The 72,089-nt window shown below is 38.3% G+C and overlaps 3 protein-coding genes across 4 annotated transcripts; all 3 read left to right on the top strand.

Moving 5' to 3' along the window:
• Positions 1 to 44,161: 44,161 nt before the first annotated feature.
• Positions 44,162 to 50,439, top strand: LOC149831613 (ETO1-like protein 1). The gene is made up of 5 exons (XM_090012145.1): positions 44,162 to 44,766; positions 45,278 to 46,996; positions 47,125 to 47,410; positions 48,016 to 48,325; positions 50,035 to 50,439. Exons 1-5 carry the CDS (start codon positions 44,648 to 44,650, stop codon positions 50,253 to 50,255), a joined length of 2,655 nt encoding a protein of 884 aa, XP_089868271.1. The 5' UTR covers positions 44,162 to 44,647; the 3' UTR covers positions 50,256 to 50,439.
• A 2,867-nt stretch (positions 50,440 to 53,306) lies between these two features.
• Positions 53,307 to 58,146, top strand: LOC149831612 (acireductone dioxygenase 1-like). 2 transcript variants are annotated; one of them, XM_090014017.1, is made up of 5 exons: positions 53,307 to 53,356; positions 53,478 to 53,595; positions 53,883 to 53,977; positions 56,633 to 56,872; positions 57,870 to 58,146. In XM_090014017.1, exons 2-5 carry the CDS (start codon positions 53,496 to 53,498, stop codon positions 57,999 to 58,001), a joined length of 567 nt encoding a protein of 188 aa, XP_089870143.1. In that variant the 5' UTR covers positions 53,307 to 53,356; positions 53,478 to 53,495; the 3' UTR covers positions 58,002 to 58,146. The 2 variants fall into 2 exon arrangements, with proteins under 2 accessions (XP_089870143.1, XP_089870144.1); XM_090014018.1 differs by lacking the exon at positions 53,307 to 53,356 and having other exon boundaries at positions 53,395 to 53,595.
• A 5,071-nt stretch (positions 58,147 to 63,217) lies between these two features.
• On the top strand, positions 63,218 to 70,147 carry LOC149831611 (putative inactive acireductone dioxygenase 2). The gene is made up of 7 exons (XM_090014019.1): positions 63,218 to 63,319; positions 67,341 to 67,446; positions 67,636 to 67,730; positions 67,840 to 67,954; positions 68,053 to 68,177; positions 69,706 to 69,776; positions 69,888 to 70,147. Exons 1-7 carry the CDS (start codon positions 63,302 to 63,304, stop codon positions 69,940 to 69,942), a joined length of 585 nt encoding a protein of 194 aa, XP_089870145.1. The 5' UTR covers positions 63,218 to 63,301; the 3' UTR covers positions 69,943 to 70,147.
• The last annotated feature ends 1,942 nt before the right edge of the window (positions 70,148 to 72,089 follow it).

Below are 72,089 nucleotides of genomic sequence, written 5' to 3'. Positions count from 1 at the left end.
CTCAGTAGGTGTAGAATCTGAATCCTGCATTTCCTCAAAATCAATATTTTGAGACACATCTATCCCAACAGAACCATTTTCAAGAAATCTTGCTTTATCTGTTTCCACTATCTGTGGTGTATGAGATGTACAATAAAACCTAAAGCCTTTCGATCTTTCTGGATAACCAATGAAGAAACCACTAGTTGTCCTAGGATCAAAAGCTTTTATATGTGGGTTATATAATTTAGCTTCTGCTGGACATCCCCATATGTGCATATATGACAAAGAAGGTTTTTTACCTGTCCATAACTCGTAAGGAGTCTTTTGAACAGCCTTCGTAGGAACCTTATTCAGAATATGCACTGCAGTCCTAAGAGCTTCACCCCACAAGGTCAAAGGAAGGTTTGAGTGATTCAACATCGCTCGAACCATTTCTTTAAGCGTACAGTTTCTCCTTTCAGCTACACCATTCTGGTAAGCACTATCAGGCATGGTATACTGAGGTACAATGTCTTCCTCTTTTAGAAACCGCGCTAATGGACTTTTCTTTTGTCTCATCTCAGTGAAACGACCATAATATTCGCCACCTTTATCTGACCTGACAACCTTAATAACTTCACCGATTTGTTTCTCTACTTCTTGAAGTTCTTAAAAACCTGAAAGACCTCTGATTTTTCAGATAATAAGTAAAGATACATATACCGTGAGTAATCGTCTATAAAGGTGACAAAATATTTTTCACTCGTATAACACGGTGAAAAAGGGTCACAGACATCCGTATGCACTATTTGTAACTTTCCATTGCTGCGTTTGGCATCTTTCTTATATGTGTTAGATTGCTTAGCCTTTATGCAGTCAACACATGGTTCTATATTCATAAAATCAAGGGATCCAAGGATTCCCTCTTTTACGAGTCTTTGGACTCTCTCTTTCGAGATATGTCCTAATCTTCGATGCCAAAGCAAATAGGATTGATCATTCTTTAGACCACGTTTATTGCCAATAATTGTGTTCTCAATGGAGTGAGATTCCTGAATTTGGAGTTTGGTTCTTAATCGATACAAACCATCACACATATATGCAAAACCTATATTCATTGAATTTTTCATAATAACAAGTTCAAATTTTTCAAATTTAAAAGCAAAACCAAACTTGTCAAGTCTTGAAATTGAAATTAGGTTCTGACTATAAGATGAAACATAAAATGTATCGACCAAATCCAACATGAATCCCGACTCCAACACAATTCTGCAGGTCCCAACGTTCTTGACATGCGAACGCATCTTATTTTCTGAGAAGATGCATCTTTCATGCTCCGTTGGTTTCCTTTTGTTCAGAAATGCCTGCAAAGAGTTGACAATGTGCACCATGACACCAGAATCAATCCACCAACTATGCAATGGAACATGAATTAAATTGCACTCATGAGAAACGAATGACTTATTACCTTTATTTTCGAGCTACTTCTTGAACTTCAAACAGTCCACCTTCTTATGCCCTTTCTTTTTGCAGAAGAAACACTTTATAGAAGGACCACCTAACTCGGATTTAGCTTTCGCCTGAGAGTTTGAACTCTCCCCAGTGACTTTCTTCTGATTCTTCTTTTTGAATGAGCTTTTCTTTGGCCTCGACCTCTATTTATCCTTATGAGAGGCCATATTTGCACTTGGCACCCTCTCACCCTTCAATCTTTCCTCTTCCTCAACACACTTACTCAAGAGGTCATTAAAAGATCACTCATCATTATGTGTGTTATAGGAGATTTTAAAGGGTCCATACTCAGTAGGTAACGAGGTTAAGATCAAATGGACTAAAAAGGAGTCAGAGATGGCGAACTTCATGTCATTCAGTTGAGTCGCAATATTCCTCATTTCCAAAATGTGTTGTCGGATGTGACTGTTACCATCATATTTCATAGACACTAATTTAGACATGAGGGTACTGGCCCTTGCCTTATTAGAAGTGACGAATTGATCCTCAATGGCTCCCAGAAATTCCTTAACCGTCCTACAATGAGGAATGACGCCTCGAATATTCTTAGCCACTCGAGATTGCAAAAGCAACATGCTAAGTCTGTTCGAGCGCTCCCACTTCTCAGAGGCAGCCTTTTGATCAGCTGTGCTCTGTTTTGTAAGAGCGGGAGGTTCGTCAATTCTAAGGGTCAAATCTAAATCCATATAGCCCAAAGTGAATAACACGATTTCTTTCCAATCAGAAAAATTCGATTCGTCTAAGATAGGGATACTACTAGAATCGTCGATATGGAAGAAACCTGATAAATCAAGGAACGAAAAACGGAAAGACATTACTATTATTGCTTAGACGAGACTCGTGTTGAAAAGGTAAAAGTGAGACCCTTTATTTTCACCTTTTCTGAGACAAGCATAGTTGAGTCATTATCGTTTCACTTTGGTGAAAACGACAATACTCATAATTGCTTCGTCTCTTCAATTATCAAGGAATTGACTTCAGTTGGTGAAACTAGTAGATCATGAATCCAGAGGCAATTCAACACTGTACCTTTGGGTACGAACATGCTTCATGGGCTGGAATGCACATCTATTATCACACCCTGTGTAAATTTGGAACACAACGACCTACCTTTGGGTAGAATCGATGTTTCATAAATTCACACACAATCATAATTACGAATCTTAATACGGTCCAAAAAATCCTTAATTAACACAACTCAGATCACTTTGGTGATTACATGAATCGATTAATCAAAATCTTTTACCAAAAAAACCTATTTGTATTATGGAGCACGCCCATGCATACCTTTTAATGCATGTATATTCATGACTTAATATCAGTTCATACTTCAACAAATATGCATAAACTAATTTTCATGAATTCAGTTACAATTCATGCTTAAAATTATCATGCACAACTTAACCAACACTAAATACATGAATTAACATGCATAAGTCATGCATTATTCAAAATAAATACTTTATAAAACATGAAAAAATAACAAAATCATGCTCATATGGGTAAAACCGAGGGTCCTCATGTAGGAACCAGTCTAAAAACACCCAGAACCGGTCTGAAACTGCTCCGAACCGGTCATCTAAGGGTTCGAACCGGTTTTAAACTTTATAAACCCATACTTAATATGAACAAAAGTTCATAAAACCCTATGATCGTATGACAAAATCTCTGTATTTCTTTATATTTATGAAAACAGGGTCTCAGCATCCCAGAACCGGTGAAAAACTAGAAAGAACCGGTCAAAAACGGCTCTGAACCGGTTCTGGAAGGGGTCGGATCAGGTTCCTGATCTGATTCAGTCTTAATAGTGTTTGGATCCTGCATTACATGGACCCGACCCTTACTTAATACGGATCAGACCCGACCCAAACAGAACCCGAGTTAGACCCGGTCCGAAATAGGCTCGGGTCGGACCCGGTCCAAAACAGACCCAGGTCGGACCCGGTCCAAAACAGACTCGGGTCGGACCCGGTCCAAAACGGATACCGGGTTCGACCCGGTTCAAACCGGACTGGGTATGACCCGGTCCTTCATGGGTCCGGATCGGACCCGATCTAAAAGCAGACCCGGGTAAGACCCGGGTCAAACCCGATCCGAGAAAAAGACCCAATACTTTCCGGATCAGACCCAGACCCGGTACCTTTATAGGTCCGGGTCAGATCCAAAAAGTGAAAAAGCAGACCCGATCCACCCAAAAGGGTTTGGATCGGGTCTGTCATTGGGTCTCCTCGTCGGACCCGATCCGGTCACCCAGATAAAAAATTGAAACAGAAACCCGATGGGTTTCTGTTTAATTTTTAGGGAAACCGAAAAGGGGGTTTTCGGTTTTCGCCCTTTTCGGTTCCACGGCAACCCACGTTGCCGTCACAGCGACCGACGCCGGTTGCCGGCGACCTGCGTCACCCCACGGTGACGTCGGTTCGGCGACAGCCCCACGCCCCGACTCCAATAGTTCCAGACGGCGGCTGCCATTTCCGGATGCCCTAAAATCCGCCGGCGACAACCCAATGGCGCTAGCAAGGCCATCGGCGACTGACGGCGCCCTACGACGACGAGCTATTGCCGGCACCGACTACCGGCTGGAATCGTCTGCAGACGCCCCGACGATGGCAACTCCATGGCGGCCTGATGGAACTCCGGGCTGAGAAAAGGGGGTTTTGTCAAACCCCAGACGTCGGCCATCCGACGTTCAACCCCGGCAACACCTCCGGCATATGTCGTCCACCCTGCAACCCGACGGTGTAGGGGATTACAGGTGACGACTTCGACGATGATACCGGCGATGGCAAAAACCTCCCTGCAGCCCAATGGCCACAGGTATCAAACGATCATTATTTTATTTTATTTTTAATGAGGTTCGCCTGAACCGGGAAATAGATGTCGCCCTTTTCAGTGACATTTGCCGGTGATGACTGTCGCCCCACGGTGACAATCTGCCTGAAACCCAATTTTGTAGCAAACTGTTTGCATCTGGCAGGATGCCACCCCACGCTGACATGTTGTCGCAAAAATCAGGCATTGGGGTGAAAACGCCGAAAGGGTCTTCACGGCCACGCGCAACGGGAATGCATGGTAGTCGTAGGCCCATAACCCAATGTCGGGCAAAACCCTGTGTAAAACAACATAGACAGGGAGCGTACCTGGATTCGCCATAGTTCGTGTAGGTAGTTCGGCGTTCCCCTCAGCCGGTCGACGCCCACAATGAGCCCAAGCCTTATGTCGACGGTGAGCAGGACCCTATTATGCTAAATCTGAATGCAGAACTGAATTTGGGCAGGGAAGTGTTACAAAATCTCATCATCTTCATAACCCCTAACCCCTTATATAACGGAGGAATTGGGCAATTACGTGAATGTGGTCTCTCCACATTCACGTAACTCCCAGCCACTAACTCTATTACTCAGCCACTTACGTGACCCACTAAGAAGGTGTCATACCGGGTCAGACTGCGGGTTGGACCCTTAACCCAAAACGTCCAACACAAATGGCATAACCAAAAAATTGAATAAAAGCTTGTAGTTTCTCTGCCCCTTATCAAACGTGGTCATTGTTATGTTCCCCAATATCTCAATTATCTGGGATGGAATGTATTAGGGCAATATCAGTAATGCTTTGCTCTTCACTGTGGATCCCGTGTATGCATGTGATTTGTGGGCCCTGGTTCGATTCGTCTTCTATGTCTGGTTTTGAAAATGAACGGCCAGGATGTGCTGGGCCCCATGTCACCATGTTCACATGTGTAATATTTATTTTCGACTTTCAAGCACATGCAGGTGGTGCAGTTTAGTGTTTGCGAAAGTAATGCAGGGAGCCGCTGCCTTTTGTCAGGGGCTTCAGATGGGTCCCACAAGACAGTGTCTTAGCATGGATCCCTTTCTGGGTCCAGTATGCTTGTGGGGTCAAATTTGGTAGGCTTGGATGCCAACTTGAACGGGGACCCGGCTAAGGCTGAATTCACTCTCGATTAATCTGACTGCCTACGACTAGGCCAGATATAATCAGTCTGCCACCATCGAGATGTCTTATGTCTTGGATTCAATGTTTTGATCTGACCATATCACACCAGAATCTACAGCCAGATTTGATTCCAAAAGTTAGCAGGTCCAGTTCAGATGAAGCTCACATTTGTGCATGTTTACCTTTTGTGCACAGGATTTTTTTCTTTTCCCAATCAAAAAGGTCAATTGGAAGCCATTTGATCAGATTGGACCTGGATTTGAATCCAACTATTGATGTTTCATTTGGATCTGTACTGAAACATGACTGTGTAGGTCGACTTCTAGGGTAATTGAGCACTTACATTTTTAGTTTTGAAGTTAGATCCATTTAGGGTTCCATGTAGATCCACTTGTGCTCAACCCTTTTTAGGCCTTGTCATCCCCTGTGTGATGAAATGCAGGTGAAGATGCTCTTAATTAGTCCCATGGCACCAATTTGATCATTTTTGTAGCTCGGTCATTTGAGAGACTGCCACAAACCACTCTTCAACCAGAAAAAAGGGGGCAAAAGGCTCGCAACCTCATTCCTGGGAGACCTCTGCAAGGTTAGGGATGTAAATGGATCGGATTCAATTTGGATGTAGCCTTTACTGACTCTGACCTAATTGGACCTTAGGCAATTGGATCCAGATCCAGATGAAAAAGACTAGTACTGAACTCGGATTTTACACAAATTCAGATTTATTTGTAAAAATCCCAACTCAAATCCGAATTTGATTTTTGATTGGATTGGACTGGCTTTGACAAATCTGACTTATTGTAGTTGGTTTTGATCAGATATCTGATCCAATTCCAGTAACATTCCTACAGAAAAAGTAGGAATGCTAGTGGACATGGCTGGGGTTGGATCATCAAGTCTTTTTTTTTTTTAAAGGCAAGCTGGGTTTAGGCAGACCCCCACCAGTTATTGTTCAACGTATCACTGGGTTTTGAACCTGCAACGTCACACCACAAGATGACGTTCACTGACAGCTCCTACCAATTACAAAGAGCCCCCATTGGTTATCATCATCATCAAGCCTTATGCCAACTACATGGTGTTGGTTTTGAAAGTTCGATTTTTTCATTCTTTTTCTATCTAGAGCTGCAACTTTGGTCACCTTCTGACCTTCATATCGCTTCTGATGCATCCTTCCATGGGTGGTCGGCGTAAAAATATAGTTTTTTGAAGGTTGAAAAATTGGTATATTCTGGGTCCTTTGATTTTTCAACTATAAGAAAATCTAATATACAAATCAGAAAAACATGATCTAAACAAAACATGTAGATCACATCTGGAAGATCAAAATAATACTAATAACAAAACTTGGAGTTTTTACTAAGGGTTTTGAAACCCACAAGTGTAGGAAACATTTTCCCTGAAAAAAACTCAGATTTGTATGTTTGTATCCACAAACTATTAATACAATATCAGGAAATCAATTTGTCTGCAAGATATTATGGTATTGTTTGCAGTTTAGAAAGATTGACTGGGATAGGACTTCATTGGGATGGTGCTTTGAGTGGAAATAAAGGCAAATGAAAAAGTAGAATGCAAATTGGACTGGATCCCACACCTAGAGGACAAGGTGCTGACCCAAGAATCTTTTGCCTTTTTTGACGTCAGAAACAGGAAATTCAAGATTCTTTGGGCGATTATGTATTCATGATTATATGAATGTATGATCATGTTAGTCTATTGTCTTTATGAGTTCTTCCTTTAAATCTTTTATTCAAAGGAATGATTCCTGTTAATCTTAATCAGAACTTGGATCTGATTGCAAATTAACCGCACACTGTCTGGTTTGAAAATTTTATAGGCCAGACCTGGGTCCATATACGACTCAGGATCTTGTAAGTCTAATCCGATTAGTTGATAATTAGACTTGTTCCATTAAGCGCGAACCTGGGTTGGAATTGGGTCATACTAACATGTTAGATCCACTCTAGATGCCTCTTAATAACAAGAATCAGAGATGCATTGTCATTTCCCAAATGCCCTCTGCTGTTTGGGAGCTGTATATTGCAGCTTCTCCATATTCTCTGTTATTTGAGAGCAGCGGTGTTGCCAAAACACTGTATGGTAATACACCACATTTCGATGCCATTCACAAGATGTTTTTGGCATTTCATCTCCAGGGAACACCAAATGAAAACAGTATCTCCATCCCAATGCAAAGCTCCCACACAGGGCTACACTGGAGCCAAGCTCAAGCTAAGCTTGGGCTTTACGAACTCAGCTCACTTACACTGTTCAAGCTCGGCTCGAGACAAACTCGAGCAAGGCTCAGCTTGAGCCTAGCTGATACATGTTTTTGATATTTACATGGAGAAACCACCCTCAGGATCAGAAACCTAGCCATACTCTCTCTGCCTGCCGTACTTACGGTAGCTGTCCTCGCAGTGTAAAAACTCATTTATTATTTTGCTTGGAAGGCAAGATTCGACCCATGGTCCAGACCATGGTACATGAAGCTTGAAAGCTACCATGGCTTTTATGATTGGCAAGGACATTGGTCAAAGTCCAACCAAGATTAGGATAAGGACCCAAACGAATCTTTCTCAAGTCCATCCCAGTTCAGCTTAAAGATTATCCTGCTTAGCAACAATGAACAAACTGCCAGTGTTTTCTCCTATCACAATCAAATGGTACCTTATTCTTGGGAAGGGTTGAGCTTTAAATAATGTTATCTTCTTCTTTTGAGAAAAAAGGGCACTTCCCCTTGTACAAAGTGGATTAGAGTCAGACTGCCCAAGATTTGCAGGCCTTGATAGGATGCCCTGGTTTTGAAACCCCCATCCACTTGCAAAAGTTTGGATGCTGGGTAGGGTTGGGCTTGCCCTAACCCCCATAGTTTTATGACACTATTCTCCTTGAAAAATGGAAAACAAACAGGAGTATATTTGCATTCCATTTTAACATATTTTGTTTGACATATAACATGAGATGATAAAGATGATCATGTCATTCAATGAACAGGTAGCGGTCTGCCTAACCCCAGCTTCACTATCAAAAGAAAAAGAAAAAGAAAAAGATGACAATCGTCATCAAAAGATAAAGATGATAGTGACCATCAGAGGTAACAAGAGAACTACCATTCACCATGGCTAGGAAACGAGATGAGCTGCTTGTGGAAACCTAGTGGAAACGCAATGGACTTCATGAAATTTGATCACATTGCCCCTGCAAGAATTTCGATAGAGAACTATGTAAAGGGAATATTTGCTTGCCAAGCCAATGTTGGGTCCAGCCCTATTCCTAATTAATGGTGTGGGGAAGTGGAATAGCCACCCACTTCTCATTAATGCAGGAGAAGTTGAAGGGTCAGCCCTATCACCTCATTAATGATGTGGGGAAGTGGAATAACCACCTAACTCCCATTAATGCAGAAAGTTGAAGGGTTAAAACTCCTTCAAGTTTCTGGAATGAGTCTAAAAGGCTCACTTCTAGAAGGTTCATATCTAGAAGACTCTATGCCATCTATAAATAAGGGTGCAGAGGCTGTGTGCTGGAATGAGAAGGGAAGAGTGACTGTGTGCAGTGTGCAGAGAGAGAAGAAGTAAGAGAGAGAGAGTAGAAAGAAGAAAAGGAAGGAAGAAGGTTCGTCACCACGCATTGATCCTCAGAGAGAGGTGTTGGTTGTGGTGTGGGCTTTGACTCGGGTCGTGCACCTGAGAGGTAATCTTGTATTCATTTCTTTCTGTGATTTCTTTGTTGTTATTATCTTTAGCTTTGGGCAAGCTATTGGACGTTGTACTCTCTACATTGTACTCTCTACTTTCATTATAGTGGATTATTCTCTCCATGCCCCGTGGATGTATGTCGTGTTGACCGAACCACGTAAACCCTTGTGTTGTGATTTGATTGTGCCTTTGTTAGATCCTATATTACTTCCGCATATTTTTGTTATCTTAATTTCTCTACAAGTGGTATTAGAGCTGGTTCGTGAAAAATCATGTCTTCAAAGTCAGTTAGCTCTAAGTTTGAGGTGGAGAGATTTGATGGCAAATGAAACTTTTCCTTATGGCAAAGAAGGGTGAAAGCTCTACTTGCATAACAAGGGTTGCACATGGCTCTTGTCGGGAAGGCGAATAAGCCAGAAAGCAGGACCGATGATGAATGAGATGATCTTGACTTGAGGGCTGCTAGTGTGATTGAGTTGTGTCTATCAGATGAAGTCATGTGTAACGTGATGGAAGAGAGGACAGCAACGGGATTGTGGTTGCAGCTAGAGAGCCTCTACATGACCAAGAACTTGTCCAACAAGTTACACCTCAAGAAACAACTTTATAGTCTTCATATGAAGGAAGGTACTCCCATTCTTGACTATCTTAGTGTGTTTAATAAGATTATTGCTGGTCTGTTTAGTTTGGATGTTAAACTTGAAGATGAGGATAAAACTTTGTTGTTACTAACCTCATTGTCATCATCTTATGAGCATCTTGTGACGACCATAATTTATGGAAAAGAAACATTGGATATGGAAGAGGTTACAGGTACACTCATTTTCAATGAAATTAGGAAAAGACCATCACCGAATGAGGATTCTGGTGAAGGATTGATGGTGAGTTCATCCAAAGGCAGGGGTCGGTCAAAGGACAGAAAAAATGACTGCAGATATAGGAGCAAGTCCAGGTCAAGGAAGGACATCACTTGCTATAATTGTGGAAAGAAAGGACACTTCCAGAATCAATGCAAATAGCCAAAGAAAAATCAGAAAAAAGGGAAAGAGACAGAATCATCAGAAACCAAAGAAGATACCACAACCACAGTTGAAGGTGAGCTTGTGATTTTGTCTACTACTAATGATCCATGTATCTGTATATGTCAGGATACAGATTGGGTCATAGACATAAGAGCCTCGTACCATGCCACACCACGGAGAGAATATTTCAGTACATACAGGACCGGTAATTTTGGTGTTGTCCGAATGGGAAACACAGGAACGTCAAAAATTATAGATATTAGAGATATTCATCTCCAGACCAGTCTTGGGTACATGTTGGTGCTCAAGGATGTCAGACATGTTTCAGACTTGAGGTTGAATTTGCTTTCAGTAGGAAAGCTTGATGAAGAGGGCAGAAACAGTGTTTTTAGCCAAGGACAGTGGAAACTCAACAGCGGGTCATTGGTTCAGGCCAGAGGAAAGAGATGTTGTACTCTTTACAAGATGCAAGGCAAGGTATGCAAGAGACAATTGAATACAACTGAGGACTCTTCTATTGATTTGTGGCACAGTCGATTAGGCCACATGAGTGAGAAGGGATTGCAGATTCTTGCTAAGAGGGAGCAACTCTCAGAGTTAAAAGGTACACGTCTAAACCCGCGTGTTCATTGCTTAGCTGATAAGCAACATAGAGTATCCTTTGTTAGAAATGCCTTTCATAGAAAATCTTACATTTTGGAGCGAGTTTATACTGATGTTTGTGGTCTTCTGAGAACAAAAACTATTAATGGTTTTACTGATGTGAAAACTTTCAGTGGTGCACTTTATTTTGTTACTTTTATAGATGACTTCTCTAGGAAAGTTTGGGCATACCCTCTGAAAACTTTCAGTGGTGCAATTTCATGCTATAGTTGAGAGAGAAACAGAAAAACAACTGAAATGCATCAGGTCAGATAATGGTGGCGAGTACACAGGTCCATTCCATGAATATTGTAAAATTCATGAAATTCGCCATGAGTTAACAGTTTCAGGTACCCCACAACACATTGCAATTGCAGAAAGGATGAATCGTACAATTGCAGAAAGAATAAGGTGTATGCTTGCACAGTCCAAGCTGCCAAAGAAATTCTAGGGCGAGGCCTTAAGGACAACAGTTGATGTGATCAACTTGTCTCCTGTTCATGCCTTAGCAAATGATGTTGCAAATAGGGTATGGTCAAGAAAGAATGTGTCTTACAAGCACCTGAGGGTATTTGGATGCAGGGCATTTGCACATATCCCCAAGGAGGAGAGGTCCAAGCTTGATGATAAGACGAGGCAATGCATTTTTCTGGGATATGATGATGCCGAATTCGGCTACAGACTATGGGATTCAGAGAAGCAGAAGGTATTCAGATCCAAAGATGTGGTATTCTTTGAAGACCAGGCACTTGAAGATATCAAGAAAGAGGTGTCAATTCAGACTTTTGCAGGTGGATCTATCCACTTTGATCCAGTTACTCCTCCAGTGGCACAAGTTGAAGGAAGAACAGTGCAGGAAGATGATGCAGAGGCGGATGTTGATTTACCTGCAAGCCATGTTGAGCAGGAAGAAGTTAGAGAACAACCTCTTCTAGAACCCCAACTGAAAAGATCTTCCAGAGAGTCACAACCTTCCAGAAGGTATTCTCCACATGAGTATGTGATGCTTACTGATGCAGGTGAACCAGAGAGTTACCAGGAAGTACAAGAGTGTGAGCAGAAAGAGCAATGGCTAATAGCTATGCACGATGAGATGGATGCATTGCAGAAGAACCACACTTATGATTTGGTGGAACTACCAGAAGGCAGAAAGGCCTTGAAGAACAAGTGGGTTTTCAGGTTGAAGACTCAAGAACAATGTTCTCAACCAAAGTACAAAGCTAGATTGGTTGTGAAAGGCTTTGGTCAAAAGCAAGGTATTGACTTTGAAGAGATTTTCTCTCCTGTTGTTAAAATGTCTTCTATTCGTGTTGCTCTAGGTATTGCTGATAGCCTGGACTTGGAGATTGAGCAGCTAGATGTGAAGACTGCTTTCCTCTATGGTGATTTGGAGGAGGAGATATACATGAAGCAACCAGAAGGCTTTAAAGTCAAAGGTAAAGAAAATCTTGTATGCAGGTTGAAAAAGAGCTTGTATGGGCTGAAGCAAACTCCAAGACAGTGGTACAAGAAATTTGATTCATTTATGGCTGAAAATGGATACAATAGATCAGCTGCAGATCATTGTGTCTATATAAAATGGTTCGGTGAGAATTTTATTATTCTCTTGTTATATATTGATGATATGCTTATCCTTGGAAAAGATATGTCTATAATTGACAGGCTTAAGAAGGAACTGAGTAAGACCTTTGTAATGAAGGACATGGGGCCAGCAAAGGAAATATTGGGCATGCAGATCTCTCGTGATAGAAAAACCAAGAAGATATGGTTATCATAGGAGAAATACATCGAAAAGGTGTTGGACAGGTTCAGTATAAACAATGCAAAGCTTGGTTCTCCTTTTGCAGGTCACTTTAAGTTGAACTTGGAGCAGAGTCCATCAAGTGACGATGAGAAGGAGAAAATGAAGAAAGTTCCTTATGCTTCAGCAGTCGAAAGCTTGATGTACGCGATGGTATGTACGAGACCAGACATCACATATGCAGTAGGTGTTGCTAGTAGATTCCTTGCAAATCTAGGAAAAGAGCATTGGGCAGCAGTAAAGTGGATCTTTAGATATCTCAAAGGGAGCTCCAAAGTTTGTTTAAGCTTTGGTGGTGGATCATTTGTCTTGACAAGTTACACAGATGCAGATATGGCTGGAGATATTGATACGAGGAAGTCCACATCTGGTTTTGTACTCACTTTTATAGGGGGAGATGTGTCATGGCAGTCAAAATTGCAAAGGTGTATTGCTTTGTCTACTACTGAGGCAGAGTACATGGATCTTACAGAAGCTTGCAAAGGGATGTTGTGGATGAAAAGATTCTTGATGGAGTTGGGTTTTGAGCGAGACAAGTACTTGGTGTACTGCGACAGTCAGAGTGCCATTCATCTCGTCAAGAATCCGAGTTTTCACTCAAAGTCAAAGCATATAGATATCAGGTACCATTGGATCCGAGATGTGTTTGAGAAAAATTTGCTTCATCTTGCAAATATCTCCATAAATGATAATGGTGCAGATATGCTGACAAAGGCCTTACCAATGGAGAAACAAAATACATGTCGGCAATTGACCGGCATGAACTTCAGTTGATTAGTTGAATTGGAGTATCCCCTTGGGCTGGAGGGGGAGATTGTTGGGTCCAGCTCTATTCCTAATTAATGGTGTGGGGAAGTGGAATAGCCACCCACTTCTCATTAATGCAAGAGAAGTTGAAGGGTCAGCCCTATCCCCTCATTAATGATGTGGGGAAGTGGAATAGCCACCTAACTCCCATTAATACAGGAAGTTGAAGGGTTAAAACCCCTTCGGTTTTTGGAATGAGTCTAGAAGGCTCACTTCTAGAAGGTTCATATTTAGAAGACTCTATGCCATCTATAAATAAGGGTGCAGAGGCTGTGTGCTGGAATGAGAAGGGAAGAGTGATTGTGTGCAGTGTGCAGAGAGAGAAGAAGTAAGAGAGAGAGAGTAGAAAGAAGAAAAGGAAGGAAGAAGGTTTGTCACCACGCATTGATCCTCAGAGAGAGATGTTGGTTGTGGTGTGGGCTTTGACTCGGGTTGTGCACCCGAGAGGTAATCTTGTATTCATTTCTTTTTGTGATTTCTTTGTTGTTATTATCTTTAGCTTTGGGCAAGCTATTGAACGTTGTACTCTCTACATTGTACTCTCTACTTTCATTATAGTGGATTATTCTCTCCGTGCCCCGTGGATGTAGGTCGTGTTGACTGAACCACGTAAACCCTTGTGTTGTGATTTGATTGTGCCTTTGTTAGATCCTATATTGCTTCCACATATTTTTTGTTATCTTAATTTCTCTACAGCCAAGCCCTTAGATGTTGCATGGGAGTACTAGTATAGCCTCCTCATCTATGGTTTAAAAATGTTGGGGTTCATGAACTTGGTTATGCTCCCTTTCAATGATTTGTTTTTGGTTTTTTATTCCATGATGGAGGATAAACACTGGTGGGAATTGAAACCATAGATGGCAAAACCCATTTAAAATCTTTTTTTTTTTGTGTGTGTGTGAAACTTTTACATCTTTTGGGAAAGCATTTATATGTATAGTTCTACAAACCTTTGTATGTACAAATGCCTTTGGATCGTCATGGCTCAGGTTGTTTTAGTCCAATCAGACTTCGATTCAGCATATTCAAAATAATGGGGATCAACTTTTGAATTATGTTTTTTTGATAAAAAAAATATGACTTTATGAATTGAAAAAATGTAGCATACATAGTAGGCCATTGACCTTTAAAGCCTTATTGAAACCTACCAACATGTTACAATCAGATGATCTAAGAGTCGATTCTCACTAAGAAAAATATGTTGATCACATCGATAAAGATAGTTTCATGAAAAACAATAAAAAATAAAAGGAGACATTTGTACCTACAAACTACTAACAAATAGAATCTCTCTCTCTCTCAAGCATGATCAGGTCTTTGTCATGTTGGTAATGGGACACCATCCTATATATGGGTTAATATTATTGAGCTGGAAATCATTGATACATGTTGTATTGACTCGACTTGGACCAGATAGGTGTGTTCATCATAATTTGTTTGCTTAGAAACTAACCTTGGATCGTGTCATTTTGTTCTAAAAATATGATTTTTTGAGTGGTGAAATTTTAGTGCATTGTGAGTTGTTGCTTTGAAGCCCTTAAAAAACCTGCTTATATGTTACAATCACATGATTTGAAACTCAATTTCTACGTATAAACTATGTAGATCACGTCCATAAGGTTCAATTTACAAAATAAAAATCTAAAAATGAAAAGAAGGTGATTTATACTCAATAGTTTTGTGCCTTCAATAGCACCATATATATACATGTATATGTTGTGTGTGTGGATTTGGGGGCGGGGGATTTACATAGATCTGCTCCCAGATCTAATCTCCAAAAGTAAAAACAAACCTTTAGATCATGTTTAGTGTAGTTTAGTCACTACTTACATGTCAATTGAGCCAATTGTTTAAACAATTCTTTTCTTCACGACTACAAACATAATATATAAGCTCATGCTGAACACATGTATGATTAGATCTAACATTTGGTGGTTTGATTCATGCAAACGAGTGTATGTACCATCACCAGGCTGCCTGCCTTGACAAAGCATGTGAGAATTCTCACTCTTCTCAGTCAAGCTCTCCGGATAACAGTCTATCACCAGCCTTGACATCCTCAACTTGCTAGGAAGTTCACAAAATCGCATGCCCCCTTTGCTTGTCTCTCTTCTGACCTTTGCACTATAAGAGTAGATTGCTAGCTCGTAGATCAGTGTATAGCACATGCCAATACCTTTCTTTGAATACATTTTTTTCTTTCATTCAAAAAATATATATAGTATGATGCCATTACATCATAATTAGTAAAAAAATGTTAAATTTTCATTATTTTTTGGGGTTTTTTCTTTGGTTGATCAGAACCTACATATAATATATGACCTACAAGGTTTGTTTGATAAAAAGACACTTTCGGATCATGTGATTATGATGCGTAAGCTGGTTGGTTTTTCAACTGCTTTAAAAATGAAAACTTCATGTCTCGACTTTGGCATCATATATAAAAACACGATCTAAGGTGCAATCATAGCAAACAGTCCATTTAGAGATACCTGTGAAGTTAGATTGAGTCATGCAGATGCAGCTCGCACCCATGAATTGCAGCTAACCTAGATAGTCATGGAGTCATGACCAGATGATAGATCTGAGCTAGGCATGCACAATGCGATTAGAAAAAGGTCATATCTGGGCTCAACATATGCTGATCAATAGAGTCTTGGTCAAGTAGGATCTGATGTAAATACCTACATCCCATCCTCAATCCTAAAAATGAGCTAGAGAAAGAGAGAGAGGACATAATCTATTATAATCCTTGGGAGGTAAATGGTTTGGATTTGGATAGGATGTAGCCAATACCATATTCAAATTCAGATACGGATTTAGATGGTGAAAAGCTCATACTAGATCCACTTTTTAACATATAAACATTCAGATATTCATCAAATTCGAATATTTGTCAGATCGGTAGCAAAAAGTCAAAACCATTTACGCATCTGATTATCATCAGATATGATTTTGGCTTACAAAATGCAACTTAACAGAATAGGTTTCAGTTGGATATCGGATGAAATCTTTTCATTGACATCCCTAGTTTAATCAAGAACCATATTCTAATCTAGTCTCTTAAAAGCTGGACACATGGGGGGTTTGCATCCGGTTGAGTTGTGGATGGATCTTAGGTTATGTTTGGGAGCCTAAAAATGGGATGGAAACACGATTTTAGTGTGTTGTCAAAATATCATTGTGCCAATGTATGATGTTGAGAGATAGAGTGACAAAAAACACTCTCTTGAAAGGTGTTGAAATGTGGTTTCGGGCTTGCCAACACTAGTCCCAACGCAATGTTGGATCTCAAATATAGCCTTGAAGTCCACAGTGTCTGGCTTTCAAGTTTTTATTTTTATTTTTTATACAAGCATGTATCTGGATTTCAAGTTATTGTATGAATTTCACCACAGGGCATCGTATTTCCAAACCCATTGCCTTTCACGTGTGACTTCTTGTTCTTCTATGGTATGATGTTTCACCTTTCAACTATAAAGAGTCTGTAGTCTTAAGCAGAACTTACCAGAGATGACTGTGGATTTGGTGAACAGTTTTCCTTCTCTACAAAAAAAGCTGCAGTAGAAATTTATGGCAGCCGTACGTGTTATTTTCCCACTGCCATATCTGTCGTTGAAGTCATCATCATCTCGATTCCCCATTTTTTGCTTTTTCATTTGGAAGTATTCTCAAACTCTTACAGGATCTAAAATTTGTTGGTCAAATGTCATCAGTTCAAAAATGTACAGAAGACACACACAGAGACGCTATAATTATGCACAATGTTCAACTTGTGACCATCTCCTTTTCCACACTTACCTGTTAGAAGGTTGATGTTCTCTCACCAAAAGAATACTGATCTGCATAAAGCAGTTAAAAAAATGAAAATAGTGAAAGAAAGACACTCCGTGGAAACCTCACCCACTCTCACTTGTCCACCGTGAGAGAGTGGGGGAGGGGGTTATCTATATCATGTAAAACTGCCCCCCCACCCCCACCCCAAGAAAGGGTACTTAAGTTTTTGCAACGGCACCGAACTCCATGCTAAGTGATGCCGACACACACAGGAATACAAGCTCCATGTGCTTACATACGTGGTGCTCATTCGGGCTTCCAAACACGCATTGTGGCATTCAGTGCATCTTGGGGAGAACACACACCACCCTCTCATGTAAAACGTTAGATATAATTTGATATAATCTATAATATGTTTTTAACTGAGTTTCCAACAATACAAAACAACCAAAAGATAACCAAATTATATTGGGTAAGTTACATTTGGATAAAGACTAACCAACGAGATTTTCATTTGGATGAGATAGACTTTGGAAGGTAGGCTCATTTGCCTTTCCTTTTCCAGAGTATGAGCTAGGACGGTTGGATGCCAGCTCGACTATATTTGGATTGGATTGAGTCTGAACTGAGTGACTCTATCTGTTTGGAAGGATAACCATTTTGCTTAACATGCCCTTTCAAGCTCAGCATGGGGGCCTGCATGTTGAGCTTGTATCGAACATCAACAAACTGTGCCAGCGGAAAAGGTTTGGTTAAGCCATCTACGAGTTGGTCTTTAGCTAAGATGAAACTGATTTGAAGATAAACTTTGCAAACATGATCACGAACGAAATGAAAATCAATTTCAACGTGTTTAGTTTGGACATGAAAAAACGAATTAGCTGCAAGATAGAGAGTGGCAATATTATTGCATTAAAAAATGAGTGGTTCAGGGGGTTAAGAAGCCGAGTTCATCAAGTAATGACTTGAGGCATATAAGCACATCACACACTAGAGATTTATATTCAGCCTCCGTACTAGGCTGAGCTAATGTTTTCTACTTGCAGGAAGATCGAGAAATGACATTTGAACCAAGAAAGACCATGAATCCACCAGTAGACTTACGATCATCTAAGCAACCAACACAATTAGTGTCGGAGTAGGCACTAAGTTGTGTAGAGGCAGACCACTTGAGTAGGAGACTGTGATGTAACGTATACTTGAGATAACGCAGAATACATTTGACTGTAGACCAGTGAGCAACAGTGGGCGGGCTGGTGTATATATTAGCAAACCTTGTTGACAGCAATACAATATCAAGTCAAGTGAGAGTGTGATATCGCAAACCACCAATGATGTTGCGGTAAAGTGTAGCATTAGGAAAGAGAGGAGAGTCATACTTAGTAAGCTTGAAGCTGGAACTTATGGGAGCGGAGACGGGCTTGGCATCTGCCATGGATGCTTTCTGAAGGAGGTTGAGAATATACAACCACTGAGAAAGATGAACAACGACCTCGAAGTAGAGAACCTCGATGCCAAGAAAATAGTGGAGACAACCAAGATCTTTAATAGATAAGGTGGATCCAAGACAAGTGATGAGCTACTTAATTGCCAAGGCAGAATTGTTTATGATAATGACACCATCAACATAAACCAATAAATAAATATTAAGCCCATGACATTGAAAAATAAATAACAAAGCATCTGAGAGATGATAAAGCCGGTGGAGATGAGATAGGTGCTCAAACGTTGGTAGCATGCTCGAGGTGTCTACTTGAGACTATAAATAGCTTGATGAAGCTTGCACACATGATTAGGAAAGTTACTATCCTCAAGCCTTGTGGTTGACGCATATATACATCTTCATCTAGAAAACTCATTCAAAAAGGCATTGTTAAAATCAAGTTTGTGAATGAGCCATTGAAACGAGACAGCAAGCGATAAAACCACCTGAATGGACGTAGATTTGATAATTGGGCTGAACATCTCAAAAAAATCAATACCCTCCTCCTGGTAAAAGCCTTTAGCTACAAGTCATGCTTTGTAGCAAACAACCGAACCATTGGCATGACATTTAATCTGCTAGACCCACTTGAATCCAACAACATTGAAATGAGCTTGAGGTGGAATGGGGTGACACGTGTGATTATGCATAAAAGTCGTGTATTCATCATCCATGGCTAATCTCTATTTGGGAGTTTGGGATGCTTGTTCAAACGAGGTGGGTTCAGGATCAAGAAGTGCAGTACTAAAACAGGATAAGAAAATGAGATATAGGGAGGCATTGTAGGCTTTAGGTTTGAGAGAACCCGCCATGGACCTAGTAACCATGTGATGAACATGATCCGATAAACGAGAGAGAGGGGAAATATGAGCAGGGAAAGACGCGCCACTAGCAGCAAAGGTCGGGCTGACAGACGAGCCAAACTCTGGTGCAAGAGGGGAAGTGTACCCACCATCATGAGTGTTGAGGGTATTCAGTTGGCTAAGAAGCACAGTAGGTACATGGGGACTAGGGAGAGCCAGGTCCACCTCCATCAGGAGGAGACAATGGTGGAACCAGTGCAATAGGTGTCGAGATCCCCCACTGTGAGAGTTCAGGCTGGGAGGGTGTCATTGTACAACTCGGTTTAGAAGAGAAGGATTCGTCAAAGTAAACATGACGGGATATGTAGGTATGATTGGTGCGAGGGTCTTAATAGACGTAGCCCTTATGCTTGGATGCATAACCAAAGAAAAATGCAGCCTTTGGTTTTTGGTTAAAATTTAGGGGAGTTGTAGGGTGTGACTAGTGGGTAACATAGGTCAACAAACACACATGTGTTGATAGTCAGGTAGGTGTTTGAAGATTAGCTCATAAGGAGATTTACGACCAAGCACCCATGTAGGCAGGCGATTAATCACATAGATGGTCGTGCTAATGGCGTCAACCCAAAATTCATAGGGTAAGGTAGCACCACTCATCATGATTAAGCCCATCTCCACGAAATGCTTATGTTTACTCTCAATGAGCCCGTTCTGCTCAGGCGTGTGAGGATAGGAGATACGATGAAAAATGCCATGGTGCTAAAGGTAGTTTTAAAACTCAAGACTTGTGAATTCGCCACCATCATCCGATTGAATTTTTTTTATAACAAAACCAACTTGATTTTCAACCACATGCTTGAAACTTTTGAAGTAATAAAAGACTTTTGACTTGGTTTTCATAGGAAACAACCAATCGAGAAAAATCATCCACTATTAAAAGGTAAAATCGAAATTCTTCTCAAGATATTACAGGGGCTGGACCCCATACATCAACATGAAGTAACTCTAAAGAATTAGAACTACACGTTAATGAGCACCCCAAAGGAAGTTTATGGGCTTTTCCAACCAAACAGTTTTCACAAATTTTTATTTGCTTGTCTCTATTGAAGGAAATAACATTACTGGAATTAAGAAATGAAACATTTTTCTTATTTGCATAATCAAGTTGTTGATGCGATAAATCAAAGGTCGATCTCCATATTGCATAAGCTACCATCATTTGGGAATTGCTTCCTTTAATTGGGTAGAGACTCGTGCTGGTTTTCAGACCCTTAAGACAAATTATGTCTGTTTGTCGATCCTTAACACGAAATTCAGAAAGGATGAATTCAAAAACACAATCCTTATTTTTAGTAAATTGACTCACAAATAATAAATTTTTAGCAATAACAGGAACATGAAAAACATTCTTTAGGGCAAATTTTAAACCATTAAAAGATAAAACCAAGTTACTTGTGTGAGAAATAAGTAGAGTCTTATAATTGCCTATGATAATAGACTTGTTGCCATGATATGTTGTTTTATTAGAGAACTATTGATTATCCATAGTCAGGTGATTGGACGCACCAGTGTCAGAGTATAAATAATCATCGGTACTTTCACTACAAGAAAAATTCGTATTGGCGATGAATGTTATCTATCACTAAGTCGTCGCTAATCTGTCGTTAAATAAGTTAGTAACGAATTTTGCTACGGATAGCGTCTATCGCATAACCCTAGTTGCTAAACTACGACAAAATTTATCTATCGCTAATTAGCAATGGATCATGTTCGTCGTTAATTAGTCGTTAATTAAAGACTGATTTGGTTATGCGACAAAATTTAATTCATCGCAAATCCATCACTACCATTTAACGAGAGACACGTGTCCATTGCCAATTTGGCGACAGCCATTCACGACAGTTTGAATTTCATCGCAAACCGATGACTGTTTTCAAATGGAGATGGATTAGCGACGGATATTATCTGTCGCTAATATTTAATAAAAAAAATTAAAAATATTTTTTGAAATATTTTGAAACTTGAGAAAAAATTCTCGTTATACAATTCATATAACCTACTTATAAAAAAAACACACATAAAAAATACATATACAGGTGAAACAAATTTAATACAAGCAAACTTTAGCAACCAAATACAGTCTTTCCCAAGTTATAATTAGTTACAAGTTTGTCAAACAAATTAAACAAACAAATCTAATCTTTGCCAAGATTTTGGGCATCATCCTCTTCATTTTCTCGATTTGCCCCTCCCTCCATGCCTCCATCAGCTCCTCTACGTTGATCATCTCCAACATCCTATAAAAGAGAACTAAAATATTAGTATTTATAAATAAAATATAATGAAATAAATTATATGCAATGCACCTAATTTAATGCAACACAGTAAATGGCTGAATGACACATAGACTAGCAATAAATTGACGGACATTAACATAATTCAAATATGTCTTCTAAGACTGGGAAAAAAATTATGGTGATTCAATCATGCAGATATAGGTTCTAAGCTTGTCAAAGAATGTCACAGTGATTCACGCATACATATATGGTTTATAATGTTGTTAAATAAATGTATTATGTATCACAATCATGCATATATGTGTTACAAGACAGTCAAAAAACTTCCATAGTGATGAAATCATGCTTATTTGTGTTCTAATGCTGTAAAAAAACTTTCATAGTGATTCAATCATGCTCATATGTGTTCTAAATTAGTCAAAAAACTTGCATATTGATTCAATCATGGATAAATGTATTCTAAGGAAAATTTTATAGTAATTCAATCATGCATATGTGTGTTCTAAGGTAGTAAAATAATTTCATAGTGATGAAAGCATGTTTGTATGTGTTGTAAGGTTGTAAAAAAACTTTCATAGTGTTTCAATCATGCATATATGTGTTCTAAGGTATTCAAAAAACTTGCATATTGATTCAATCATGCATATATGTGTTCTAAGGTTGTCAAAAAACTTTCATATTGATTCAATCATGCATATATGTGTTATAAGGCAGTCAAACAACTTTCATATATGCTAACATCATGCACATATGTGTTATAAGGCAGTCAAAAAACTGTCATAGTACTTCAATCATGCTCATATGTGTTCTAAGGCAGTAAAAAAACTTTATATGTGATTCAATCATGTGTATCATGTTCTAAAGCAGTCAAAAAATTATATAGTGATTCAATCATACTCATATGTTTTCTAAGGCAGTCAAAAAACTTTATATGTGATTCAATCATGTGCATCATGCTCAAAGGCAATCAAAAAAATTTATAGTGATTCAATCATGCATATATGTGTTATAAGGCATTAAAAAAATTCATAATGAAGCAATCATGCATATATGTAATCAATCATGCATATACTAGCTTGAAATCTAACGACATGAAACAAATGACATGAATCTTTATACCTGACGCACACCGGAGCTCATGTTGAATGTAGATGAAGTTTTCCTGTCCTGAAAAAAGTTGCTCAACTCATTACGGACAATGTTCGGAATGACTTCATTTAAAAAGTATTGCATTTTATCCTCAAGACACTGACAAACATCATCCCAAGACATAACAGGGTTAATTGGATGTTGGGAGTTGATGTTGGCGAAAGAACTCTGAGAGCCATGGTTGCAGAAGGCAACGGCTGCTGCGGTGTTCATGTTACTCTCAAACCTGAACACACGACCCTTTTTGGGTTCACCGGTAGCAGTCACTCATGCTGCAAGATCAAAAGGCAGATGCTGAGTGGAGTTATCACCATATCGTTGTATCATTTGTTGCTCGTATGACTCCTATAAAGTAATAATTAGAATATGAATTAATAATTAAGAATTACAATGTTTATGATAACGTAATTTATAGTAACTTATATATTACAATGTTTATTAATACAATAAATACATACCGATGTCGTTCTCGCCTTCTCTGATACAAAATCTTTCATACTCTTACGTTTATGTGTTTTAACAAACATATCCTTGTAAGGTACACTGTCTCATTTTTCTACTTCCTGCAATGTTAAATGATAAAAAAAATGATTAATAAGTATGTAAAAATACTTAAAAATTTGACTATATATATATATATTGATAAGTTACCATTTTCTTCTGGTGGATTCCAAAAGTCCTAGATCCACCTGTGTGTAGATGGGCATCGGGTATCTTCGCTCGATTTTGTGCAGCCTTTGTTGAGCGGTTTTGAAATTCATTGCTCACCCACTTGTCACACATGCCCTCCCAATAATATCTCATGACAGTAGAAGGCCCATGGCCCTTCCACTACAGTGGATCATCTATCCCACCAGCTGTTTTTTTTTGCTACAGTCATCATATTGTGCAGCATGTCGGCAAAACGATTGGCAGCCACCTTCTGTCACACTACCGTCGCGTCTTTCTCCTTGTTTGCAATCGTAAAGTGATGGGAAGCCTAAAAATACTTTCAGAAAGTTAGCACATATAAATATGAAATACCTTTTGTTATGATAAACGATTGCATACCATGAATGAGGACATTAATCTGTTCAACACCTCTCTCGAGTACTCTTTTCATTGTGCTACCGGTCCTGAAAGATGATGCAGTAATGACTTCGTAATTTCTCTTATTACTTCTTGCTGCTCAAACCTTACACTGCATATGAATTGATACACATTAACAATCAACTGTCGATATACACTTTTTATAAGTTAAGTATTGGACAAGTGACAATGAAATACCTACGGTCAACTATTGATATACACTATTTGAATTATTCGTCGTGTGTCACACTAAGAAGACCCTGCATTCGGCGTAGTTGGGTCATGTGTAGGTGAAACAACACCTACAAAACAATGAGTTGGAAATTCACACAATGTATATTTAAACTAATCAAGTATACAATTATTTAAATGATATATCTGTCGAAGCAGCCCGTGAAGATGAAGGTTCAGACTGACTACCACTGGGTGCTCGATGATTGTGACCTCTATGAACCATATTCTAACAAATAAAAAATGTCATGCAATACATTCAAACATTGCAATACCTTCAAATCATTATAATATATTTTAATACATTCAAATCATTCATATCAAATATTGTAATATATTAAAACATAAGATGTGGCATCACTTGCTAATCATGGATAACTCATCCTTAACTTTCAATACAATTGGATCAGTTACACAACTCTATATCTGCATGTTTACATATTCAAATTGAAAAAAACTTCATGCAAGACATTCACATCAAATAACAGTATGTATTACAAGATGTATTTCACTAGCTCGAGAATGATTCATCATCACTTGTTTGACTTTCATATTCTTCTTCTTCCTCCTCCTCCTCTTCGTCATCTTCTTCTTCTTCTTCATTAAGCCTGCATCCACTTTTTGCTTCAAGAACGGATTGTGATGCCTAGGATTAGTATAAGCCTAAATTGAGCATGCTAAACACATCTAACAGTTCAAATCTTTCATAAAACACTTCAAAACTATGTTGCAAAATGGGGCAGAACAAAAAATAGGACCTAATATATTCAGTTCTCATATAGATATATATGCAAGCTCTCTTGATCCAAGCTGAATGCCCAGTGTTGGGGATCGACTCATTTAAGCTAAATGAGTTGCTTCTGGCTTGGCTCGCCAGTCATATGAACCAATCACAAACTAGTTCGTGATGAGCTAAACTGAACCAAGTCATGAGCTGCTCGGTTCATTTACTCGCAGCCTTAGTTTAGCATATGACCCTTAACAACCCCACATCTTATTAAAACAATCTAAGGTTTAACGGAAGTAGGGCTGGTAAACAAGCCAAACAAGCTGAGCTTTAGGATGTTCGAGTTTGGCTCAATAAGGGTACAACACCCCAGTTCAAGCTCAGCTCGTGAGCTCATCACAAGTCGAGCTAAGCCTCAGCTCGTTACAAGCCAATTATGAGCTGGCTTGTTTTTTTTTAATATTATTTTTAAGTGTTTTTAAGCTTAATAATATATATAACACATATAATATCTATATGATAAATATATTAAACACATATAATTATAGACACCCCAATTTTGACTATCATTTCATATATTAGGGATCTCGTGTCCGCGACTTGCTTCAAAATAAGGCTAACTTCAATCTCATTTTTAGCATTTAAAATAGCTTTCTCAAGATTTTTCTCCAAAATATGAATTGAACTACATAATTTCATCTTTCGTACAAGCTAAAATTGGGTCAATCCGACACTACAATCTAAACTTATGGCTGAAACAAGTTGACAATTCCTAACGACACATGGAGTGTTGTTAGCATATTCTCATAAATTGTCATAAGTAGTTGATTTGGTCCATGATGTATCATCACTACTTTATTAATGACACATGAATTGTCAATAGTAGTCAATTGGACCTATGGAGTGTCATTAGCACTTTCTTAACGACACATGAATTATCGTAAGGAGATCTCATGTGTCATTAGCAGCATATATCGTTAGCAACATGTGTCATTAGCAGTTCATTTGACTTAAAAATGTGCACAATTTAGAGATAAACACTCTAACTTCCTTATCCCTATCTCACAAAGTTGCAAAGTCATGAGGTAAGATCTATTGAATCTAGCTTACCCCTAAGAATCCTAAAGCTTATCTAGTCTTGTAGACACACAAATTTTGACCGAGTCATTTCATGTCCGGAGTCGCCTACCAAAATCTAGTGTTTTCAGCCCATTTCAAGGTTTACTAAACTAAAATTTATTTTTTGCTGCTAAAATGACATCTTTGAGAATTTTTTTTTGAAAGAACAATTAAACTAGAGTATCCTAACTTTACAACAAACAAAATAAGGTCAGTACGACATCAGAGTATAAAGTTATGATCAAAACAAGCTAACTTGTTTAGTAAAAAGCTTTTTTTTTTTCAGATAAAGCATACTTCTAGGGCAGATTAACCATCAAAACAATCAAATTTGATTTTTTATATAAAAAATGAATTAAAGTTGAGGATATTAGCTTTTTAACGCATCAAAAATCACCTCAACCCGACATTCTAATATCAAGTTATAGCCAAAACAAGTTAACCTATCAAGCCTGTTTTGGCCAGTTCCTTGATGACAATCATAATTGTCGTTAGCACCATGAATTGTTGTTAACATCAAAAAAGTATCTTCAGTAGCTTCTAATAATAATAAATTAATTTGTTATTATAAAAAATATTATCGTTAACTCAATTGTCATTAGCACTTATTTATAGTCTTGAAATGTGTGCCCTTTGGATAAAATCGCCCACTCACCTTCCAAAATCAAAACAAAGTATTTCGAGTTCAAAACTTCTTTGCAAAAATAATAACTCTCTTTAGGACAACATGCCTTGGACAAATCTTGGCCCTTAATTAAAAAACAACCTTGTAGGAGTCGTTTATCTTAATATAGGTCCAGAGTTTTGGATCTCATATATGCAGAAAACATATTTAGATCCACCAAAAAAACTATAAATAAAGGGGGCAAGCCCCCCTATTTGTTGATCTAGACTTTGTCTCCCTAGCATACTCTTACTCAGCTAAAATCCTTGCAGAACTTAGTTGAGTTCAAACTCACATCAAGCCTAATCTAGGACCTAGATATATTCTCACTCTCACACCCATTTGGAGTTCATGCCTAGCCGAAGCGCCACTCGTACTCTTGCGCTCCTCAAACGTAGAAAGGGCTACCTAAGCCCAAGGTGAGAATTGGATTGTTTTAATTTATATTTTATTTATTTTATATATTTTTTAAAGTTTTGATAGCTCTAACATTTGCATATTTTGATGTTTTTGTGTTTTTGTGGCTCTTGCCACCAAACTCATCTGTTTTATAAGATTTGTGTATGAGGTATGAGTTTTGTAACACCGACATCTCCAAAACAAAGATCTAAGGTTCTTAGTTCGGTTGATCTTTACTCAACGAAGGAGGAAAAGAATGTGACCTTGAAGAAAAGTGTAATGACCTCGATTTATAACTCAATTTTTCTCGTATTTTTTTTTAAACAGCAAAATATACAAATCAGGATTGTCACAGTTACTGTATCAAACCATACACTTAACTAAATACAGAAATCAAAGTACATTTATATCAATTGAATTGAATTAAAATAAAGTTCACAGTATGCATTTGTCTAGTTACGAACCTATTCCTAAAATCTGATGTCCAAGCCAACCAAACCCTCAAAACACAAGAAACCAAAACTACCACTTCGACAAGTAGTGTACAAAGTCTGTGAACAGCTAAACAATGTAAGATCACTCGGCCTCCTCAGAACTTAAAAATTATTCAAGAAAAGGGGTCAGACAACCTGAGTCTTAGTAGGCAATAACATACTTGCATAATGTACGATATCATAATACATTCAAATACAACCTCAGATATATCGATCATGTAATACACATCTTAGCAGAATATAAAATAAAAATCATGCTAACAATTAAAATAACAGGTCAATTTAATATACATCCACTCATGCTAAGATTCACATCAATAAAATAAATTATTCATATGCATGAACTTATCATTCCAATGTTGTGAGTCCTTCATGAATAGCTTTATATCTTTACTTATTGTTTTCTTGCTTAAATGATGCATGTCATGTTCTATCTATATATAATTTATAATCTTTTTTCACTTTCCAATATCTGTTTGTGGGTATAATACAAACTCTCTCAAATGGAGGTACGACCCAGGTTTATATTTTATTAACTTCTGTGATGCCCCAACAGTAACTACTCCAAAGAGGGAATATAATTTTATAGAGAAAGTTTTCAACTCCTACAATCCCAATATATCAGTTTTTTCTCATGAGTCTTACCTACCACACCACAGACAAATCATGATAGTTCCCCCAGTTACGGGTCCTATGGATGGGAGACAAAAGCAACCTTTTGTGCTAAGCCAATATTTCACAGAATCGTCAGTACCAAACTTACTCTCTTAATAAGCCACAAGAGAATTGATTTAATTTTTGATTTTTTAATTAACTCCTTTGTTAATAGTGTTAATGCAAACATGCAATCACATTCAGGGTTCATATGCAACAATATTCATGGTACTCAATGCATGCTTTCAATTAGACTTTATCATATAATCAATACAATGATGCAATCAATATGCATGTACACAATCAAGATAGGCTAATCATTGATATTTAGGCATGCTCAATACAATCACTAATAAAATGCATTCAGTTAACATGCATATCATTCCAATATCTCATTTAAGCATCATTAAATATGTTGCACAAAATAAAATATAACCCAACATCAACACATGCCATATTGTGCAGTTCAGATCCCTGTGAACCTAATTTTGAAAAATCCACCAAAAATCATAGGTACTAAATTTAACTCTCAACATTTTATTGGGATTGCCTCATCATCTTACGAACACAGTCTAAAAAATAGAATTCTGAAATTCATTATAATAAAATCAAGAAAAATCTGGGATTGAACCCTGTTCAGAAACAAATATCAGACAGATTTTGTCAACTGTAAAAAATTATTTTGGATTGAGGAATTCCTCAAAATTTACAGAAAAAAAACTTTTGACAAAATCATTTTAAAAAAATCTTATTATACATGTCATCTATTACCTAGATTTTTCATAAATTATTTTGATTAAGGTTTTAGAGTTTCAAAAACTTTGGTCGAAACAGTCTTGTTGACAGGGTAGAAATCTGTGCTCTGTTACAATAGACGTTTTGGCCTCAAAACTGAACCAAACAGGATGAAACAAGATTCTAAATTTAAAAGCTGGATATGTAAAACACTTTAATATTTTGAGTTTTATTTATTGACCTCGTTTTAATAGAGATATCAATTTTTTCTTAAAACTAGTCAAAATAAAAGACGAAGACAAAATAACTAAGATCCAAACTCATGCAAGATCTATTAAGCAAGAATAAAAATCATGGAAAAACTCATACAATCATGATTTTTAGATGCTCTAAAAACATTTACAACATATCTTTGATCATATTTATGTTAATCTTGCTAAAACATTAACAAACATAATCCAAAAATCATAAAACCTTTATAGAATATCCTAAATACAATTTCATCTATACAAGAATTACAAGAGACATAAAAATAACATAGAATCATGGATTATTTATGCAATCACATGTTTAATTATGCTATACATGTCTTAATCTACTATATATTATCAGATTAATTTTCTTTATCATAAAACATCAAAACCTTAAAATGTTTGTTGCAAAAACCTTCTTCAAAATAATTTTCACATACTTTTAACCAAGATCTATGCAAAAGACATTTATAACATTAAGATCCATGAAAAAATACTCAAAAATATGATTCTACATTCATTATTCATGCTGAACAATCAAATAAAATACAGATCTATTTACAACAACAACAACAACTACGCCTTCATCCCAAAACAATTGGGGTCGGCGATATGAACCAACAAAGAAAATCATTCTGGGTCTTCCACATGAATCCTTCTCCTCCATTCATTCCTATCCAATGCCATGTCCTCGGTGAGATTCAAAGCATTCATATCCTTTCCTATCACCTCCATCCATGTCTTCCTAGGCCTACCCCGACCTCTTTTAACTAATATATTTTCCCATTTCTCCATCCTTCTAACTCGAGCATCATTAGGCCTTCGTCGAATATGTCCAAACCACCGTAAACGATTCTCTCTCATCTTATTTTCAATGGGTGCAACGCCTACCTTCTTACGTATCTCCTCGTTCCGAATCTTATCTTTTATTGTATTTCCACACATCCATCTCAGCATACGCATCTCAGCTACACTCATTTTTTGAATATGATGTCTCTTGGCAGCCCAACATTTCGTACCATATAGTAAAGCGGGCCTAATAGTCATCCTATAAAACTTTCCCTTCAACCGCAATGGCATTCTACGATCGCACAACACTCCAGTTGCACTCTTCCATTTCATCCACCCAACCTTTATCCTATGATTTACATCTCCATCAATTTCTCCATACTTTTGAATAACTGTTTAGTTATACATTGTCGGTCTCAAGCCCGGATAAAGGAGGAGGGTTGCGGTAGGCCTGTGACAGCCAGCATAAAAACTTAGTCATACCCTATGAATATGAACCAAAATACAGATCTATTTATTCACACGAATTTTGTTTTTTAGGGTTTCAAAACTAGTCTTTCTCAAATTATTTTCTCAAAACCGATCTTTCAAAACACTGTTTTGGGTTTTCAAAAATCTTTTTCATGTAGATTTAATAGTTATAGATATTTTAGGCATAGATTACATGATGATCTAAGTCCTGGATCAAAAAGAGGGTATGCTAATGCATCCCCAAACCGAATACCATGAAAGTAGAGATTCTCTACCGAAAATGCGCTTTTCGCAATGACACCGTCACTTTTTCCTCCACTCGTACCTCATTCTGGGTTGGATTAGACCTTTACCAAGGTGGTTACATGGCTCTAATGGAGGTTTGAACTTTCTTAATAGCTTAGAGGAAGAAGAAGAGATGAGAAAAAATAAGGGAAAAGGTAACTCTATCTTTTTTCACACTTTTTTTTAACTTTTTTAATTAGGTCTAGAAGGGGGTGATGCCCCTCTAGAGTCCTTAGGTAGCTAGGCTTGTCAAAAAGTCCAATGCATTTGGACTTTTACCCTCTTTTATCTTCTATTAACTAAAAAACTAATTTTTGACTTTTTGTTTTATATATATATATATATATATATATATATATATATATTGTATTTATCCTCCTTCCAAGTGGTGTGACCCTATGTGGGGTCCACATTGGACGTCCAGCTCATGGGACTCCAATTACATAATTATATAAATTTTATTTTATATTTTAACTTCTTCAATTAGGTCTAGAAGGGGGTGATGCCCCTCTAGAGTCCTTAAGTAGCTAGGTTTCTCAAAAAGTCCAAATAATTTGGACTTCTACCCTCATTTATCTTCTATTAACTAAAAAACTAATTTCCTACTTCCTTTCTTTCTTTATCTCTTTTTTTTTGTTATTATTTTTTTTTTTTGTATTTATCCTCTTTCCAAGTGGCGTGACCCTATGTGGGCATCCACATTGGATGTCCAACTCGTGGGACTCCAAATCTATAATTATATAATTTTTAATTTTTAATTTTTAATTTTTAATTTTTAATTAAAATTCATGATTTATCCTTAATTGGATATTTATTGGATTTTCTTACTAGATTTTAAATCTAATTAAGATCCGATTCAATAAGAGTAAACCATATCAGATCCATATCCATTTGTTTTAATTATTAAAACCCACATCCTCATGAGTGTCCAAATTCATCTTAAATTTCTATCAAATGAATTTAAATTCCTACGTATTATTAAATTCTCATTTCATGCCTACTTAAATTCAATATTAAGTTCCATTTCTACTACTGACTTAGTTCAATTTATAATTTCAATCTTAAGTTAAAAATCACATAAATTCCTAATTTTATCAACATAATATATAAATAATGATTTAATACTTATCGAAAAAAACTCAGGTATTACAAACAACCCCACAATCATCCTAAGTTCATATCCAATTTTGGATCTATCTTCTAAAAAACTATAAACTTTTATTTTTGTTTTCAAAATTTTAGGGATCCACAAGTCTATCCCTTCCCTATATACTAAGCTAGAAAACTTTATAGTCAATCAAAAGAGCCATTTCAAACCTTGGTTAATAGAATAGTGTCAACTCATCTTTGGACATATATGGATCAATAGAACTAAGATATGTAAGAATTATTTCAAAATCCACCAGAAAAACTATAAATAAGGGTCCACCCCCCTCCCCTAATTCGAGCATCTAGAGTTCGAAATTTAGTTGCACCTATATTCTGCCAAAAAACCGACCTATCTAAACTTAGCCTTCTAGCCTAGTCGAGACCACTTAATTAGCCTAGCCTAGGAACCATATCCCTTATCTCACCCCCTCCAGTACTTCTGCTTATCCATAGTGTTGCTCAAGTTTCATTACGCTTGTCGCATAATAGAAAAGGGTTATCTAAGCTCGAAGTGAGATTTGGTTAGTTTTTCATGTTCATTTCATTTATTTTATAAGTATGGATTACCCTTACTAGAATGCAAAAACCAGTAATTGACTTTTGATCTAGGGATTTTTCAGCCCAGTCTAAGTTAGAATTTCTCGTTATTTTATTCATTTCTTTTCATTCAGATTCCCTTTCCTAGAGGCCTTTTGATGTATTTGAGAATTTCGTCTATGACTTTCAAGTGGTGTTTTTGTGGCACGTGCATAAATTGACTCACTACGTTGATTGCATATGCGATGTCAGACCTAGTTACAATGAGGTAAATCGGTTTCGATGTCTTCAAGAGGCTCCCCACCTCAGTAGGTTTGATCTTACAATTGGTTTCGACATGGGTGTCATTGGGTTTGGCTCCTAGCTTTTCGATCTCTTTTAAGAGATCCATAGTGTATTCTCTAGGACAAAAATATTCCTTTTTTGTGCATGGCCATTCCCAAAAATTATCTTAACTTCCTGAGGTCCTTGATGTTGAAGACTTCATGCATGTATTCTTTAGACTTGTATATTTTTTTTTTGTTGTTTCTTGTAATAACAAGATCGTTCACAAGAATAGATTTATTTGCATTCGACTTCAGGAATTCTTCGTTGAGGAGAGCTAAACTCAATTTAGCATATCATGCCCTAGGATATTGTTTTAGGCCATAGATGAATTTTCTCAATCTGCACGCTATAGCTGGATTGCCTTCATTAGGATGACCTGGGGTAGCTGCATGTATACATCTTCTTATAAGTCACCTTGGAGGAAGTTATTTTTAATATCCAATTGTGACAGACTCTAGTTGTAGTTGAACACAACAGATAGTAGTACTCTTAGTGTATTCATCTTGGCTATGATAGCAAAAATTTTCTAGTAATCTATTCCCTATGTTTGGTTTAATCCTTTGACCACAAGTATTAGGGAGAACTTAGTGGTTCTTGTTCCCCCCTGCTTGTCATGATCAGACCTCGAGAAGTAAGGTGTTTGCTCTTTAAAGTTGACATTGCGAGAGACAACATTTTTCTTTCATCATCATAACACTTATAGCCATTTTTGGTAGAGTATACAAGGAAAGATGCATTTAATGGCCCACTGATTGAGCTTATCATGCCCTTGAGAAATGCTTAAGATGTAGACAGTGCACCCAAAGGTCTGCAAGTGATCAAGGGCTACCTTCCTTCCTTCAACAATTTCTATGAGAGCAGGACTGTAAAGCCTATTTATAAGATAGCATGTTGTAGTAATGACATCCTTCTAAAACCACTTTGGTACATTATTTTGAAACATGAGAGCATTGGTGACTTTTAAGAAGTGACATTTTTTTTCTTTTAGTGACTCCATTCCATTGAGGGGTTCTGGTGCAGGTAGTTTGGTGGTCTATACCCTCATTGTGGAGGAAGTCACTAAAAGGCTTATTAGTGTATTGGATCTCATTGTCAGTTCTAATGTGTTTGATCTTAGCCTTGTATTGGATGTTAATAATATTTAGAAATCTTTGAAATGGGAGAAACCTTTATCCTTGAAACTCGTGGAATAGACCCAGTTCATCTATGAGAAGTCATCGATGAAGGTCACATAATATGTGTAACCCTTGTAGGAGTTGATTGGGGCAAGTCTTCAAACATTAGAATGAATGAGCTCAAACATTTTTTGAGTAGCTCTATGACAATGTGTAAAAGGAGAACGAGTAAGTTTGGCATATCGACAAACATCACATGTAAGTAGAGCAATCAAAGTCAATATCTAACATGAGAGATTTTAAGACTTTATTGGAGGGGTGGCCCAATCGATGGTACCACGTCTTGCCATTTATCTTTAACCTGCAATGTCAAAAGAGTTTCACTTTTAGTCTTCAGAAGGTATAATCCTTTGTTGGCCTTTCCTTCACCAATTGTCTTTCATGTCTCCCGGTTCTAAAAGATCACATTAGTTGAGGAGAAAATAACGTTGCATTTATGGTTGTGAGTGTAGACAAATAATATATTGGAGGTCAACTTAGGCATGTAGAGAGCATCACAGGCAATGTCTTTGTTAAGGAAATATGTCTCTCCAATTCTCTGTACTAGAACTAAGGATCCGTTGGCAATGGTTACGGGTCCTTTGAAACCTGGGGGTCTGATGTTTATCATTTTGTACTTGGCTCTAGTCATGTGATTGGTAGCCTTGGAGTCTATTTTCTTATAATTTTATCAGAAGATGAAGAGGATGTGATGAGGTTACCTGCATTACCTGAGTTGGTCAGGGCATTTGAAGACTAGATTGATGAAGTTCCTTCTTTAACGAGATCACGGATGAGTTAAGCCACTTTTTCCAAGGTCAAGGGTGTCTCCCCACAGCTTTGGTGGGCAACTTGGGTGATGGGCCTAGTTTTTTCTTTATCTGATTGGTTGGTTCTCCGTTTTCAACACTTTTCTTTGGTGTGTCTGTTCTTTTTTGCAATGAGAAAAAGTGATTTTTTTGTCCTTGAGTTTTCCTCTATTGTTGGAAGGTTTTTCATAGGAGTTTTAAGATTCGTTCAATTACTCGACCACAAAGACTGAATTTTTTATAATCTCAATGCTCTCAGTTTTATTGGCATTCATGACTGTGTCTGGATTCTTCTCTCATGGTGGTGGAATAAATAAAATTTAGAGTGGGTAAATTTTGGGTCATCAAGATCTGGCTTCTTATATTTTCATAGTCAGGTCCAAGACCTGCCAACATTTGAAATAACTTTTCTTGTTCTCTTTGTCTTGGGGATATACTAGCCCAACTTGTCTCACATCCCTCAAAGCGTTCCCAATTACTAGCTAAAGGGGTGGTCTATCCTTTTAAAGTCTCAAATTTCATGTGAAAGTTGATACATACTTGCAATATTGAATTGCTGGTTGTATAGTTCACTGGCTGCATTCCATATAGCCTCGACAATCTTGAGAAAGAAGTTTTTCACAAAATGAGAATCCATGGAGCACGACATAACCAAGTGGTTATTCGACTCTCATTCTTCTAAGTGGGATCGGTAACCTTTGCCACTCAGGTACAAATTCGCTGTCTTGCACAAGATAAGTAGTTGGTCTCATTTAGAGGGACAATCATGAATTTGAGGTCGGGAATGAATTGGTCTTGAATCATCATCTTAGTTGGTTCAGATTCGAAGGGGGTGAATCTGGATCTGTCAGCCATTCAGATCATGCAAGAGGGTAGATAGAAACTAACCTTATGAGGAACGCTAGCAGCAACAGTTAAACGAATACGTAGCAGAAGGGGCTCACGATCTATGTACAGGCCTGCAGCAGCACTAAGGTTGTATGCAGATCTGCAATCACACCCAAAGGGACAGACAGGGAGCAGTGGGACTCCGTCGAAACCTCCTCAGCAAAGAAATGATGCCCAACTTCATCCAGAAACCCAAACTCAAAGAAGACCCCTCCCCGCCTTTTGACACAAAGAGTAGCCCAAACAGAGTTCAAACCGCACTGGTTCGCAGCCCTCGAAGCCAATGAACCCCGTCCCCCTGATCATAGCCAACAGAAAGCATAACACCCTTTCTGCATCTCAACCGGAGGCCGTCAGTCAAACTGCCTAAAGTGAAACCTGAGCAGACACAAACAAGAGTTGTGTGAGTATGCTATCGGCTAAGAACCCGTCGAGCTCTTTGAACCACCAAAACCCCAACTCGGGCTCCAACCCTAGTCGATGATGACGACCATGATGGCTCTATGTGGAGGCCAGCAGAAGGGGCCGAGGGATGACGGGAAGGAGACAGTTTCAGGGAAGAGCAGAGCGACCACCAAAGAAGGGATCGACAAGGAGGGGTGCCTCAGGCAGATTTCACATGGGAGACAGAGGTTAGGGATGACTCAGGCAGGTTTCAACCTATCTGCAGAGTGAACATAGGAGACTGTGAGCCACCATGGAGGAATTCGACAACTCGTCATGCTGGGCAACAATAGTTGAATGACCTGCTCTAATACCATGTCAAAGAGGCAAGGAGATGAGACAGAGTGAGAAGAGAAATGAGAGATGACAATGGGTGTTACGTGGCTCGACCATTAATGGCCTGCATCCATGGAAGAAACTACTCTGCCCACTATTACATTAAGAAAAACTATATGAATTACAATGAGTGCAAGGGGCTATATATAGTTTTGTGGGCTCCCCGCATACGGCAAGGCCAAGAATGGCAAGAAACCCACAATGAAAGCCCTATGCATGATTGAGGGGGCGAATCCTGTAGGAATAAGAATGAGGAAGGGGCAAATCTGAAATGGATGAAGATGAGCTTGGCGGCCAACCTCATTGTTATCCTGAGAGGATGATGATGAGGCTACTTGCCATATCGTCTTCATATCTTACACGTGAGGATCTCAAAAATGCTTAATGAGATTAGAGCATTCAAGCACACTATTCTTTTTTATGAGAAACCTTTGTTGAGAATCAGGTAGTTGTCCTTAAGGACGTGTTCGGAAGCAAAAAAAAATCTTATAGGAAAAAGAATTTCTATGAAAAGTTTTGATATAATAATTATTCTAATAAAAATGTTTAAAAAATGAGAGATAGGAGGGGTGGTGATGATGGAGCAGCTTCTCCACCATGGCTGCCGGGACCTTGGACCTCCATTCTTAAATTCGTTAGGGTTTGTTTGTTGCAACCCATTGCTCTGAAATGATGGGGGAAAGGCAGGCAGGATGAGGAGAAGCCGAGCGGGGACTATTCTAGGATGAGGTGGATCGTCGGTGAGCAACAGTCCAATCCAATTGCCACCAAGTTTTTCGCTCTCTCTCTTCAATCCCCACCAAGTTTTCTTTCTCTCTCTATCTAAACTAACTTGAATCTTCTCTCTCTCTCTCTCTCTCTCTCTCTCTCTCTCTCTCTCACCGAGTTTTCCTGCAAGAGAGAAAACTTTTATCCCCACCAAGCTTTCATGCAACATACACAGAGAAAGAGAGATGGGTGGTGGACAGGAGCTGCCCTGCGACAACGATGGGGCGTGCATGGTGTGCAAGGCAATGCCGGGAGAGGCAGAGACCCTCTTCTGTGCAACTTGTGCCACCCCCTCTCCTCCACCCTTAATTGGGAGTGCCCCAACTGCCGTCCCCCTCCTGCCAATGGTGGTAAAGCTGCTACGCCCCCGCCTTCGGCCCCCATAGTCGCTGGGAACGGGGTGGCTGGCGACCTCCTAGTTGCCATTCGGGCCATCTAGGCCGACGACTCGCTTTTCAAGGGGCAGAAGCAGAGGAAGAAGCAGAAGCTCATGATAGGAAACGTGATGGCAAACGGTCTCGCCGATGAGAATAAGAAGGGACAAAACGAAGACAGGGGAGAGGAGGATATCGAGGAAGGGATCAATTGAGCCTTCTGTCTACGGCTCCACCTTGAGGAGAGTGGCTGCCGATAGCTCTGAAGGGCGGCAACTGAAGCAATCGTGACGGCGACGATGTCAAACATTGCTTCCCTCCCAGGGGAAGGAATGTTTCCTATAAAAAAATTGTACTTTTTAAAAAAATCTCAGAGAAAATTTCTCTCAGTTTGGAACGGTCAAAAAAATCAAATATTTTTTCTTTCTACCCTAACTTTTCTAACATCTTTCTCACTTTCAAACGTGCCCTAAGAGATGGCTCAAGAACTAATGTAAAAAAAAATAGACTTGATAGTGATGATGTCCAAATGCTAATAGGCATGCTTCATTATTTGTGCTAATACAACAATTTAATAATTTTGTGCCTGCATTTACTGTACGAAATTATATGGTTGGAGGCAACCATTAGCCATGTAACTGTATCCAAGATCATGAGAACCAGAAATCTTACATTAAATTGGAATATGACAGGATGATGAAGTGCTTGTTTGGCATCATGCAAGACGTAATCAAGTTCATGAACCCAATGTTATGTGACGATCCATAAACTTCCTTAAGTTGATAACATAGTCATAAAGCTAGTGCTTGTAAAAATCTTGGTGACCAAAAATATTGCGATGTATTGAAAAAAAAGGTAAATCTTGAAAAAATGTCGGTCATTTTCATGATTTTCCACTGGTCACACCTCTTTTATCTCCTTTTGAGTTAGTCCTTGCATTGTATTCAAGATGGAAATTGTATATGCTTTTTTTCCAGCTTAGTTTTATAAATGTGAGTGTTGTGTTGTGTGTGTAATATAAGAATTCTAATAAAAGTGTTTTTATGACTTAATAATATAAAAAATGTGATAGGCAATACTTTCAAAATATCATGTTTTTTGGCATAATATAAAAAAAGTGACCAGGGTTCAAATAAAAAAACATGGTAAATTTGTGAGAAGAACAAATAAAACACCTAGTTTTGTAAATCACTAAAATCTTTTTTAACTCATGGGGTAAGTTTTTTCATTTTCCTAAAGGGAGCTTCTCATAAAGTTTCATGAGCATAAAGGAGGTGCATAGTTTCACGCTTTCCAAGTGAGTTTATGAAAAGTGGCATTACGAGGTTTTTAAATATTTTTAATAATTATTGTATTGATCACATGAATAATGTTTTATGAAAATTAAAAAGACAAAATTCGTGTACTGGTAAAAGTACTCAATACCCACAAAATCCAAATTTTGAGATGGCATTCTATTTAGTTCGGATGCTTGAAAATGTCAGAAATTTCTGCATCTCTCTAGCTCTTTATTAAAAAACAGAAAAATATATGATGGTTTTGTACCACCATACCTCATAGCGTTTGCATGATAAATCTAATGGTACAAACGTGTTTAGTATGATTTATTTAGTATATTAGAAAGTTTTATCATGTTAAAAATGATATAAAGTATCATATTTGAGTCAATTTTAACATATAAAATAATAAATACAATATATTAAGCATCATTCAGTGATTAAATTTTGCTTTTGAAAATTAGAATGGACATTTTTCACCTTCCATTGATTCATTTTACAAGGACAGGATGCTAAATCACTTTACTAAAAGTAACCTGGTCTTCTCTCTTACAGTGCCACCATAGCAGCACTCTAAAAATGGTTTTTGAAATTTATAAAATAGGTTGAGGGTATTTACGTCCATCAAATAACTAAAAGGACAGCCAAAACAGTCGTGGAAGTGGTGGGGCCCATGCACCCCACCCGCCTTTAACGACCATAATATTTGTAATAAACGGGAGTCCACTCTGGTTTGCCATTCTTCAATCTATCTTTTACCAATATGCCACTAAAATGATTGTTTTTATGCATGAAATTCCTATTTTTAATTGACATCATGGTGGTAGAGCTAGGGGTGGCAAAACCTGACACGACCCGCCAACCCGCCTCTTAGGCGGCGGGTTCGGGTTTGGAAAAAATGAACCCGTTTAATAAACGGGTCGACCCGCCTAACCCATTTATTAAACGGGTCTGGTTCATGTTAGGGGTATGCCAACCCGCCTTACCCGTTTAATAAACGGGTTAGGCCGGTGGGTCAACCCGCCAACTCGACCCACCAACCTGACCCGCGAACCTGAGAACCCGTTTACCCGACCCAACCCATTTATTAAATGGGTTGGCGGGTCGTGTCAGGTTACCCGTTTATTAAACGGGCCGGGTTCGTGTTTGCCACAGCCGACCCGTTTAATAAATGGGTCGGGTTCGGGTTGAGGTATGCTGACCCGCCAACCCGACCCGATTGCCACCCCTAGGTAGAGCCCATAGTTTCCAAAACTCCGTTTAGATGGTAGGAACTGTCAGTGCACGTATACTTGTGCTGGGACGTTGCAGGTTCAAACCCCAGTGGTACGTGGTAGGTCTGCCTAACCCCAGCTTGCCTTTAAAAAACAAAAGCTTTCCTTTCAATAAAACGTTGAAAATTCAAAGAACTATTGAAACTCTGTCTATTTAAAAAAAAACTGCAACAAAAATGCGTTTTTTTAGAGGAGCGATTAGAACATAAAAACGTATTTAAGTAAAATAGTTTTCAAAAAGACTCAATTACGAATCCAATTGGTTTGGATCATACTAACTCTTGAATCTGAATCACATTGTTTCTATATTTTAACTTGTTTCTCACAATGGAGTAAAAACAGTAACGGTTTGGTTGGAATTAGTCCACTAAATCAACCATGAGAATTCCATATCGACCCTCAATTTTCATGAAATCAATTGAGACCAGTATCCAAATTAACAACGTAAATCATTATTGGGAAGATATCGGTATATACTATTTATATATAACTTGAAAAAATAAATAAATAATATAAAAAGTAAGCAAAATTTGTTTTTGTCACATTAATGTCAAGTTTCAAACATATCTTCTAAATAAACAATGTTTTGAATCATTTTGAAAATATCATGTCGTTTTGTGTGTATTATCGTCTTTTAAAAATATTGCAAATAAACTGTATTTTAAAAAAAATAGTGATATTTGCAACTGTGATTGTAATAGGATTGGTACCAACCGACCAACTTAACAACGTAAATCATTATTGGGAAGATATCGGTATATACTATTTATATATAACTTGAAAAAATAAATAAATAATATAAAAAGTAAGCAAAATTTGTTTTTGTCACATTAATGTCAAGTTTCAAACATATCTTCTAAATAAACAATGTTTTGAATCATTTTGAAAATATCATGTCGTTTTGTGTGTATTATCGTCTTTTAAAAATATTGCAAATAAACTGTATTTTAAAAAAATTAGTGATATTTGCAACTGTGATTGTAATAGGATTGGTACCAACCGACCAACTTATCCCATTGATTTGTCTTGCCAACCATAGTGACAAATATTGCGAGAATTATGAAAATCTGGCGACAATATCGTGAGAAATTGCCTGAAAGTTAAACTGCAATTTCTTGCAAGATTTTCAAAATATTGCAAGATTTATGAAAAAACATAAATACCATGTTCTAAACGCAGTATTTACATTTTAAACGGCTATTTATCATGAAAAAACTATGTTTTTTTTTATTTTTTTAAATAATTTTTATTAATAATTTTTATAAAAACTAATTTTTAAATTTATTTTTTTATTGCCAAGATTTTGCCAAAAAATGCGAGATTTATGAAAAAATTTCAAATTCTCGCGAGATTTTGAAAAACGAGAATTTGCCATTTTTAACGTTTGTCGCTATGTTGCCAACTACACTATGCTTGGAGAAATAGGATATGTGGAAGTGACCCTACGTAGTTGAGAATCGAGGTGCAAATGGGTCGGATCCACGATGGAGGTTTTGCAAATTTTGGCTATTCCAGATCCGACTCCCCAATGTATTTAGCTGTTTTGGATTGCATCCCTAGTTGGGAGAAGATGAAGACGTCAACAGGTCGGATGTTGTCCATCATCCAGCCCAATTTTGTGTCGGATTAGTTGAATCCAGTAAAGAAAAAAAAAACTGAATCTGATTAATAATCAAAATCGGATTTAGTTTTGGATTTCTTAACCGAATTCAATGGATATTGGATTCTGACATATATCTAAATCCAATTCCATGTATTTAATTGGATTGGTATTACGTTTTTCTCAATTTAAATCCAGATCCGAATTCAACTCCGAGTGATCGGGTTTGGTATTGGCTACATCCAACCCGAATACTTTACATCACCAACAAAAAAAACTTGATGACAAAGAAGGCAATTGGTGATACATGGTCCGGTATGATTGTTTAGTATGGATCAATCATGTTGATCGTGTTTTCTGAAAATAAAAATATGATTTTTTTTAGGGGAAAATTTTTGTTAGACTGTGAGCGATTGTTTTCGATCAAACAATCAAACCCCGTAAAAACATGCATCCCTGCCAAAATCATGATATAAGTAGGGGTGTCAACGGGTCGGTTTTGGTTTGGACCCAGGTGAAACCAGACCTGGCCTTGATTTTTGGGTATGGTATTGGGACTGGACATGGGTCTAATTGAACTCGCCATAAGAGAAACCATACCCGGATCCGATAAGAACTACATGAACCAGACCTGGGCCATACCCGATAAAATAATATTTTTTTATCATTTTTACATTGAAAATTTGTGGGTCTTAATTGAAACTCTGGTCAGGCCTGGGTCTGATATAAGATTTCACGGGACTATACCCGGATCCATGTATTAATCGGACCTTTTTGTTCGGACCCGAGTCTTAATTGGATCTTCTTATTTATCACCATACCCGGACCCTATAGGGTTTGGTATGGGTCAGATCCGGGTAAACCCGACCGTTGACACCCCTAGAACTGAGGACTTTGGTCCCTATCAACCTGAGTATATAGATCGCATCTAATAGAACCTGATCTAAAAATATAAAAAACAAACAAAAAAAGGTGTTTTTCACTTGTTGGTTTGGAGCTAGGAGTGTCAATGGGTCGGATCTGGTTCAGACTAAGGTGAGTCCGAACTTGGGTCTGATTTTGACGTGATGGTACCAGGTCTGATCGAGTCTTCCATAAGAAAACCCATACCCAGGTCCTATAAGGATTACATGAACCAGACATGGTCCATACCAGGTAAAATATTATTATTTTTATATTAAAAAATCAAGGATCTTAATGGAAAGTCAAGTTGAACTTGAGTTTGGTATGAAATTTCACAAGCCATACCCGGTTCCATATACTAATCAGACCCTTCGGGTCTGACCCGGTTTGTAATCAAACCTCCTTCTTTATCACCAAACCCTGACTCTATAGAGTTATGTATGGGTCGGGTACGAGTCAAACTCAACGTATTGAGACCCTATTTGGTGGTTTTGTAGTGTAGTCAATATTTTCTCATAAAGATACTAAATTTATAAATAATACAAAAATATTCGTTACAAGCACAATATTTTCGGTGGAGGTGCTTTCTTAAAATATCATGTTAATTTATCGCATTAAAATCATGATATTTTCAAAATATCAGTGACATTTGGGACTATGTTTGAAGGCCATTGATTTCAAAATAGACTAAGGAGTAGTCTACAAAGGCTGTCTCCCAACGATAATCAGGGGAACTTTTGTGTGTTGCAGAATATGGCTGTTTTTTCGTAAGAACTCATCGATGAACGTGCAATTTTGGAGGGGCCCACCGTGACAACACAAACAGCGGAAACCACCATTTTCGTGAAAAAGTCTCGACGGGCATATCAAAATACACGCTCGAGGTGAGTTTTCCGCAGAAACGGTTCCCGTGAGGGGTCTGATTCTCTTTCCGCGGCAAGTCTTTCCACGGAAGGTCCGTGACATGCAAACGGCCCTGACATCGAAGATCACTTCCGTGACATGCAAACGCCGTGGCACCCCCTTCTTCAGTGCTGAGGCCAAATGTATCCCACACCAATGACATCGAGGAACACTTCTTGCTATACCAACCCTCAAAAAATAATTGACATGATAAACAAATTTGATTTTTTAAAGAAAAACAGATTTCTTCTTCCTTTTTTCACCTGCTGGCTGCTGCCAATGTACACACACCTATGCGTTGGTCTTTTGTTTAATACTTATTGGGGAACCTTGGCACATGCAGCAGTGGTTTGCTTCCTTCTCCAGTAATAATTATAAGGCCTTATATTTCAGTTGGTCTCTTCGGCTGCTCTCCTCTCTTCTAATGGAATAAAAGGTTGTGGCGCACTGAATCACACACTGTAAAGCCCATTCAGCTGTACAGTAAAATGAAAATGTTTTAGACAATTTCCCAACCCTCTCTCTCTCTCTCTCACACACACACACACACACACATATATATATATATATATATTCTCATATTTCTTATGAAATAGATAGTCGGAGAGATATTAAAGGGTTCTTTATTTTTTGTGTTACCCATTGTTTTTCTAATGGGAAGCTCCCATTTTCCTATCTTGGTATTCTTTGTAGTGTTTTTGTGGGGATAGTTTGTGGGTTTTCTTCCTTTTGTTTTTATTAATGTCTTCCCTCAACAGGAGTATATTGCGGGTTAAAATAGAAGGTATTTTTTCTTTCTTTGTTGTTCTGCCTTCTTTGGTGGGTTACAGTTTGAGACATCAGCAAGGGTAGGAGTTTTTTTTTTTTTCTCTTCTCTCCTTTTCTTCTTCTGTTGGTGGGAAGGTTTTTAGGGTTTGATTTAGGATTGTGGGCGTTTTGATATCTTTTGTCAGCTCCGTCGTTTGTTGGTTCAGAGATTTTGGAGATTTGTTTTAGGAGTGGGTGTTTGGACATCTTTTGTAGAAATCTCGGGTGAGATTTATTAGGGAGTTAGGGAGGAAGGGAAAGGTTTCGGTTTCTTGTTCAGTTGTTTGTTGTTGGTATGAGAAAGCCGTTCTTTTCAGACTCATGTAAAGAAACTCAACTCCATGCACTCAACCCACAGTCATGGCTTCAGGTAGAGCGGGGGAAGCTCACCAAGCTCTCTACATACTCTTGCAAGTAAGATCTCTCTCTCTCTCTCTCTCTCTCCGTTTTTTTTAATGTTTTCTTTTGATTTGTCAATTTGTGTCTGTGGAGTATATGGCATGAAGTGTTCATATCTGGATTTGTTTGTATTTGGACATTTGCTTTATATTCAGCCTCCTTTTGGTTGTTTCTGTGAATTGTTTGTGCCAATGTTAGATTTTCTTTCTTTCTTTTCTTTTTTCTAGTCTTCTGGGGATCTGCTTCATATGAATATAGGCATTTCGTATTGCAGAGAATATCATTCAACCCAATTTCCCCTTGTTCTCATGCAATTTATTTTTGAGGATTTCCCAGAACTTGGGCTTTCTTCTCCAATTCTTATTTGGAACACTTTGGTGTTCATCACTCATTGGTGTGATTGCATTCAAGTCTTTTGCAGTCGTATGAACAGTTGGTCTTAGTAGTTTGCAGTATGGATTTCAATTGAATTCAACTTCTTTATTGGTTCGGTTCATACTCAAAGCTTGCATCTTTCTTGTCACAGTGAACCGCTCATCAAGGTTGCAGAGCCGCCCGTTCTTCCGTACTTTAAGCCCCTTGATTATGTCGAGGTCTTAGCTCAGATTCATGAAGAACTTGAATCTTCTGGCATCCATGAAAGGGCGGGCCTATACTTGCTGCAGTTTCAGGTATTCCGGGGTCTAGGAGAGGTGAAATTGCTTCGGCGAAGCCTTAGGTCCGCTTGGCAGAATGCCAGCACGGTGCATGAGAGACTGGTCTTTGGGGCTTGGTTGAAGTATGAGAAGCAAGGAGAGGAAGTGATTGCCGATTTGCTTGCGTCCTGTGGGAAGTGTACTCAGGAATTAGGGTACTTGGACATTGCATCTTCACAGTTTGATTTTCCAGATCAAGTTTCTCAAGATATGGAGACCCATGAATCCAGCACTACTGGTGTTTCTGATTTTGTGGTCTTCCGAATTGGCAAGGAGAAGATAGTGTGTGATCGCCAAAAGATGGCAGCTCTATCTATTCCTTTCCATGCCATGCTTAATGGGTGTTTCACAGAATCATCACAAGAAGAAATTGATTTATCCGAGAATGGTATCTCTCCACTGAGTATGAGAGCGATCAGTGAGTTTAGCCAAATAAATGATTTGAAGGATATTCCTGCAGATTCTATGCTTGAGATATTGAGTTTTGCAAACAAGTTTTGTTGCGAAAAGCTTAAGGATGTTTGTGATCGGAGACTTGCTGCTATGGTTTCCAGCAGACAGGATGCAATCGTCCTTATGGAGTATTCTTTGCAGGAGAGCTCCCCGGTGGTTTCTGCTTCATGTCTGCAAGTGTTTCTAAATGAGCTTCCAGATTGCTTGAATGATGAGCAGGTGACTAGGATCTTCTGCAATGCAGATGCACATCAGAGATCAATTATGGTTGGTCATGCATCATTTTCTCTCTTCTGTTTCCTTAGTGAGGTTGCCATAAACAGCAATCCAGCTTCAGATGTCACAGCTAGGTTCTTGGAAAGACTTGTAGAGTGTGCAAATGATGTTAGGCAAAAACAGTTGGCACTTCATCAGCTTGGATGCATAAGGCTGTTAAGAACAGAGTATGACCAAGCAATGCAGCTCTTTGATGCAGCTTACCAAGCTGGGCATGTTTATTCCATTGCTGGTTTGGCTAGAGTCAGTTTTAAAAAGGGCTATCAAGTTTCTTCATATGAGAAGATCAGTTCTATACTTTCCTCAAATAATCCTTTGGGATGGATGTATCAGGAAAGGTCCTTGTACTGTGATGGTGAAAAGAGGTGGCATGATCTTCAGAAAGCAACGGAGTTGGACCCAACTCTTATTTACCCTTACATGTATCGAGCTGCCAGTTTAATGAGAAAACAAAATATGAAAGCTGCATTGACAGAAATAAATCGTATTCTTGGGTTCAAATTGTCTTTAGAATGCTTGGAACTCCGATTTTGCTTCTATCTCTTAATTGAGGGTTACAGAGCTGCACTATCAGATATTCAGGTAATCCTTACTTTGAATCCCAAATACAAGATGTTTGAGGGTCGCGTGGCTGCTTCCCAGTTGCGCATCCTAATTCAGGAGCATGTCAAGCCTTGGACAACTGCTGATTGTTGGTTGCAACTTTATGACCGATGGTCTTCGGTTGATGACATTGGTTCACTGTCTGTAATATACCAAATGCTAGGGTCAGATCCCATGAAAGCTGTGCTGTACTTCAGACAGTCTTTGCTTCTGCTTAGGTACACTTTCAACCCCTCTTCTCTGTGAGAATGGCATATTTGAATTATTATTTGCTTTCTTGTTTTGTCAAAAAATATTAATTAGTTTATTTACATGGAAAACTTTTTTTGCTTTTTTTCTAAATTAGGCTGAACTGTCCTGAAGCAGCCATGCAGAGCCTTCAACTGGCACGCCGGCATGCAGCTAGTGAACCAGAGCGTCTTGTTTATGAGGGTTGGATTTTGTATGACACTGGGCATTGCGAAGAAGGGCTCCGCAAGGCAGAAGAGTCACTTAAACTTCAAATGTCATTTGAGGCATTCTTTCTCAAAGCATATGCTTTGGCAGATTCTAGTCCTTCATACTCCATGAAGGTGGTATCACTTCTTGAAGATGCTTTAAAGTGTCCTTCAGATAGGCTTCGGAAAGGACAGGTTGTCTCTCTCTCTGTGCCGTGCTGTTACCTGAACACATAAACGCAAGAATACAAACAGTTACACCTACATTTTTTATTTCTGAGTTTCAGAGGCTAGTTATCTAATGTTTTTATGTCTCTTTTGAGCTGAGCAGAAGAATTATAGTTAGAATTTTCTTCAAAGATTTTATGATCTCACTATCTATGGGCATGATTTCATTTCATCATTCTTAATGAATTCCATTTCAATTGCTTGCTGATATTTTGTATATGACATGTAAATTAGGTATTCAAGCATTTTTGTCTTGTAGCACATAATATTTTCAAATACAACCCTACAAGTTGCAAATCATCATTATTACTCAAAAAAGTTGCAAACTCATTATTAACTAAACTACCTCTTCTTTTACATTTTCCTATTTTGAGTTATTGATTTCCAAATCTTATACAAGTGATGTAAAAGAAATTTTTTGTAGTCCAAGCATTGGTGCATGTGCACTTCATATAAATATCTTGAAACTTTATTTCCCAGATTCATCCTCGGTTAACTGCATTGATGTTTGCTTCAATTCTTGTTATGAATTCCTGATATCTATTCTACTTTTTTGTGAACTCGATGGGCAGGCCCTAAACAATCTTGGAAGTGTCTATGTGGAGTGCGGGAAGTTGGATATGGCAGCTGATTGCTATATAAATGCCCTAAAAATCCGGCACACCCGGGCTCACCAAGGTCTTGCTCGTGTGCATTATCTTAAGAACAACAGAGAAGCAGCATATGAGGAAATGACAAAGTTGGTTGAGAAGGCTAAAAACAATGCATCAGCATATGAGAAGAGGTCCGAGTATTGTGAACATGATCTTACAAAGGAAGACTTGAAAATGGTCACTCAGTTAGACCCCCTACGCGTATACCCATACAGATATAGAGCTGCAGGTTGGACAAATTTTCTTCCCCATTTCTTGGTCCTCAAATTACAGATGTCGTGTTTAAATCTAGTTTCTTTAATCTATCATTGTTAATCTGCATGTAAACTAGAATTTTGATAATTTTGGGCTGAGATGCAGACATAGATAAACTCCGCATCTTTTTGTCTTTTTATTGGCATATCAACAAACTTGGTTTGGTTAAGGTTTGAAATATACAAGACATGACCCTTACATTTTGAATAGTATGACTAGTTTTCTGGCATTTCCTTGCTGATCACTCATCTTCATCAGCATGACCAAATGAAAACAGATAAAAGCTATCAGTAGCTGGTTGGTCGGTTAGAAGCATGATTTCTTGAAATTGTTGATCTGAGAATTGGTTTTCTCATTTGTATTCATACTTGTGTGCATTCCCTTCAATGGGAACTTTTCCTGTCACTGCAAGCTGAAAAATGATCCTTTTTTTGCAGCATAATTATTTTTGTTTTTTAATTGGGAGCATATACTATGTTGTCATGTTCTTCTAGATTTTCCTATATTCTTGTCTTGAACCTTGGCATCAAACGGTTGAATATGCTACTGGTTCCATCTATGCAAAAGGTGAAATAATAAGAGTCTGTATTGTGACTTTTATCAAACACCATGTGAGATTTCTGTGGGAGTTGTGAGGTCAATCTTAATTAGTATCGAGTTTTATGAGTCTGTATTGTGACTTTTATTTATGTACTCTTGCTTATTCAAAAAAATAAAATGAAAGGATGTAAAAGGCAACAGCGCACTTCTGCTTATTGTACTAATAAGTCTGTGAGCATATGATTGAACCTCAGATTAGCATGTTGAACCAATTTTTGCATAGGAAAGAAGAAAAGGAAGCGTAAATAATCGAGATCAATAAGTGTTTAACAATTGTGTCTTGTTAATTCGTATTTGTGAAGTCTTGTTGAAGAATCTGAGTCAGAAAATCTTTCCTTTGCTCATCTTATCACCTGGGCAAGAAAGACTACAAAAATATGACCATTCACTCACAGATTGGGTAGAACATGTTAGAAACTTGATATGCATAGATGGCATCTTAATGTTTTTGTTAGTCTCTTCTGTAAAGGTTCCTTTGTTAGCACTAACGCACTCCCATTGCTTGCTACTTCTGTTTGGTTGTTTGGTTGTTTGGTTTGTAGAGATCCCTTTTGTATAAGAGTTCATGTTTGTGCAATACCAACAGGTTTAATCACTTTAACACTCAGTAGGTGCAACTTGGTAAAGCGTAAATGATGGAAACCCCTAGTTTCTTGAGGACCAATATGCATATGAATCTAAATTATGTTGGAATGATCTCCATCCAAGCAGGATCTCATCATGTTCAACAGCTAGACAAATTGAAACAAAGAGATCTTACCAAGTCCATGTTCCTGTTTAAACACACATGCATGCATGTTCATTCGTGCACATATATATGAGCGGCAATGGTGAACTCTTCATCGCTCCTTTTATGTTGAACATTTCTAGATCAGTGGCTATGAAGAGTCAATTGCATATGAGATTCAATTGGTTGTCCTGTGTGTGTTGTATTGGGAGTTACCATGTGTACCTGCATTTGCTCTTACAAGCATCAATGTCAGTTGTACTAGTGAATTTGAATGTTCTTTTAGAATACTTGGCAAATCACAGGATTTTGTTTTGGCCTTGTATTTAGCATAACCTCTGCTCTGTGTTGGACAGTGCTAATGGACAACCATCAAGAGAAAGAAGCAATCACCGAGTTGACAAGGGCAATTGCATTCAAAGCTGATCTCCATCTGCTGCACTTGCGTGCTGCCTTCCACGAGAGCATCAGAGATGTCTCCAGCGCGCTCCGTGACTGCAGGGCCGCACTTTCTGTGGATCCAAACCACCCAGAGATAATGGAACTTCATAGCCGAATACACAGTCAGGAGCCTTGAAGCCTTTAGGGCCCTCCCCCCCATCCCATGTTCTGTAATTCTATGTACTCAAGTTGAAAGAGAAAAATTAGCATCTCATGTTAATGTATGTAAGCAATTCATGGTATTAGAGTATCCCTCTTCATGTTCATATGATGAAATATTGGGTTTACCCCTGTTAATACAACAACTAACTTGCAAATTCTTAAACAAGTGGAGTTGATTCTTTGGTGTAGATTTTCCTTTTAATAGGTCAAGAACTTCACCATGTATTATGATAGAATGCGAGACCATGATTAATTGAACTTCCTGATCCTGAGTTTGGCAACCTAAAGATTGTCAAACCCTAGCATATCACAAGCCCACAAGGGCTTCTCACACTTGGCTGGGTGGGTCAGCTTAAGGTGTCAAGTTGAAGGACGTAGTGAGTTCGATACTTGGGGTGTGCATTACTCGCCACGAGGTCGAAGCCAACGGAAAGCTATTTCCAGTGGATAAGGAGTATTTGTGGAAATACAATAAAAGATAAGATTCAGAACCAGGAGATACATAAGAAGGTAGGTGTTGCACCTATTGAAAATAAGATGAGAAAGAATCGTTTAGGGTGGTTTGGACATATTCGACGAAGGCCTAATGATGCTTCAGTTAGAAGGATGGAGAAATGGGAAAATATATTAGTTAAAAGAGGCCGGAGTAGGCTTAGGAAGACATGGATGGAGGTGATAGGAAAGGATATGAATGCTTTGAACCTCACCGAGGACATGACATTGGATAGAAATGAATGGAGGAGAAGGATTCATGTGGAAGACCCAGAATGATTTTCTTTGTTGGTTCATATCGCCGACCCCAATTGTTTTGGGATGAAGGCGTAGTTGTTGTTGTTGTGAAGGAGTATTTGTGGAGTGTCACGTCTTGGCCCGTGATGGAATGTCTGAACCATAACTGCGGGTTTTTTTTTTATATGTGCAAGGAAAAATAAATCCCTAGCATGCCACGTGCAAGGTTTTCCATCATGAAAGAGCCAAACTACGATGAGCATCCTCTGGTTTCAGATCTTTAAATAGCAATGATTTACACCCAAGCGAAAGTTCTCCCAGCAACAAGATTAGAACACTGCAACTTAGCACATGCAAGTTAAAATATCATGATAAATTGCAAAAACTTCATGAAACAAAATAATCATCCGATATTTTTAAATTTTTATAATTTAAAATTTTTATTTTTTGTATAATTTTATTCTTAAAAACTCAAGATTATTTTATGCAAAAAAAAAAAAATGAAGCCCTTCTAAGAAAAAACTTCACTGATATTATTGCAACACCAATATTTGAGACCATATACCTTGATTGCAGGCTGCAGCCACGTATCTAGAGGTGGCTGCACCTCAGTAATCGCTTAGAGAGTCCATTTATCTTCAAAAATAGATGGTGTTCAAATCGCTTAGTGGTGGTTATGCAACCATCACCACAACCACATACAGTTTTATCTGTCCTCTTGGCCCGTCCATCTTTTAGATGGATGACATGACTGGTGCCAACCTAATGCCTCCTTCAAATACAGCTCCATCATTTCAAAAAAACAAAAAAGTTCATGCTGCTACATAAAATGTTGATTCTTGACACACCTTCAAGCAGATATGACATGTAATCATGCTTGACCAACCATCGTGGGTGGTGCATGTAGGGGTGGCAAAATCTGACACGACCGCCAACCCGCTTCTTATCCAGGTTAGTGTTTGGCTTAAACGGGTTCGTGTCGTAAATGGGTCGACCCACCTAACCCGTTTATTAAACGGGTTGGGTTCGTGTTAGGGGTATGCCAACCCGCCAACGCGGCTGACCCATTTAATAAACGGATTAGATGGGCGGGTCAACCCGTTCACCCAAACCTGACCTGCCAACCTGTTTACCCAACCCGACCCGCCTGTTTACTCGTACCCGACCCGTCAACCCGCCTGCCAACCCGTTTACCCGAACCCGACCTGACCCGTTTATTAAACAGGTTAACTGTATCGTGTCAGGTTACCCGTTTAATAAATGGGTTGGGTTCGTGTTTGCCACAGCCGACCCATTTAATAAACGGGTCGGGTTCGTGTTGAGGTATTCTGACCGCCAACCCAACCCGATTGCCACCCCTAGGTGCCTGAGGCTTAGCATATCAAAGGTGCAGATTTGGGTCGAACAACCAACCGAATGCCAAACTATTCAAATTAGTAGAGTGAATATCACCTAGAATTTCATACCTGAATCTTTTCCCTCAGGATCAGAGACGTAGTAGAGACCTAGCCGCTGCGCTGGCTTTGCCTGCTGTAGTTAGGTCGCTGTTCTGGCAGCGTAAAACTTCGTGGGCTTACCCCTTGCCTTAAGGGTATCACCACGCTTTGACTTGCGCAAGAGGTGATGCCCATGGAATTTGAACCTAGACCACTTGCCTAGCGGCCTAGGTGTCATCCCACAACACCAAACCGCTTTGGGGCTCATACCTGAATCTAAATTAGAATTAGATGGATATCGAATCTAACTACATATAAAATTACACCAATTAATTATTTGAAAAATCTACAAAAGTATTTCCAACTTTTGGCCTATTTACAAATACACACCTAACTTATGAGATATTATGAATACATGAAGCAATTTTTAAAAGTTAGGCATGCATTTGTAATATTTCAAAAGTTAGGTTGTGTTTGTAAATACGCCAAAAGTTATGTGTGCTTTGTAAATTTTCCTATTTTAAGCGAAGTTGGATTCATATCCGGTATTAGCTTTACTAAGTTTGAATATAAATCTGACTTTGGATATGATTTATGCAATATCCTCATTAGGTTGCGTTTAGTAATGCTTGCATCCGAACCAAATTCGACCCCATTTTACATCCAAAAATTAATCAAGGCCTTGATGTCAAAAGGATGGAGAAACCAATTGATATTTCTTATTGGTGGGAATTGGCCAGATGTCATTTTTTTTATTTGGACACATGTCAACCTACAAATGGTTGCTTGAACATGTGGTTGGCTTGGAACCATCTAGAACAATACTAACCCCTTAAATTTGGGCACCTTAGATGACTGCTAAGTGTTCATGTTCATTTTCTTTGAAGGAAAACTCAGCTTGCTGGTGAAGGTAAGACTATGACATACTATGAATCAGAAAACATATAATATTGTAGTAATGATTAAACAATAACTTGGTATTACTGGAGTTTTGGTAAAGTAGTAGTAACTAAGTAGAGAATAGTTTGCAGAATTAATTGCCAGGGAATATGGGCATGGAGGCATGGTACATCGAGGAAAATGGTGAGGACCAAAGGCTTCCTCATCATTGCAACCCAAAGCAGTATGTTTCTCTAAACAAGCTTCAAGGTATGCTCTCATCATGTGATTTTATTGCCACAGATGAAAGGAATTGGTGATATATGTGGATTATGGGATGGGCTTTTGGAGAGTATTGAGGAGGTGGGGTTTCACATTTTGGTATCAGTTAGTTTGAGGGGACTTGTAGTTTAAAAGATTGGTGACAATTGTGATTGAAGGAATTACTAACCAAACAGAGATTACATGAAAACAGACAAAAGAATGGTTTTTCTTTCTTTTCTTTTTTGTATATAAAAAATATTGGAAGCGTTTTTCTCTTATTTTTTCTGCTGCAGAGTTGGGAATTCTGTATTGGCACTTGAATCCCCAAGATTATGAAAACGATGAGGAGCTCCGCAAGATCCGAGAGAACAGGGGATACAAATACATGGTACTCTCTCTCTCTCTCCTTTGTTTATAGTTGTGAACAAATAAGTTATTGCTCACACTCAAATCCAATACTCTATAGTCTATACCAATATTAATTCAAATGAAATCCTTGATATTTTTTAATAAAGATATTTTTTTATTGTAAATAAATTTAGGCTCTGTTTGGGAATTGGGAACCAGTATTATTGGGGAGATGATGGGAGCGGAGATAAAAATGGGCGATGGAGAGTGGAATTGTCAACTACATCCTCTTGTGGATGCAGTTTAATGAGAAGATGGGAGGCCCTCTCCACTCCCATTAACGCTTCGGTCTACCAAATCTAAGCTTTCAAACAGCGGGGTAGGGGACTCTTCCCATCTCCCTCTACAAACCATCCCAAAATTTTCTTCGCTTTTGTTTTTTTTATTTTTTATGGCGAGGAACCCACCAGGACTAAGAAAATTTCACTTAGGAAAAAAAAAACTTTGCCTATAAGAAGTTTTGATATGATTTTTTCAAATGAAATTTTTTTGTTTGTTTGTAGCATGAGATAACGGAGTGAAAAAATGTGAGAAAAATGTCTCTGTACGTGTGTGTGTGAGAAAGAGATGGGTAGACCATACCAGAGAGAGAGACCTGAAATGGTGGTGAGAAAGAGAAATAGCTGAAAATGGTGGGCGGGAGGAAGATGAAGATGGAAAAAGCTCTTATTGTGGCAGCCCTTGAAATGAGATGTGATGTGGGTGGAAGATTGCCCTAATGCAAAAAAAAAAAATTGATAGAAAAAATTCCTTCACCCCTTCATGTGGAGGATTTTTTCTTATCAAAAGTAGTAATTTTTTAATAATTTTTTCAAAAAAAAATCTCTTGTTAAGGATGATTAGAAAATATATAATTTATTTTTTACTTTCACTTTTTCTACTATTTTCTCACTTCCAAACGTGCCCTGTAGTGGTAAACTCTAAGAGAGTGGGCTGGCCTCAAATTATTGCTTTGTGCCTATCACAGGTTTGATCTCGGGGGAACTGAATTCTTGATGTTCAGGGCCTCCGGACATTCTGATGCCAACTTTAATCAACTGGATCTTTCCCACCTTGTTATTCTTTCAGGCTTCAAATTTTGTCTTTTGCTTTGTGACATTCCTACTGCCCATCTAAATTCTACATGCTTTCCATGCTTTATGCTTCAAACATCATTTTCTACTAAATTTCAGAGTTTCCTTTTAGACTATGTGGGGGAGCCATGAATCAGAGGTGTGCTGCTGTTTCCCCCAATGCTCTCACGCTATCTGCTGTTTGGGGGCAGTAGTGTTGCCAAAACACTATATTAGGGATGGAATTTGCAGCCCCAACACCACATTTGAACACGAGAGGATGTTTTTTGCAATCCATCCTCAACATTACATCTAGGCAAAACTATTTTGGCAACACATGGAGATGGTGTTGTTGGGCGAAACCCTGTAAAAACAACAAGACAGGGAGCGTACCTGGATTCGCCATTGTCCGTGTAGGTAGTTCGGCGTTCTCTTCAGCCGGTCGACGCCCACAATGAGCCCAGGCCTTATGTCGACGGTGAGCAGGACCCTATTCTGCTTAAGCCTGAATGCAGAATTGAAATTGGGCAGGGATGTGTTACGAATTCTCATCAACTTCGTAACCCCTAAGCCCTTTATATAATGGAGGAATTGGGCAGTTACGTGAATGTGGTCTCTCCATATTCACGTAACTCCCACCCACTATCTCCATTATTCAGCCACTTACGTGACCCACTAAGAGGGTGTCAAACCGGTTCAGACTGTGGGTTGGACCCGTAACCCATAATGTCCAACAGGTGTTTCCATATCAATGCAAGACTCCCAAACAGAGACCTTTTTTTTTCATATTACCAATCCTCTGCAACCTTGAATGCTTCACACAACCATTGCCTCCTTTAGTATGAAAAATGGGTTCACTTATTTGATGGTATTTTACTGTCGATTGCCTGCTTGAGATAAAGGCTCACTGTTCTTTATCTGAGGTTGGAATGAACATAGGCGGCAGTCAGTTAAAAAGCATGAACCATGTCACCCTAGGAGAAACCATTGATTATCATCATCATCAAGCATTATCCCAACTATCAATTAACCCATATTCATATGATGTGGCTGAAGTTTCATATCTGTTTGTCACTTATGTCAACCCTCATCCTCTAACCAAGCCTGAGACAAGCCTGAGACTAGCATTAGTAGACGGCAGATCAGGTGAAAGCACATTGCACACTTTAGTGTGCCACTGCACCTGAACACCTGATCTACCCCTCCATCTTGTGTTGGGCCCCACAGTTGACAGGCTGTATACCAAATATAGAGGGCAGTCAGGTGCAGCGGTACACTCAAAAGTGTGCAATGTGATTGCACCTGATCTGCCCTCGCATTAGTGGCAACAGAAACCATTGAACATGCTATATCCAAAATACTTGGTACAACATGACTCCATTTTATAGTAGAGATGGCATAAATCGGTGTCATCCTAACCAAAAATGATCTCTGAGTTCAAATCTCCAAATTTTTTCTCACACCAAGTGCATTAATAGGTAGATTTGTTTTTGTTATCACTTATTAATGCTATTACAATTTCTCTAAAAAAAATAGGTAGGTTTGTTTTTTTATTGACAAGATGGATTTCTTTGTGGGTGTAGGATCTGCTAGACTTGTGCCCTGAGAAAGTGGAGAACTATGAAGAGAAGCTGAAGAACTTCTTCACTGAGCACATACATACAGATGAAGAGATCCGTTACTGTTTAAAGGGAAGCGGGTATTTTGATGTGAGGGACAAGGATGACCGTTGGATTCGTATATGGATCAAGGAAGGTAACATGATCGTGCTACCGGCTGGTATATACCATCGTTTCACCCTTGATACTACAAACTACATCAAGGTGATCCCCTCTCTCTCTATATATCTCTATCTCTCTCTCATACACACATATGGAAAATATTGGCTTTCTATTGTATTGTACCGTGTTGCAGAAACACCTTGTTCCATCACAATTTCTCAATTTTTTGTGAATCAATCCCTGCCAATATGATCTATATGTTTTATTTAGTAAAAATATGTTTTAGATTGTCCAATTGCACTGGATTTAAAATTCAATGATCCATCTGTTGGTAGGAGCAGTTTGTGCAAGTCACCATGTGGTATGGGTGGTTGAATGACTGCCTGGTTGTAAAGCGACCAGTAGAGCTTATTGTCTACTGAAAAGGAGAGGGAGGAGGGAGTTAATCCCCCAGCATTGTTTTTGTTTTTGTTTTTTTTGAAAAGCAAGCTGGGGTTAGGCAGACCCCCACCTGTTATACAATGTACCACTGGGTTTTGAACTTGCAACCTCCCAACACAAGCTGACGTGCACTGACAGCTCCTGCCAAACAAGCAGTTCCCCCAGCTTGATCATCACAATGTGTCAAAATTCCATGATTGAGGCAATCATATTTTTATAATGAAACCACTTGATAAAAAGCACATTCCTAGTAAATGAACCATGTTATGCATCTATATACATATATGGAGTTAAACTGATCAAATAAAACTTGTGCCAATGAGTTTTAGCTAGAGCATAATACCTTATAGTATTGTTAATCTCTCTCTCTCTCTCTCTCTCTCTCTCTATATATATATATATATATATATATATATATATATATATATATATATATATATATATACACACACCTTTTATTTGGGCTCTGTGCAGTCTGCCATGTATCAAGAGTCGCCTAGATATTGAATGATTCAAAGCTATGGGTTTTAAGCATGTATGACTGTACATGCAAGCTCAGCTTGAGGACGTGCATGGTCGAATATTTATGTTTGACTAGTAATTATGTAAGATTGGGGGTCATGGCATGAATAACGATGTTTGATGTGTGACCATGCAGTTGATGCGCTTGTTCATTGGGGAACCAGTTTGGACGTGCTACAATCGACCACAAGAAGAGCACCCAGCCAGGAAGGAGTACGTAGGGTCCATCCTCTCACCGAACAATGCGATGGCAGTCCATGCTCATTAAAAATAGTGTCTTCACAGGACTCGGTGTAACCTGTGTTAGTAGCTATGAAGTATATCATGTTATTATTATAAGGTCATAAAACTCGGTAGATAGAAGGCTTGCATATGAGAATCTCTTGGTGTTATCAGTGACCATTGTATTAAAATCTCTCTCTCTCTCTCTCTCTCTCTCTCTCTCTCTTTATATATATATATATATATATATATATATATATATATATATATATATATATATATATGACGAGAGACCCTGAGAATTAGGTCACTTAATAGGCCCACCTACCCCCTGCCATATAAACCCCGCGTGGGGTTACTAACACCCAAGCCCTTACCAAGCCCACCAATTAAAAACATCTGCACACCGGGTGGGAGCCGCACCTGCAATGAAGGGGTCAGCACCTTCTACCCAGTTCCGTTGCCACTCAAGCAACCCGGGCGGGCTGATATATATGGGTAAATATTGGGTACTAATAAAGGTAAGGAACTAAAGAGTAAAAATCACTTTTCTTTCTTTAAAAAAATTCAAATTTTTTATATATCAAATATTAGGGATGTGATCTACAAGATTTTTTTTTAATAGGAAACTTGTTTTGAATCATGTGATTATGGCAAATAATTAGGTTTTTAAAGAGGTCCAAAAATCAATGGCTCACAATGTGTCAAAATTTAGTAACTCAAAAGATGACATTTTTAAATCAGAAAAGTATGATCCCGGGCTTCATCCTTAACAAGGAAACCATGTAACACATTTGTGGTTAGATTGAGTCCACACAACTTGCACCTATGATTTTAGCTCATTAGTTCCTTACTTTCATTAGTAGGAAATATTTTTCACAACTCACTATATATATATATATATATATGGTTGCTTCTAGGGTGGCATTGTACAACCATAACTTACACTGGTGCACATTTGATTTACATAGATTTAATCTCTAAACGCGAAATCTTACCTTTGTATGATGTTTAACATGCTTTATTTACTATTTTTATGTGTTAAAGTTGACTTAAATAGGATGTTTTATACCATTTCTAAACGGTTTCTATTTTCATGAATTGTGAGCAGTTGATTTTTTATCATCTCAAAAATGAATCTCATGGTATATTAGACATGATATATAGAACTGGGAAGTACCTACTCCCACCTAATAGAAGCTTTAGATTGTCAAATTTCTTAAACTTTTTTAGTTGATCATATCCTATAGTAATGATCTATAAGCATTATTCAGTAGAAAACAAGTTTTGGATCATGTGATTATAAGATATATGTATACTTTTTAAGACTTTTAAATTTTTATAACTTAAAAAATCCTATTTTATGTAAAAAAAAAAAACATGATCCAAAGCATGATTCCTATATTGAGAAAATGCAACCTATAACCATGATTGCTAGTATGTGGAAATAGGGACTCGGGGAGCACTGGCGCATTACTCTATATTAAATACACCCTACTAAATGCATATGCACGGTTAGATTTACCATTTGGTGGCCAAATCCATACAAACAAGAATATGTGCCACAGGTATTATGGTACAAAACCATCGTATTCCTTTATATATTATCAAGCTTTAGGAAACAATTTTTTTTCATAAAATGAACTGCTTGTAACGAGTTCAAGCACGAGCAGGGATGTAATCAGAGAACGAACAGGCCAAGCCGAGTTTTATGCACCTGAACGCTTCGCCCTAAGCTTGGGCTCGTTAGAGCGGCTAAGTGCCGTGGTTATTTGACACAGCCAATCGCATGACAGCATTTCATGTGGGCCTGCACTTTGTAGCTATGGGCCCCGTTGGCTACCCCAGTGTAGTTTCTCCCTGTAAAATATCAAAAAGGAAAATTTCTTTTCAATGGTTCATACGGCCATAGCATGGTAGCCCAAAAACCGGTTCTGAAATGGGTCTGATCTAGTAAAAATGAGTCCAGGTCCAAAATTTTAAGGATATTAGTGGATCCCAAAGAAAAAGTTGAAAACTAGGGTTTTACACATAAAAATTTGCAAACGGATCAGAATTGAGTGAGACCTGATAAGAATCCGAAATTTTAAGGATATTAGTGGATCCAAAAAAAAATAAAAGTCGAAAACAAGGGTTCTACATGTAAAAATTTGCAAACTGATCAGAATTGATCCAGATTTGAATGAGCCCAGATAAGAATTATCGTTCCAAATCAGAATTGAAGCCTGAGGAGTCTGCACCCAATGTGAATATACACATTCAGCTGTTATCTTGAGACCCATTCCTTAAATGTGTCAAATTTGGATCGAATGTTCAACAAAATCCAATCCAGTTGCACCTTATACTTGCATCTGATTTAGCTCTTGTATATTAACTCAGATCTGCTACATCTGTATGACAAGCATTCATAGGAGGCGTAACTGGTTCGAGAAAATAAAAACCCAAACCTGACCCACATAATATAGAGGATATTTAGAATTTTTTAAATAAAAAATATATTTAAGAAAGAGTTTAGTTTAGCTGGGTCGGGGCAGATATCCATAAAAAACATGGCCCAAACCCAACCCACATCTTTCTCAAGTCTGGTTTGGGTCGGCCCTGATAACAGTCAGGTCAGCTTTTTTATAACAATAACTGGAGATCCAGGTTCGGGACAGGTACCCGGCATAAACCTGGCTCATAGAGAGCCAGACCAAACCCATTTCAGTTTGATGGGTCCAGCCGAGATCCAACTCAAAAGTGTAAGATCTTTTTTTGGGGCCACACATTGATAATAACATGCCTGTTCTCTTATCATAAGGGGTGCAAACAGGTTAGTCTCGGTTGGATCTCTTGTCCAGATCCTACATATTTTCCTTGGATATGGAACTTAAAATAAGATCCAGATGTGTAACTGGATCAGCTTTGGATCATGTGGTCAGGATTTCTTAGTTTCGTGTTCATGTTCTCATAAATAATTTCTACAAGAAATGTATTTTGATTCCGGATTAAATTCATCATATAATTTTTTGGATTAAAATGTTTGGTTGAAGCCAATTTTTACTGGATCCAGCTTTACGAAGTAAGCTTAGGATCCAGATTTAAGTTCGACCTGAATGTGACCTTGTTCTCGTCCAGATTCAGGTTCGCTTCCATCCTTGCATGGGTTTTGATTTTGACCTGCATCCCCGGTCTATTCTTCATTTCATGTCCTTCATCTCTCGTCCAGGACGCGGGGCAGGGGCCCGTTTCTCCGATCCACTGCCATCCCTAACACCAACTCCAAGTGAAATTTGCAACTAACCATATTTTCCATCTCATATCAACAGTAGTTACAAATATCTGTGATATTTTAACAATTTTTTGTGATTATGTTGTGTTCTCAATAATTCCTGAAGTGAATTTAAAAAAAAAATCTGTCACGTCAGCAAAACATCTCATATAATTTGAATATAGTATATTTCTTGTATTCTTATTTATATGTTTGTATATTGTTTGTTTAAAGATTTTTAAAATAAAGTATTATTTTTCAAAAAAATTTAAAACCAATTTTTTCTTATCACAAGATTTTTCCCCCAAAAAATATGCAATAATGAAATATGTGAAAATTTTATATCTGACACCCCAATAATGGTAAAACATTATTATTTGTTCTAAATTCCTTCTCATGCCTTTGTTATCTCACGAATACTTGGTGTGCTTAAAAATGAGTTGAGCTTGGCTCATCGAGTTAAGCTGAGTTGGAGCCTAAAGTCCCAGTTAAAAAGCATTGTTTATAAATAAAATGCATTGTTATAAAGCTAGAAGAAATAGGATTGCAAAAAAAAAAAGCATTCTTCTTTGAAAGCTAAATTTAATACTAAATCTATTTTTTGCAAGCTACATAGCTCAATCACATGTTCTACATATATATGTCTTTTATATGTGTTTTTTTACTGCTCAATAAGCTCATATGAGTCGCATTGAGCAGATGAGCCAAACCATGAGCAACTCGGCTTGTTTTCCAGTCTCAGCTCAGGCATGCTGATGTGGTGCTGGTGTTTCAGTAAGACCTTGGGTTTTGCAACTGCTGGATCTCGGATCCAAGGTTATTTTAATTGAATCTTAGATCCTCGCTTTTGCTAAACAAAAAGTAGAGGCCATGGATTTTGAAAACCAATGGGGAGGGGTCGGACTTAAGATCCGAAATCCCCTGAATTTCATGTATCAAACACAGTCTTCAATATAATTTATAATAAACATCTGACAATTATTTATTTTTATTTTTACTAGCAAAAAACACCTAGGATCTACAGTCACTATCCTAGCTAGGGGTGGCAAAATCTGACCCGACCCACCAACCCACTTCTTAGCCGGGTTAGAGTTTGGCTTAAACGGTTAGACCCGCCTAACATGTTTATTAAACGGGTCATGTTCGTGTTAGGGGTATGCCAACCCGTTTGACTCGTTTAATAAACGGGTTAGGCGGGCGGGTCAACCTGTTTACACAAACCGGTCAACTCGCAACCCGTTTATATATATATATGACTTTATGTTGAAGTTTTATGTTGATGTTGGTAGTACGATTCCATAATCAGATTTGCAGAAAAAAAGTATAATATATATATATATATATTGTGTTTCTAATTGTGTTATTCGGGCTAGACAGGTTATTCGGGTCGGTTATGGTGTCTATGTTATCAGGTTGACCCATTTAATAAACGGGTCACTGTCATGTAATTGTGTTGTGTGGACCCAACCCGTTTATTAAACAGGTTAACCGTGTCCGGTTACCCGTTTAATAAAACGTGCCATGTTAGTGTTGAGGTATTCTAAGCCACCAACCCGTTAACCTGACCCACCAACCCGCTCACCCGACCCGATTGCCACGCCTAGTCCTAGCCGATACTGTGATCAATATCGGCTTGTATCGGCCAATACGGAAAATCGATAAGCTTCAGTCTTTCACCCTTGAATGGGCTATTTTTTAATAAATATAAAAAAAATTAAATTATTTTTTAATAATTTTAACACGTGTATTGACACATAATAGTTTGTAATTATTATTTTTGACCAATTCAGAATGATTCACTTAAGTATCGGTATCGGTCGATTCACCTGAATGGTTGGCCAAACGATACAGGGCCGATACCTATACTACTGACAACATTTGTACTATCAGCGGAACTCTTGAGGTCCAGCTTCTTCGATGTCATTTGAACTCAAAGTAAAGATATTATGGTAATTAAATAAAAATAAATAAAACCAATAAAATATTCAAAAGCTTCCCATACGTACGGAGACTTCTCTCTCTCTCTCTCTCTCTCTCTCTCTGTAAAAAAAAGCCGAGCGACCAAGTGTCGGAGGACCAGTTGGAGGACGAAGGAGATGGCATCTTCGGGCAAGGTAAGAACTTTTTGTTTTAATTACGGTTTCTGATGTAATGCTGTTGTCTGATTTCGTTGAAAGAATTTCTCGTTTTGATCAACGCGTTTGATTCTGCGATTCGTGAGTTACGTCTCGGTGATCGATTTCTACCTTTACTACTGAAAATTTCCCCTTTCTTCCTGAAGTCCTAACTCGTCGGTTGGATTTTCATTTTTCTTGCTCTTTTTCTTCTTTGGTTTTTGAATTGGTTGGTTGTGGGCTGAGTTTGTGTTTGGTGGTTTGGGATTTGTGCGTAAGTATGGTAATTAAGAACATGATTTTTGTTTTGTTTGTGATGATTTGCGACGGAGGTTTTGAGGGAAGCAGACTGAATTTTGGACAAAAAAATTTTAATTTTGATTTTAATCGTTTACCTTCATCTAGTGGTTAATGGTGAGGAGTTAATAGCTTTAAGGGGATCTTACGTGAACGTGGAGAGACCACATTACTTAACTGCCCACTGGGGATCAGCTCCCTAACTCCTATATAGTGCCCACATATGATATTTTTGAGTTCTCACCGTCGACCTAAGGCCTGGGCTCATAGTGGGCGTCGACCTGCTGAGGAGAACGCCGAGCACCCGCACATCGTTTCCATGGTATCTACAGGTACCCAATTACCATCTCTGATTAGGTTTTGCGATATACGCCAACAATAATAAGTTTCAAATGATTTCTCATGTTATTATGGGGTTACAGAATTTCTAGTTGGTGCTCTTTCTATTGGGTTGCAAGTAGGAAACGTAAGTGGTGGTTCTGGCTACTTTATTATTGTGTTTATTATTACCATCATCATAAATTTTCACGAGATTAAGAGTTTTAAGGGAACTTCTGAATGCCCCCACTTATCCAGAAAATTGAGATAAGTTGGGAGGGTGTATTCTTCTCCTACAGCCTAGTAATTTATCCTTTTTTTTAAGACAAGCTGGGGTTAGGCAGACCCCTACCAGTTATACAATTATACCATTGGGTTTTGAACCTGCAATGTCCCAACACAAGGTGACGTGCACTAACTGCTCCTACCAGACAAGCGGAGCCCCCGTTGGTGCCTAGTAATTTATCCTTGCTTTCAGGATAAGTGGGTATTTCCAAATTTCAAACACCTCCAAGGATTGTGGTCTTCGTATTTGAGCCATGTACAAATCTAAGGGGACTTCTGGCATTTAAACGAAGTATGCCTAAGATTGTCACTTACAAAGGATGTTTTGTGTGGTTAAGCCATAGTGAATCTTAGAAGTAAGCTTTGTTGTTCTGTTGAATAGCCCCTGATTAGGAGCGTAGCTCTCAGCATGGTTCCCTACTGGTGATTAGGGCTTTGAATGTCAAGCTGAGGTGCTGTTCTGTTAACATATATATATATATATATATATATATATATATATATATATATATATATATATATATATATATATATATATATATATGTTAACTTGTTCATTATTAATAGGCATAGTACAACTTTCCTTGCAGTGTGATGATGGGCATATTCTTTTATGTATTATTATTGCTCTTATGATTATTGCTACTATTGTTTGAAAGCTGAAACTGAGTCTTTTATGAATGTCGACCTTCTGCCATAAGTCAAATTATATTGGTCTTCCTTGAAGGACTTGGCAATGTTAGCCCCATATATCTTTTGGTGGCTGTTTGATCTTTGTTTTACATGTTTGGGTTCAAGGAACATTGGGAGATTGAAATGTTTGAAGTGCACATGACACTGCTGTTATCTGATAGTGGTGATCTGCTGTATGTCTTTAGTGACAATTGAAGCATAATATTTCATTGGATCTTGGCACCATTTGTGCAAATATATGAGTCTACTTACAGTTATGTTTGTAACATCTACACAAGTTATCAGATTTAATCTTAGCATTCAACTAGAGTTTACTAGACAATCCTAACATTATCCAGTATTTTCCACAGTAGACTATATGAATTGATCAAAAGGTTGTAGTTTTACAAGGGATTGTATAAGTGCAAGGAAGCTATCAGTGAACTCATATACGACAAATGGCTCATCTTTGTATGTTAATTATGCTCGAGATAGATACAAATTATTGAAGATATGTAGAGAACCTTTTCTCAGTGGAGAAGACCAAGAATAATACATATGCCAAATTTATGTGGAAGATACACTCTATAACTGCGATGTTGTGTCACCTTTTTTATGGTGGTTTTGGATAACAATTTCTATTAAGATGCTTTATTTGAAATGTTCTGATAATCTGGTGTTGAGGTAGTTGGCATTATTTTCTTGCATATAGAGTCATTTTTGGTAGTCATCTTATTCTTACCTAACAATTTCCTTTAGGGATAATCACATGTTATGATAATAATGGTAGTAGCAGTAGTAGTAGCATCATTAATAGTAATATAACCATTAATTTTATCACTTATTGATTTATCATTGTTGATAGGCAGAGGTTCGCTGTCCTTTAGTTTCCACAGATATACGAAAGGGGTCAATGAATGAATCTCATTTGATATATTCATGTAATATGATTTGCATCTGTCAACAGCTTGGCTATTGCCCACGTGGCTAAGTACCTGCTTGGGGTTGCCTTCGGTTTTCTCTTATTCATGCTTAGTGGTGCCTTGAAAAAATTTGACTAGAGATAATTCTCCATATTTGTCTGTGAATTTGTTGAAATCAAAGCATTTTCTGACTCATTTATGCTCAGTCCTAATATTTCTGGTTTACTCGATCTGTTGTTCTGGCCATTGTGTTATTATCAAGTGCCGATTGTGCTGTGATCTCTGTTTACACTATCTTACTGGATTTTCATTTTCTTTTGGCTATAACCAAGTATTTTATGGTCTATTATAGGGTTTTTTATTGTTTTACTAAATCCATCACAAGAGATATTTCATAAATTTAGAAAGTTCTCCATTGTGTATCTTTATCTCAGTGTGTGTGAAAATGTAATTTCATGCTTGTCTTTATCAATTCTATGCAACATGGCAAGCCAAAAACTTTAGAAAATTGATGAGCACTTGGTTCAGGAAAATATTGGAGGCAAAAATCAAGAATCTTTTTACTTCAAGAGGATTTCAGTTGTATAATATTTTCATTTAGTTCCTACCACCCATTCACATTGGTTACTGTGTCGATGGTGTTGAATGTTGACTTGTTCATAGAGGAAGGGCCTGTTGCAAGTACGATATCACTTTGTTTAATATGGTCGATATGGGATCTGTATGCCTCCCTTCATATCTTGGCAGTCTTATCACAAGGAAGCCTTTGATGCCAAGAGCAGAAATCCACTGATTTTGGTGCTTGAAAAAGCAACACAAAAAGAATAATCTGGGTGTAAATGAGACAGAAAGCCAAAGGAAGGATATCTGAAATAGAATCAGAGAGATGCTTGCTAATAATTTTCAGAGTGTCAACCCTCAAATTTTTGGCCAGCTGCACCCTGATATTGATGCACAAGTCTCAGCAAATGCTAGTAGTAGCAATGAAAAGATGCAACTAGAAATGAATGTAATATGAACATGTAGCTTGTGTCATGCATGAAAGATGTAAGCCTGTTTTGCTTAACACCAAAATAAGAGACAGTATATTCTCTTCAATGACAGAATAGCTCCTAACTGCCATCTAAAGAAATTGATCCCATTGCTGCCACATTTTTATAGGCTTTCACGTTAAGTGCATGTTTTACAGCTGGGCAAAGTTGCTTAAGTGGCAGTTACTGGTTATTGATATATTATTTATTGTTGACTGAGTGGTCACAGTTTACAAGTTCTATTTGATGTATCTTCGGTAGTTTCTGTGACTCTCTGTGCAGGCCAGTAGCTTGCGTTTGTTTACCACAGATGGCCACATTATTCCTCTCTAGTGACTTTTGCTAAGTTAGGACTGATGCAGAAAAGTGTAGACTATGGAAATTAGAGAAAGTATTTAAACTATTATTCTTGGTAGGCTTTTGAGCAGCATCATATCCGTGTAAGCATTTCTTGGATTCTTCTAATTATCATTATCAATGTTTCATATGCATCAGGATGGTTCTGCCATACAAGCCTGGTATATGAATGACATGGATGAAGACCAGAGGCTTCCCCACCATTGTGATACTGAGGAGTATGTTTCCTTAGAAAAACTTGCAGGTGTGTGTCTGTCTTGGCTCTTTTTTTTTTGTTCAGTAACCTGAGATAAGTGATGTAACATGAGATGTGGTAGTTGGTTTTGGTATGGGTAAATATGCAATGCTCACGCTTGATGGTCAATTCTTGAACGTAAAGGAGAAAAAGAAATAAATAAAGAAATTGGTAAAATTATGTACTTTTTCTTTTCAGAGTTGGGAGTTCTGCACTGGCATTTGAATGCTGATGACTATGAAAATGATGTGAAGTTGAAGAAAATCCGTGAAAGGAGAGGCTACTGTTACTCGGTCTGACACCCCTCACCATCTCTTCCCCTGGACCCACCTTCCTATTTTTCTGACATATATGATTTGTCTGCACGGACTTGTAATTATCATTGAAATGGTTGTGGTGCAGGACATGATTACTTGCTGCCCAGACAAGCTGCCCAACTATCAGGCCAAGTTGAAAACCTTTTTTGAAGAGCATATCCACACTGATGAAGAGATTCGCTACTGTTTGGAAGGCAGTGGTAAATAGACAAAGCTAATTTGTTTGTTAGCACTTCATGAGTTTTGGTTGTTTTCTCTTAGTGTACATGTTTATTTTTTTATCTTCTTTCTTGTCAAGGGTATTTTGATGTGAGAGATCTTAATGACCGTTGGATCCGTATATGGGTAAAGAAAGGGGACATGATTGTCTTGCCTGCTGGGATTTATCACCGATTCACACTTGACAGTGACAATTACATCAAGGTACCCTTGCATAAATTCAGTAGTCTTTATTTTTTATGTTGTGCATATCTACTCCAAATTTAGTATTTAAGTCATTGAAGGAAGTACTATTAGCAATAATGTGATAGAAGTTTAACGATTTGATATATAACTTTTATGGAATGTACTCCAACATGTTCCTGTTAATTCCAAAAAGGTTGCATGCCTCTCTATTTTGTTTTTGAATTAGAAGCCTGAAAACCAAAAATTTTATGGCAAGGCACAACCTTAAAGTTGTAAATACGGGTCGTCATGGATTCCTGAAAATGAAAGGAGGTTCTAAAAATTCAAGATCTAATTAACCAAATAATTAAATTAACCAGTCTTTGGTTTCCTAATGCCCAATTGACAATGACTTTCTCAATCTTTTTGACCTTGGTTCCATAGGAGCAAGTGAGAAAGACTGAGAAATAGAACCATCTGATTTGGTTTGTTCTCAATAGCCATGAGATGATCATCTTTGGGTGATCTTTTTGTCGACGGATGCTCCTCCTATTGCACTGGTAGTCTCCGAAGGATGAGAACTAACTATCAGACCAAACTCATAACTGTTGACGGGATGTTCAGAAAATTTTGGCATGTGAAATTATAACTTAATTTGATTTGAGTCTGTGGAAAAGGATGAGGGACAGTGTAAGTCACTGGCAGGTTTCAGGATGTTGCTTATTTGCTTGGGTGACCTAATTGTGTCAGCTGACCCAGTAGGCAATTCTCCATTGTTGTTAATCAAACATAATACAGCATAAGTGCAGTCCTCTATGTATCTTGTTCTAAATTGTAACTGCACTTGATGAACGCACCTGCACCATTCATGTCGGTCACTGCAGGCATCCTGATACATGCTAGTGTTTTTTTTCCTGTCTGATGTACGGGAATTGTTGCAATTCAGAACTTCTGATTTTTTAATGCCTCAAGATATTCCTTGCTGCAAGGTTGAAGCTGGGTGTAGTGGTTTACTCTCTGGTGGGCAGGTGGAACCTCAATGCTTTTACCAACCGAAGGCCTGCCAGTGTGTGGTCCTTGGCCTAGCTAAGAAAAAAAAGACTTAGTAACAGCCATTACTTGGCAAAGATCTGTAGTTACATGAACCTGATGTTTGTGTACCCATCATTAGAATATCAGCTTTGAAAACCAAAGTTGCAAAATCTTATTGACATTCAAATTTCACTTTTATAGCATGACCCCAAAATACTGAAGAATCACACCTGTCTCGGTTCATTCATTTTGCATGAGCATGGTGTTTGTGTGGCTTTCCTTCCCCTAATTTTTTCTTCTTCTTTTTTGTGATAAACCTTTATTCATAGAAAAAATTTCTTGTCATTAGTTGCTTCCCTGTCTCAAGCAGTCACTGGAGTCGAAAGACTTCATGGCATGTTGAGTGAATGTCCAGAAGTAAATTGCAAAGTCATGTGTACCTATGAAACGGCATATGTGCATGTGTATTCGTGTACATGTAGAGAGAGAGAGAGAGAGATCTTCTGAATTCTCACTGTATGAATCTGTGTGACAGGCAATGCGTCTTTTTGTGGGCGAACCAGTATGGACTCCTTACAACCGACCCCAAGATGATCATCCTGCCAGGTAAAGGCACATGCCTTTTGGGCTTTAGCTTTTCTCTACATTGTGTTTCCTTGTTTGTTGTGAACTGCGTTCTCAACTCCCTTCTTGCTCTGAAGAAATGTTTGTTTGCAGGTTGGAATATGTTAACGCTTTTACAGAAGAGTCTGAGCCAATTGAAGCTCATTAGTATCCCAAAAAAAGATAAAACCCTCTAGGACATCATTTATCATGGCCTGGATATTGGTTATGTTATCTTTATGATGTGCTTGACTAGTGTGGCATGGATCTACATGCAGTCCTCTCCTTGAGATGAATAAATATAGTCCGAGTGACCATAATATGGCGTGTTGAAGTATTATACAAACTGCAATAATGTTCCTTTTCTCTGTGTTGATTCTGTGTACTTGTGTCTGTGTGATCGCACCTGCGTATGCATGAATATCCTTGGCCCAGCTTAAGTTCTGAATGTTATGATGGTTAAAGAGAGAGAGAGAGAAAGCAGTCATCCAAGCCTCCGATTAAAGAATAACTGAGCCTGAGCCTACCCAAGTTCAAGTGGCATCCGGAATATCCTGCCCAAAACCTGTTCTTCAACCAGGTTTTTGGCTTCATCCAAACCTCCTTTAGGCAGTTTCAAGGTTTTTTTAAGAGAAGCACAACCACGGTTCCCTTCTGACATACTTTATACATGTGTGTCTAGAGTCTGTTTTGCTTTGGTTGAGTCATCATATAAGTGTTGAGTCACTTGTGACTTTTTTTGGGTTACCCTTGTATTTTGGTTCAGGTTCATCAATACCTTGAAAGGTTAGCTCGTAGATTTGAATCGTAATGTGCCGGTTGGCAAAATAGTGAATGAATGCAAATGAGTTGAGCTTTCTTTGTTCACCCTCGTTGTGATTATTTTTAAGTGATTGAAATTTCTTTTTGCTCTTTTGCTCTTTTGCTCTTTTGCTCTCTTGCACTCTCTATACTCAAAGGTTTCGCAGTGGTAAGTAAGTGATCGAAAAGGCTTGTGGCGGTAAGGAAGGACCGTCGCACCGCACTGGCTTGTTGAAGAAATAAGCTCGTGACAAGTGGTATCAGAGCTCGTTCTTGAGCTAAAAAGGGACTTCGGAGTCGGTGTCGAGAGATACGATGACAAGTCATGATTTGTAAGACATTGTGGCATTTCAATACAACTTGTGAAGCACCAAAGTAAGGCAGTCATCGAGATCGAGGAGATGGGTTCACCTCGGGGCCAAAAGAAAATGGTCGATATTGTCAATAGACTGGTGACTAATGTGACTTCACATGAAGAAGCGATTTTAAGCGTATTTGAGTCATTCGGAGGACTGAATGACGAGGTGAATAGCCTGCGAGATGAGGTAAACTTGTTGATGGGACATGTTACTTCGCTGACTACGACAGTGACCGCCCTGCAGACTGAAGTAGGGGAGCTTCAGTTGAAGAACCACAATTTGCAACAGATAGTGACCCTAAATGGCGAAAATGATGATAGGGCATCAAAGATAGATGTGTTGAGGCCAGTGAAGTTCAATGGTGTCAGATGGAAGACTATCTGGATATTTAGAACGTATTGGCTGAGGACCTCAGGGTGAAAGCAGCAACAACTCTACTTGGTGGAGATGTGATAGCCTGGTGGAAAAGGAAACGTAGCGGCATGGAAAGAGGGTATTGCGTAATTGATACTTTTAAGGCCTTCAAAAATGAGCTACGCAACTACTTTATGCCAAGTAATGCACAAAAACAAGCTTATCAGATGGTGGCAAAACTTAAGAACACTAGATTGTTGCAAGACTATATCAAAATGTTCTAGAAGCTCATGCTAGAGATACCTAATATGCCAGATGAAGACAAATTCAACTGGTTTATCGTGGGACTACAACTGTGGGCACAGTCCGAAGTGAAAAAGAGCAATCCTGAGACTTTGAGAGTTATGTACGTGATGGCCAAGCACTTAGTGGATACTCAGTGAAAGTCTTTCACTCTATCGACCAACGCCGGGAAGAAGTCAGACCATGAAGGCAAAAAAAAATGATCGACGCAATAACAAGGGTGAGGCGTCGACTTAACACCATTTCGATAAGAAACAGAACTACAAGAAGTACAATAATAATGACAACAAAGTCAGGGTTGTGACTTGTTGGTTATGTGGCGATAGGCATATCGCAAGACAATGTCCTAAGCACCTTGTGAAGGATGATGGGCAGGCCAACGCAGTGCAGGCAAAGAGTAGTGACACCGAGGTCATGTAACCAAGGATGGGAGCTATGCAGTCGGTTAACGCAGTAAGAAGTTGCGCAGTCGAAAGCATACCGGTTAGTAAAGAACTCA

Source organism: Nuphar pumila, chromosome 7 (genome assembly GCF_984573655.1).
Source record: "Nuphar pumila chromosome 7, dmNupPumi1.hap1.1, whole genome shotgun sequence".
Classification (NCBI taxonomy): Eukaryota; Viridiplantae; Streptophyta; class Magnoliopsida; order Nymphaeales; family Nymphaeaceae; genus Nuphar; species Nuphar pumila.
The sequence above is the reverse complement of the archived record's forward strand: the minus strand, read 5'-3'. Positions and strand labels throughout refer to the sequence as shown.

Excerpts from the sequence above, each read along its gene's own strand:
- LOC149831613 (XM_090012145.1), top strand. The coding sequence starts at position 44,648 with ATGAGAAAGCCGTTCTTTTCAGACTCATGTAAAGAAACTCAACTCCAT. Across the intron at positions 44,767-45,277 it reads CTCTCTACATACTCTTGCAA|TGAACCGCTCATCAAGGTTG; the intron begins GTAAGATCTCTC and ends TTCTTGTCACAG. Across the intron at positions 47,411-48,015 it reads ATAGGCTTCGGAAAGGACAG|GCCCTAAACAATCTTGGAAG; the intron begins GTTGTCTCTCTC and ends CTCGATGGGCAG.
- LOC149831612 (XM_090014017.1), top strand. The coding sequence starts at position 53,496 with ATGGGCATGGAGGCATGGTACATCGAGGAAAATGGTGAGGACCAAAGG. Across the intron at positions 53,596-53,882 it reads TTCTCTAAACAAGCTTCAAG|AGTTGGGAATTCTGTATTGG; the intron begins GTATGCTCTCAT and ends TTTCTGCTGCAG. Across the intron at positions 53,978-56,632 it reads ACAGGGGATACAAATACATG|GATCTGCTAGACTTGTGCCC; the intron begins GTACTCTCTCTC and ends TTGTGGGTGTAG.
- LOC149831611 (XM_090014019.1), top strand. Across the intron at positions 67,731-67,839 it reads GGAGAGGCTACTGTTACTCG|GACATGATTACTTGCTGCCC; the intron begins GTCTGACACCCC and ends GTTGTGGTGCAG. Across the intron at positions 67,955-68,052 it reads CTACTGTTTGGAAGGCAGTG|GGTATTTTGATGTGAGAGAT; the intron begins GTAAATAGACAA and ends TTTCTTGTCAAG.